At 37.4% G+C, this 72,089-nt stretch overlaps 1 protein-coding gene across 2 annotated transcripts; it reads right to left on the bottom strand.

Moving 5' to 3' along the window:
- Nucleotides 1-33,395: 33,395 nt before the first annotated feature.
- On the bottom strand, nucleotides 33,396-61,027 carry LOC116229804 (solute carrier organic anion transporter family member 4C1). Of its 2 annotated transcripts, none has more exons than XM_031594522.2 (13): nucleotides 60,604-61,027; nucleotides 55,594-55,857; nucleotides 49,389-49,583; nucleotides 46,944-47,040; nucleotides 46,526-46,647; nucleotides 45,573-45,688; nucleotides 45,132-45,276; nucleotides 43,269-43,464; nucleotides 42,503-42,656; nucleotides 40,704-40,891; nucleotides 38,812-38,876; nucleotides 37,734-37,871; nucleotides 33,396-36,635 (listed from the first exon to the last, which is right to left on the bottom strand). In XM_031594522.2, exons 1-13 carry the CDS (start codon nucleotides 60,827-60,829, stop codon nucleotides 36,511-36,513), a joined length of 2,031 nt encoding a protein of 676 aa, XP_031450382.2. In that variant the 5' UTR covers nucleotides 60,830-61,027; the 3' UTR covers nucleotides 33,396-36,510. The 2 variants fall into 2 exon arrangements, with proteins under 2 accessions (XP_031450382.2, XP_089987449.1); XM_090131323.1 differs by lacking the exon at nucleotides 60,604-61,027 and adding an exon at nucleotides 58,225-58,329.
- Between the last annotated feature and the right edge of the window lie 11,062 nt (nucleotides 61,028-72,089).

The raw sequence follows: 72,089 nt of genomic DNA, 5'->3' as shown, positions 1-72,089 counted from the left end.
GGGCACAGAAGTTAGTAATAAGAAGACTGTGAGCTATTACTGGTTTTTTTAACAAGATCAGGCCAGAGAACTCTTTAAACATAGATTTTTCTAAAGTAAGGAAAGTAGGACAAATTACCATCTCATTAGAAGCATTTACATCACATGCTTTATGTCACCCCCTTTAAATCCAGCAAGTTCTATGTCAGTGAATTCTGTTAAATACCCCTTCAGCATACACAGCCTTTTCAGTCATCAATTTAGCTTCTACATATCCATAGCATCATAAAGTGTAATCACTGCTATCTATCTATCAGGTGTACTGGAATTAGCAATAAACCCCTGTCATCTTTCAAAATTCCCTGGATGCAGCAGCAATTTACTTCACAATCCCGTGGGAAGGTGAAACAGTAAGAACCTGGAAATTAAAAAGTCCGTGAGATACATGAGGCCAAACTGAAAACAAAGTACAAACTAATTCAACGTCTGATGATCCTAGCTTTTAGTAACAGTAATCTGATTATCGTGACTTAAAGCTGGAAAACAGTGCAAGTTGTGAGCCCTCTGGAAGCCCTCTGTGAGAAGCATTAATTTCAATGAAGCAGCAGTCACAATTTAGAAACAAACTTTTTTATTAAAAAATATATATATTTTCCATTGTTAAAGCTTCTGAGATTTGCTGCATTTTTAAATGTCTCCTCAGCATTACGGTTATTAAACTTTTCCATTTTGTTCAGACAGTTAATGCAATCAGCCAGTACGAGTGGACTCCTGTACATCTCAAAGCATTAGATGCTACTCTGAATTGCTACATTCCCTCAGTTTTCTGTGGCAAATGAGGACATTTGCCCTCCGTGATCACCTCATACACAACCACAAGTCAAAAACATATGTTCAATACAGTAGGAATCAGCAGGAGAGCTCACAACAGCACACTGGACTGGAGCTGGAATCACCATCTTTAATATTATTATTGCAGAAATCTCTAAACAAAAGCTGGCTAAAATACTTCTAAGGAATAATCCTCTCACAGAGTGCTATTTTGGTAGAATATGAATCTTCCTTGGTAGCATACAAATGCCAGTGGAGCTTCAGAGAGAAACCATTGCCTATAATATCTGACCTGGCCAGTTGCATCATCAGAGCTTCTTTTCTGCAAGGTGCTCTTGCACCATCAGTATTTTAAGAAATTTCTAGTAAAGAGTTCATGTTCCTGATCTCCTGCCCACTTCATACAAATGAACCTTGTTTCTCCTCATTTTAATTCAAGACCTCTTTTGAACTACTCCAGAAAATACAAGATTAATTCATTTTAGCCAGTAAGGAAGTCCTTTCCTGTAGTAAGGTTGGAAGAAGAAAGGTCAAGCTATTCATTTTTAGTCTGTCTCATCATGACTTCATTTTCCATTACAGTTTCATTTTCCAACTGAAAATCAGATGGAAAAAATCAGAAATCTGAAAATTTTTATCAACAAAACTTCCACCAACACCAGCGTATAGAAAGTACAAACATATTTGGAGATGGATTAATGAAAACCTCCATTCAGGGTAATCAGAGTTAAATAACGAATGAAGTTTTAATGCATATAAATTTCCCGGTAGTAAGGAGTTCTTTCACAGTGCACTTGTTCAGGAGTATCTTTAAAACAGAGAAATACCTACACAGACATTCTATTGAAGGTATCTGTCTTAAGAATGGTTGGTTTTCAGAACTTCCCAGGACAATAAATTCCAGAGTTCAGTAATGGAAAAAGCAAGATTGATCCAAGCTCTTTTGAGGATCTGAGAACAGTTCACTGTTGTCCATGATTTTAAGGCTTGTTTTTATACTAGGTAAGTAATACCATATATGCTTTAAAAAATATACATAATCATTGAAATTGATCTGCCATTTCACTATCTTATCATTTATTAGTATAAGATCCTCTGACATATCATTTTCACTGACCTTACGAAGATATGTTGAGGTTTGATCCCAGTAGGCAGCCAAGCACTGCTCTCTCACTCCCTCTCTTATTCATCCGATTTAGCATGAGCATTCTCTTATATTTTCCTCCTTCCCTCACATTTAATCATTTTGTTGTTGTTTACCATTTATTTCACAGCTGGCAGATGTCTGGTCAAAACTGCCCAATATAATCACTGTTTACAAATATGGAAAATACAACATCTCAAGCACTGTTTTGTCTTTTTTTTTTTTTTTTTTTTTTCTGAATTCAGTGCTAATGAAATACACTAATCAATATTCTGAGTGTTTGTTTTTCAGACAAAGCCTCACAGCCTACACTGTGTATAGTGGAAAAACAATCTTGATTTATTCTGTTTCCTTCTACAATGTAAAAGTTTCTCTTGTATAAAGGACACCAAAATATAGGCCATTTGGTAGTAACTGGAGTGTACAGCTGATTGTGTGAATTACATAAGAAGAAAAACATCAAGAAGACCTAAACCTGATGCAAACAAAAGGCCTTGCACTCACAACAATGCACAATGCTGAAACCTCTAGTTACTGGGCAGTAACCTCTCAGGCTGAAAATGAAGGTAAGTGTCACAGAAGCTAAATACTGCTCCTGATATCTTTTATACTAGGAATTTTTGTACATTTTGGACATTCTTTTCTTTCAGATGATCGTTTATATGTTATAGAGAACTTACACTGTACTAGTACAAAAGAAAAAAGATCACAGTACTAGAAAGCTATCAGAAAGAGTCAAGTGGAAATATTATTTAAAAAAAAATGTTCATGAAAGGCATAATTAAGACTGTCAAGATGGTAGCTCTATTATGAAGGTAACTGCATAATACACAAGAATATATTTTGTTTTATCCTATAAAAATAATGCAAGAAAATTGCACTTTGTAACTTGCATATGTACTTTATATACATAGGTTCTATTTTAGTGACATAAACATTCAGTAATCTCCTTGACACTTCTGGTCTCAAATATGTGGTGTGGTATTTCACTCAATCTTGACCTGATGTAACTGAAACTTTTCTAGAATTTTCAGTTTAAAAATTATTTCTGTACTTTGCTGGGAAAACTATGCTGTCATTTATCCTCTTGCTTCTTTCTTAGAAATATTTTTTTAGTATTCATCAAATATATTGCGTTTTATATAGGTGTTTTATTATCATTGTATTACTAATACATTGCAGCTGGTTAAGGTACTCTCAAAAATAGACACAAGCAATGTAATACAACCCTATTACTCATGTAAGCTAACGGGGAGTAAGTAGAGGATTTCAAATACTGTTTCAGAAAAATTTCATTTTGTATCTTCATTAAATATCTGACAATACTTCAAATTTCCTTTCAGTGAAAATAGCACATCTTGCTCTCCTCAATACAATGGCAGAGGAGGAACCAAATCACTGCTAGGATTAGAACAGTATAGTTCCTGTATTCAGAAGTGAATCTTCTGGATATTAGAAGAACATTCCTCGAAAGAAGGAATTATCTCTATGATAATTTCTCTGTACACCATTCACTTCCATGTCATCCCAAAAGAGAGACCCGCCTTTAAAGAAAATCTGAAATCTAACCTTAAAATGCAGAAAGCAGTGAACAGCTACTTTTTCTATAAAATGCAGATTCAAACAGAATTAATGCTGTATGCCATGGAAGAATCCTGCTAGTGATTTCATGTTATGCTTGATTTATTTGATTGCCATAAGATTATGCTATTCTGTCAGGAAGAATTTGTACCATTCTAAGATTTAGTGGAGCGTGACTTTAATTTTTATACAAGAGCTGTACCTGTTAAAGGATATCATCAACAAAATACAACCTACTGGCTTGGATTACTACCATACCTGCTGAATGTCATGTGTTTTTCTCTTGAATTACTACATGAGAAATAGCAGTACACATTACTATATTTTTTTTTGCCATCTTGTTAGATTTTTTCCTGAAAATGTGACAGAAACCTAATTCATTCTCAGTTTGAGATTCGCCTCCCATGTGGGTTAACTCCAGTAAGCAGTGCTTGCTCACCCCCTCTGCCCCCCACTCCAACACTGGGGCAGGAGAAGGGGAAAGGAAAAGTTAAAGCAAAAAAAAAAAAAAAAAAAGCCCACAAAAAAAGGATTAAGATAGAAATTGTTTAATAACGGAAGGAGAAATGGAAGAAGAGAGAAAGAATAGAATGAAAAGCAAGTACAGCAAAGGCAATTGCTCATGACCTCTGAAGATCAGACTGATGAAATTTGATTCACCTCAAACCTCTCCACTCTGATTTACTGCTGAGTATGGCATTCTATGGCATGGAATATGCCACTGGTTAGATCATCAGCCTGGCTGTGCCCCTCTTAGCCTCTTGCACACCCCCAAACTGTTCATTGTAAGGGTAGAGGGAGAAACAAAGAAGGGCCTGATGCTGTACAAGACCTGCTCAGCAATAAATTAAAAAGTGGTGTGTTATCAACACTGTCTTTGCCATGAACCTAAAACACAGCACCACGGAAATGCTATGCAGCTCCACCTATCCAGATCCAGTATGTTTCCCATCATGCAACTTCTCAAGGCATTTTGTACATCTGTGCCCAGCAGCATCAAAGGTAAGTGATAACTTTATTACAGTGACAGTGATCAGACACTGGGACACGTAGCACAGAGAAGCTGTGGTAATTCTGTTCCTATAAATGCTTAAAAATCAAAGACATGGTCCTGTAAAATGTATTATAGCTTTCACAGCCAGACTAGAGGTCAAACAAGAGAACACACAGAAGTGTAATTTACTCCATGAGACTACAATAGTTTTATATTGCCAACATTAAAAAGTTCTTTTCAAAAAAAAGATTCAATTTGGCATATTTTTCTCAAGCCTTTGCCATTTCTGTAACTACTGGGGAGAGCCAGCTGAAAAACATACTGGCTCTGTAGTGTTAGGGTTAATTCCTTGCCCCTCTTAAAACATTGTATTTATTACACAAAAGGCCTTTGGTGATTTTTTTAAAACTCTCCAATTGGAGAGGATTGTAGTACTGTCTTGACCCACAATACACCATGAAGCCTCTAAAAAAAAGTTTTACCAAGCATATTGTGCTGATTTAGCTATAGTATTACCCATCCAAGAAATATTCATAGATAAACAGTCACGTGACTTCATGAACAGAAGAGAAAAACGTTAAACAAATAAAATTTCAAGAAAGAGCCATTTCACTGAAATCTAAGATCTTGTAAATTGGTAATAATAAAGCTAAACTCAAACTTCATATCTTCGATCTAAAGAACGTGATAAAATTATAATGCTGATCTTATTTGCTAACAGTTTAACAGGAAGAAAAGAAAAGCTGACAAAATTCTGAACATTACTGAAAAAAAATACATAAACATGAGACAAATTAAATACAGTTTTACCACATTCATTTTTAGAAATACTTTATATATCTTTTATGGATCTTTATAGCTCATACAGCTGACTTGATCTCTCATATACAAAGGACGGAGAAACAATATATTTCTCCCGATCTACAGTAAGTATTTTTAACCTGGGGCATTTCCATATAAATGAGTCTTGTAAGTCAGTGTGCCTCAGAGCAGGTGCGGAGCCTGCCAGTACAGAAGAGCCTAAAGGTAATGATGTGAATCACACATGCATATGTTACAGCATCAGAGCCTTATTTTTAACCCAAGAAGAAACCGCAATTGATTCTGACAGGACGATCAAATCTATCAACCTTTCAAGGCCATCTGTTGTGCCTGTTGGAGATTTAAGGCACTAATTCATTAATGATTACCTGAAGAGTTGTAAGTTTATTTTTATGGCTGATTTATAGTTTCAAAATTTTCACTGTTTCCTTTTTTTCCCCCTCCCCCCCCAACTTTGTCTTTATTTTAAGACATACAACATGACAGCGTAAGTTTTTATTCCCTTAAGAATCAAGCCGGTACTTGATTTAACTTAAGTGGAAATTCGTTCCATAATGGAAAAATTTATCATAATTTTGTCAATATCATCTCAGAGCAATTGTATTTAACTACACACCTTGCAGAATATCTATGGAAACCACATCTCAGCTATTATGACCTTCTTCCTTTACTGATATCAGTTACTGCTGCCTGCATTTCTGCCTTGTTCTTCTTCTCCATGTTGCCAAAATAAAAATAAAAATAAAATAAAATAAAAATAATAATAATAATAATAATAATAATAAAAAGCAGATCTTGGAGCCGATGTGCGCCTCATTTATCCTCAAATTAATCTTCCGCCCGTGGTGGAACAGCTCCCAGTTGTGAGCAGCAATGGTGCCACCTAGCGGTCACTTACAAATTACATTTCAAACAATGCCGTGGGGTAAGAGGGGCATTCCGCACACGCCTGTCATTATGAGCCCGCTAAAAGGACTATATTTGAAGTCAGCTTGAATTTTTCCTTCATTTAAATCAACGCCAAGTAATAACGAAAGATAAAAAATGCTACTAGTGTAGGAAAAAAGAGAGCAGCGTAGAGAAAAAGCTCAGGAAAAAATCATGTCTTTTGTAATACCATGAACTGGTATCATTTTTTCTAGTGGGCAGATGTCATAGGGAAAACTTACTTAAATGTTTACTTAATCATTTTCATCAGTAATGGACCAGCCAGCTGCTCAGATCTCCTTGGATTGCTCCCTATGTGTTTAAAGATTAGGATTGTGAAAGCACAAAAGTAATTACAACTTTTACATCACTATCATATCTTGAAGGAATAAATTCTGAACAGGCTAGCAACTTGTATCATGCTTGGAATAACACAAGATTCCAATGGTGAAGATTCTCATACAATTATTAAATATTTTCCCTTATGTTTACACTCTGTAAACTCCCTTATGTTTAAACTCCTCAGCCATCTGTACACCAAGGCAAAAGTATTCAGAGATCTTTCCTAAATCTTTTACTACTGGTCAGTTATCAATTCAGAGACTAAAGGTATGGAGGTCTCACAAAGCATTTCTAGAGGAGTATGTACCACAAGTTTAAAACACAAGAGCTGGAGTCTTTCTGTCACAGAGAATATCAGACAAACTTATTTTTATTAAGAAAAGGCAAAAGTCTCTTTTTTTTTTTTCTTTTTCTTTTGCTGTTGAACATATGCTAAAAGTGTAAGCTGGGGGCAAACTTGAGTAAGAAATCAGGAATATGATGGGGTTTTAAATAATTTTTTTAAAAAATGAAACAATGTAATGATTTCTAAACTGCACTGAAAAATAATGTATGCTTTGAAATCCATAGATCTATTCCAGTTTTGTTCAACAGACCACAGCTTTAAATGATACAGGTTCCATGATGGCTCCTTCAAATGTTAAACTGCAGAACAGACAATAGATTTTCTCTCAGTGATGTCCATAGCAAGACTAATCTCTGTATCCATCAATATTTATTCAGCAAAGTGAATCCAGAGCAATGTAGCAACAGAGTAACTTAAGTTAATATCCAAAGAATGAATGCAAGATGCACACAGTTTTCAATTATATCAACATTTAAGTAGATTAATTATATATAAGCATTCTCACTAGTCAATGGACACGTTCTTTTGATTCTGTAATTGCTGCCCAGACTCAAATTTATATTTCTTATTTATCATGTATATATCTTAGACTGAATACTTTGATAAAGTTTCCCTTAAAATGAAAGTCATAGAATCATAGAATCGCTCAGGTTGGAAAAGACCTTAAAGATCACCAAGTCCAACCACAACCAACCATACTACACTAACAACCCTCCATTAAATCATCCCTGAGCACCACATCCAAAGAGTTTTTAAACACATACAGGGGTGGTGACTCAACCACTACCCTGGGGAGCCTATTCCAGTGATTAATAATCCTTTCTGTAAAGAAGTGTTTCCTGATATCCAATCTAAACTTACCCTGGCACAACTTGAGGCCATTTCCCCTCATCCTGTCACCTGTCACCAGTGAGAAGAGAACAGCCCCACTGTAAGCACCTTTCATATACTGGAAGAGAGCAATAAGGTCTTACCTCAGCCTCCTTTTCCCCAGACTAAACAGCCCCAGTTCCTTCAGTCTCTCCTCATAGGACTTATCCACAAGCCTTGTTGCCCTTTGGAAGTCCTAATAATTATATTTCAGACTTCACATGCAAGTGATTTATCACAAATTTCTTCATACATTCATGGTCCACACCCAACAAGATTCCCCTTCCCATACTTTGACTGGAGTAATAAATTGGTAAAGTGAATACTCAGCTGCCCTTTTAGCTGAGGTATTTCTGTGAAGCAACAAGGACTACGCTGTCAGTCCTCAGTAAGTTCCACACAAACACGAATCTGTAAACCCAACATAGCTGTGATTGCAGACCTGTTTTCATGAGTGTAGATGACACTTCAGATTTCTTTTGTTATATTTATGGAGATTTATATTGAAACGCATCCACATCATGACAATCAGATCCTGTTTACTGGTTTTGCATAATAAAACCTTTACACATCCGTAAGAATTTTTTAATAAAGAATAGGAAAAAAAAAAAACCTTGAATATTTCAGTTTAAAATGCGTGTTTCAAATTGCATAAGAGTTTCAGGCATCATAACAAATTCTAATGGCTGTAGAAAAAAAAAAAAAAAACATGATAAAATAATATGAACATCATGAACAGCATTACCTTTGTTCTTACCGACACCAAAAAGCTACTCTCAGGATACTTTGAAGGTGTCATTCTCCACTACCTCTGTAATGTGCCCTTCTCTGCTTTTTTATAAACTTTGTAGACTTCAGCAAGCTCAAACATTTCTGTAGTTAATGGATATAGAATCATTGAATTGAGTTGGAAGGGACTGAAACAAACAGGGATATCTGCAGCTAAAATAAGTTCCTCAGAGCCCCATCCTGCCAGATCTGGAATATTTTCAGGGACAAGGTTTCCACCAGCTCTCTGGGCAGCCTATGCCTGTGCCTCAGCATTGTGATTGTAAAAAATTTATTTCTTATATTCAGCCTAAATCTCCCCTCTCTGAGTTTGAAACCACTGACCCTTGTCCTCTCACAACAGATGCTTTTTTTTTTTTTTTTTTTTTTTTTTTTTGTAGCCTCTCTTCAGATACAGAAAGGCTGCTATTGCATCTTTCTGGAGCCTTCTCCAGGTTGCATAGACACAACCAGCAGAAGAGCAAGAGCAGGATCACCTCCCTCACCCTGTTGGCCACTTTTCTTTTGATGCAGCCCAGGATATTATTGGCTTTCTGGGCTGTGAGGGCACATTGCTGGCTTATGTCCAGCTTGCCATGCACCTCAGGTCCTTCTCAGCAGGGCTGTGCTCTATCCTTACATCCACCAGCTTGTCCTGATAGTGGGGACTGCTGCAACCCAGATACAAGACCTTGCACTTTGATTTGTTGAACCTCATGAAGTCAACATGGGTCCACTTCCTGAGCCTGTCTATGTCTCTCTGGACAGAATCCCATCCCTTCAGCATGTTGACCACACCACACAGCTTGGTGTCATCAGCAGACTTGCTGAGGGTGCACCCAATCCCACTGTGTCAATATAATGAAGATGTTCAAGAGCACTGGTCCAAGTACTGACTCCTGAAGGACACCGCTTGTCACCAGCCTCCATCTGGACAATGAGCCATTGATCACCACTCTTTAGGTACAATCTCACAAACAGTTCTTCAACCATTCAGCTGTCCACCCAAAAAATCAGTATCTTTTCAATGTGAAGAAAAGGATGTTATGGGTGATCATTTCAAGAATGAAGTCCTGATAGATTACATCAGTGGAGCTTCCTTTGTCTGCTGACACAGTTATACCATCATAAAAAGTGACAGTGTTTGTCAGGCAAGACCCGCTCTTGGTGGTGATTCTGTGATTCCATGAAATAAATTGAATTTTGATTATCCAAAAAGTCAGTGGAGTATATTTCATTGAATCTCTTAGCAGTAGTCCTAGAATCACTGAATAAAAGAGTGAGCAGTATTGGAAAAGACCAAGATCATCTTGTCTGACGGTCCACCTACCACCATAATTTCCCCACTACAGCATGTTCCTTAGTACCATATCTAAATGTTTTTTAACACCTCCAGGGACAGTGACTCAGTGGGCAGCCCATTCCAGTGCCTGACCACACTTTCAGAGAAGAAATAGAATTTGAAATAGATTCTGCCATAAAAAGTCCTCTCTGTCTTGTAAAACACTGACAACTCTTTTTTGTGATACTCATGTTTGTGATAAACCGTAAAGACTTCTATATTTTTTATTTTAGGTGGATGGGAATTTTTTTTTTTAGGCTTTACTGTTGGTAGCCCCTGAATAGAGAAAGTTTAGAGGATTATCACATCTGCTAAGAGGAAAAATTAAGCAAAATACTCCATATTAGCCTTGTAAAGAGATTAGTGAGAAAAATTAAGACTGACATAAAATCATGAATGGCATGTATAAGATGAATAAAAAATAATTGTTTACTATTTGTATGGACCATCTTTTATTCTCAACCAAATAAAATGAAAAGTCACCTGAACCAGTGTCAAAGGAATAAACTTCAATCCAGTACCTATGGCACTTTCTCTTGACTTGCTTTAAACACCTGCTCTGACTTCATGCACTTTCTTGTAATTCACCCCAAATATTTAATATACATTTCCAAAGATAAAAGTATACTGTAAAGGGAGGCTATGCACTTATGTATTTGAGGTTCTACTAAAGAGTCAAGTACCAAAATAACAGGAATTCCTTCTGCTGTTTTTCAGACTGTAAGCCCCATATTCAGTGATATCTGGATTCAGAATTTCTTGTTTTTTGAAGATATTTTCAACATTGTCCTCTGTAAGTGTAAGAAATTAGAAAGAATAACATCAGTTTGCAGGATCTAAACACTTTTGAAAATCTTGACAGATTAATTTTGCAGTTGTTGCTCAGACACTGAGAAGCAATACTTCTAGTTAAAGATTTTTCAATATTTAAATAAGAAATTTAGTAGTTGGATCTCATATAACCAATATTTAATTAATCAGTAATGTTTCATAATTCTAGTTAATTTTTTATATGTTGTTATGTATGAGCACACATTTTCATACTCCTAAATTCTTTCTGAAAGTCGTGAGAGGCACAGCATGGCTATGGGGTGTCTGAGACCCCCACTAAGTTATCCTGAACATGATCAAAATCAATTTAACTGAAGTTTACATCAAAATGTTTAATCTCGTAACCTAATTTTTGCAACAGTTATACAGCAACAGAATCTGTGAAATCCGAACCTTAAACCATAGAGCTTACACTGTTCATAGGTGCTACAGCTGCTGAAGTACTGAGCACATGTGAAAGTCAAAAAGGACAAGTTTACACTCTAAATCTAATAAACAGTGTTATCAAGAGGTTAATGAAGGTTTCAGAGACTCTGAAGTGTGACAATTTAATACCACATTTCACATTAATTTTGTGGCTGATTTATGTACTAAATTGGTATGTTAGCTGGCTCTGAGGAAACAGAAGCAGAAAAATGATGGGCTGACATGCTACTTTTTAAAGTTGAAACAGGAAAATATTTCTTAAACTTAAGTTGTTAGAAATGTGCTGATCATTAGCTTTTCCCTACTCTCCGTCCTCAGGTTTATTCAAGAACAATGTTTGCAAATGAATTTTTTGGAAACAGACCATAAAGCATTATCCCAAAGCTGTTCTGTTTCTGGGAAAGAAAAGAATACTTGTTTTCACAACGCATCAATTCTTTCCAAGGTTAATAGACCCTGATGAAAAAATATAAAGATTTTACTTAAATTATTTAAAACACCTCTTTTTATCAACGCCAACTGTTTTGGTGCAACTGTACTCTCACTTTTGATCATCTATTAGGTTGATCTGAAAGTATTGCCTCCTGTTTTCCATGGAAACCACAATAGATACAAAGAGCAGAAGAACACTATTTGATTGAGCAAATCCACAACTACAACTATGTATTTTTCGACGTAGTTACCACCATTAGCTGATTAATGCAGATGAGCTGACTGAGATGCTTTTCCCTTCAGGGTAGGACAGTTGTACAAACCTTTCCAGTACATGGTTTGTCTTTCGCAACCATCTCACCGTGATCACGTCCACTGTTTGGTCTTCACAAACATTCAGGAAACAGCATTGAATGTCATGGGTGTTATTTGCTCTGCATGGAGGAATTCAGTGGCACACCTTTTTTTCATACACACATCCATGCCAGACACCATTTTGTCAGACTGCCCCTCTGCTGTCATCTGTCATGCAGCAACAAAATGTAATGGAATATTGATGGGAAGGTTCAACTTCTACTGCTGTACCACCAACATCCACCTCTGATGTCGTGGGCCAACATAATAAAATAGGAGGCACTGCATTCAGAGCAGTCCTTGTATCTGCTGTAGTTTTGTGCATAAAGGGTATTATCTTCTCTCCAAGTTCATTACATAAAAAAACATAAATTTCATTATTGCTGAATTTTAAGAAAGAATGTTTACCAACTTGTAAACACTCTAATTTCAAGGCCGCAAATGTTGGCATACTTCCACTCTTTCTTCTTCTATATTGATCTACATTCATTATTATTTAATTCCTTTAGCCTTGTTGATGTTGCAATTGTTCAGAGTAGAACTTTGTGGATAATTGTTTCACTCTGTGCCACAATTCCATCTCATGTCCGCAAAATAGCAGTCCTGAAAGTCCTTGCAAAAACTAAAAATAATGGGACCCTACTTGTCCAGCTGGTATCTTTTGGCAGCACTAACACCCAGTCTTGCCAGACCAATATCTCAAATTTGAGGACATTCTGCTAGCTGCTCCTGAGGTCCAGGACTACAAACTCTAAATTCTCCAGAACTCAGTCTATGTCAGTCGTTAGGAAGGTTGCATGGAGAAGAGGACATGAAACATGACAAGGCTCAAGAGACACCCAACCGTCACGGATTCATAAGAGCTTCCCCTGAGGGAGAAGTATATATCCCCATTTCAGCAGAAATCAAGAATATTCCTTGATACATGAAGACAATTTATCCAAACAAAAAACATAAGACAAAACATTATATTTTCCATTAATCATCACATTTTTTCAGAAAAGTTCCTCAGACGAGTTTCCCAGTAATTTCTTCTCAAGTAGTGCAAATCTTCGTAAACCAGACAGGTATCTTCGTTTGGCAGACAGGGTATGGGGGAGGTGGGAATGTAGTTTTGTTTTACTTTTTTTAATCCTAGTCACTGATGTCTTGATTTCCTGATATACAGTATTGGAGTGGTAAGGCACATAGCAGTGGTACTAAGCCAGTGGTCCGCATTCAGCACAACAAAGAAGCTGACATTGAGGTAGTTAAATTGATTTCTTTACACATAACAGAGAATCAAAGAATCACAGAACTGTAGAGTCTGGAAGATCACTGAGTCAAGCCCCCTGTAAAACAGACCCCCTACAAAAGGCTGCACAGTTAGGCATCCAGGTGAGTCTTGAATATCTCCAGAGAAGGAGAATTCACAACTTACCCGGGCAGCCTGTTCCAGTGCTATCACCCTTACTGTGAAGAAGTTCTGTTGCTTATTGGTGTGGAACTTCCCATGCTCAAGTTTATAGCCTTGTCCGGTCACCATGGATGGCTGAAAAGAGGTTGACCATGACCCTTTGACTTACGATATCCATAAACATTAATTACTTCACCTCTCAGTCTTCTTTTCTCAAGGCTGAACAGACCCAGGACACCCAGCCTTTCCACACAGGGGAGATGTTCCAGGCCCATTATCATCTTTGTGGCCCTCTGCTGGACTCACCCCAGGAGATCCCAGTCTTTTTTTATACTGGGAAGCCCAGAACTGGACACAGTACTCGAGGTGAGGCCTCACCAGGGCAGCGTAGATGGGAAGGATCACCTTCCTTGACCTGCTGGCCAAGTTCTTTTAAAGCACCCTAGGATCCCCCTGAATTTTTGGCTACCAGGGCACAATGCTGGCTCATGGCCAACCTAAACCTCAGTGCTCTGTTAGCCCACACAGATCTTGCTTCTTAGTCATTAGAAAGATGGTGAAAATATAGCACTGTTTCTTCCCAAACTCCTTCTGGATGTTTATGCTGAATAAGGATGAGAATCTGGCATGTTGTGAATTCAACCATTCAATCTTTTGCTTAATCACATGAAAAAGTTTAGCTAGAGTTCTGCTACTACTTTAGAAAAGAATCCTATATTCCCAGCTGTGACTTGCAAACCATAACATCTGTAACCTCTAGACTTTTAACAGAAGTACTGCAATAATTATTTTTTAGGTAGCAGTGGGATTTTTAAAATCCATAGAATATATTATTGGTGCCACAGCCTAACAGGTTATAGATTACAGGACATAGGTTATAGCCAACTGCTCCTAAAATGCTGTATGTTCTGACACTGTAAATAAGTTTATAGAGGAGTTCAGTAAAATTGTAAGTAGAAGCACAGTAATGTTAAGGCAGCCTAAATGGACTGTTTGGAGCAGAGCCAGCATCTTTCACTGATATCTTTTAGAGTAGCTCCCATTATGGCTTTTCTGGTTTACCATCATGATACAGAACACAAAACAATTTACAGATCTATTCCTTTGTTCAATTATATGTGGAATCAGTCTTTACTAGATGTTCTCTTGTGCTCTAAACTAATGCTTCAGAGTGTTTTAACTAGCTGCTTAAAAATTTACTTGGTATGTCCATAAATCCAGACACTCATAGGCATCTGCTTATTAAAAAAAAAAAAAGAAAAAAAAAAAAAAAGAAAAAAAAAGAAATTAAGACCAAGCTTCAGTGGTTCTGTATTAATATTCTCCCAGTACATGCTTTCTCATTTTAATTACGAAGTCTTTGGATCATTTCCAGTTGACAAATGAAACCGCTACTAACAAAAGCCTGCTTAGACTTTGTTTAAGCTCTCTTATTTGCTTAGCAAAAGATGTTTCAGCACCAATTAATCTCAAGGCTGTTCTGAGCTTTTAATTCAATGATTTATATGATCCTTTGATATAATAGATGTGTCAGCTTGTTAGGTTTTGCAGTGCTTTCAAGAGAATCACTGTACATTAATGTGAGATCAGTATAATCTTAATATACCTATTATTAATTTTGCAGAATTTATTTCAACACGTGCTGCTGGCTGTGTAGCTCAACATTTTATTTAGCTGAGGAACTCCAGGAAATCCTACTAGAAGAGAGAAGCAGATCGTTGGTCACCAATTTCCAGGGAGGAGTATATGGGAAGCTACCTACGTCCAAATATATAAATAACTGTTGATAGTGCATCATTATCATATTTTAGCACATGCAAATAGATTACTGTGTGCCCTCCTTTGAGACATAGGCAATTCTGCTGTTCATGGCGAAATAAGGAATGACAATATGTTCATAAACCTTATTTCTATACAGTTACTACAAGGACACAAATCATACACAATCAACATTTTAAAAAATGAATCTACTTCTCTGCATTTGTTCTTGAAGGTTTGTTTTCGGCTCATTCAGAGAGAAATAGCAGTTCTATAAAGCGCCTCCCTCAGTAATCTCAATTTCAGCATTTAAATTAAACACAAGTCATTAGTTTACTGGTTTTGACTGAAAATGAAAATCTCATGATAAGATTTTCCTTATTAGAGACATCAAAAAGCAAATGTGGAAATGTGGCACAGCTTTTACCTGCAGAGCAGATGTGCAATGGCTGCTGCTGCTGTAGGCTGATGAGAGGAAGGTCAGACTCCTTTGTCTTGCAAATCTTTTCCTACATGCTAGCTAGTAAAAATTTAATTGTAATTATTTAGGAATTAATGAGGACATCTTATCTCCACTTTCTATGTACATTTTGATTAGGTGGTCCTACCATCCCATCAATATTACTGCAAAAATTCCTAGTTTACTAACAGCAAGCAAATATTCAAGGTCTCATACCTAGCAGTCCAAAAATGAAACTAATCTTCTCACTAAACAGCAAAGGCAGATGATCACCTTTAATAACATCTCCATCCCCCCCTCCCAAAAAAGTTGTCAGTTGACTCTTGACTTACATGGTTCAGCACGTGAATTTGTGTGGGTTTCTCTCAACATAATCATCTTCTCTAAAAGGTACATTTTTCCCATCAAGTGGACACTAGCTACAAATTTTGGTTTTAAGACTGCTGAAGAAATAAACAAAATTTCCAAGGACAAAAATGTTGTCTATTATAACAAGATTTTTTAAATACCATCTGAAATTCACTTTAAAAATTCACTTTTCAGATATTGGCATCTCAGGTGATGGCCTGGATCTTTCCAGATCAGAAATGCAGCACAGGGAAATGGCCATACGTTTGTCGGAGTTCTTTTTAAATTATGATTTAATTATATTTTAATACTGTAAGCTATATCTCGGTATAGCAGAAATACTCCCAAAGTCTGCCCAATTCCTTGATTACAGGGAACCCTGTTTCCTAATATCCTGCCCCATCTAGTGGCTGAAATTCTCAAACACACCAAACTCATTTGTATTTCACTATTTTATTCTGAAGTCTTGTAAGTATTTCCACAAATCACCACTGATAGCAAAGGCTGCATGCTCAGAATTTCAAGCCGTACAGCATGTTAACACATCTATTAACTTCACATAGAAAATATTTAAAAAGGCAAGCTGTGTGAATATTTCCACACATATTTGAACTTTGTATATTATTACATTGCATAAAATGAAAAAGATATGGGCCAGCACAACCCCAAGGTATTACAACCTGAGCTCATGTAGAATACACAAATCATGTTTTTCAGAGCTATGTCTGGCAGTAACATCACAGGGTCTACTTAGTAATTTCATTATATGTACCCAAATTAAACATCTGATCTATTGAACACACTGCACTATGCTACTTAGCTAAAGTGCTTTGGAGAGTTAGCTGTCCTTCCTGGATTTGGCACTGTGGTGTTATAGTCTTATCTCCAGGACTGTTGTGTATTCAGCAAAAATATGAAATTAGTCAAGCTTATAAAATGTGCAAAATATGAAACAAAACATTAAAACAATAAAAATTCAAAGCAAATCTAAACAGGTAATGCTAACAGTAGAACTAAATGTGACCACTAATAATAAACTCCGTATGCTTCTCTAAAGGACTTCATAGCCTTCTTTCATCAATATTTTGCTTAACAAAACAACTAATTGTGACATTTCATCAGAAAAGTCAACTTCTTGTTTGCTTCTTTCTAGGCAGTGCTTTGCTGCTTGAATACTGAGCAGCCCAGGCATAATGTGTTCTGCTTCAACTCTAACAAAGCACAACAAAGTTTCTTCAAAGCTAAATGTTTTCAGAGCAGAAGCAGAGCAGACTGAACACACATTCTCCAATTTGAAGAAACTTTGTTGTTTGGTTTAATAAGTACTATAGTAAAATAAATTAATAAATAAATAAAAATAAAATTACTTGTACTGTATCTCCCTCCTAGCTAGACAGGTCAGAAGAGGTTTTTAAACACTTGTCATTGTTACACATATTCAGCACGACTGAAACATCATCTCTTACTGTATTTGTTTGTCAAAGACCACCAGCTGGTTGGGTCCCCTGGGAAGATGAAGTCAATGTAAAGAATGGCAGGGACTACACTTTAAAAATCAATAAAGAAAATCTGAAATATGCAAGATGTTTGATTATGTATTCTGCTATAAGTAAACATACTGCAGTATTATGGAGTAGAAATACCACCTCTACACTACTAGAATTAGAAGGGTCTTTGTATTTAAATATATATATATATGTATATATAAATATATATATATGTAATATATATAAAAAATAATGATAACTTCTAGTAACTTCTGTAATTTCCAGGGTGAGTATATAGAAATATTAACTGTATGAAAGATCCTTGCTATATGTGAAAAGTATCCAGAATAGGCTCACTAGTAAATCCAGGGCTTCAATTTCAGACCCTGCTTTTCTGATATTAGGTGTGTAAGCTGATTTCAGACAGTAAAATGCATATCATAATCATGCACATTAAACTTACTTGTGCAGGTGCTGCCATAAATAATAATAATAAAATGAATGTAAAGAAAAAAAGAGAAAAAAAAAAAAGCACTGTAAAAAATCTTTGCAAGTATACACAGTGCATATCCCAGAAAGTTATTGTAGATGGTGCACTATATGAAAAAGCAACAAACCCAGCATTTTTCAAATTATACTTAGTCTAAGCACACTGTGAAGTATGGAACGAGTTTTTACAAAATGTTTCTAATGGATTTCAAAACACAAAAAATACTTCTGAGTAATGAGAACTTTTAAAGTGGAAGAATTTCTTTTTTTTTTTTTTTTTTTTTTTGTCTTTTTTTGTTGGTATTTTAAGTAGTATCAAATAAAAAGGTAAATCTGGGCAATGACATCACAAACACAAAACATTTTATGGAAAAACCCACAAGCACTTCAGAAGACATCGAAATACATTTAGCTTGTAATAGCAGAATTCTTAACAGCAGGCACTTACAAAGGAATAATCTCAGCAGTTAATGGTCCTAGATGAAGTTGAGGACCATTAACTCCTCCCAACTGGTCATTAAGTGGCAAAAGAATAAGAATTCAGTTGTGATTAAGAATCATTCATTTAGCTCTTTGGGTATTAAGTTACCTTCTTTGTAATGAAACATTAAAACACAAGGAATTTGGTTTTTTTCTGTTTCCTCAACTAAAATCAAAGTTGAAAGAAAGGACAATCCACAAAGAATCATCATTATCATTAAGCTGTCAAAATTTGCAGCTCACTAGAATAAATTTTCTGCCTGTTATATATATATGTGCCCAGTCAAAAAATATCCAACTGTCAAAGAGGTTTAAAGGAGAGAAAAATTATTTCTGAATATCAAGTTCAGATCATTTACTAAAGAAAAATGAATGGGCTTCAGAGAGACTATCTCTTGCTGAACTGAGAGACATGATCTCTCTGGGAGATTATGGGGAAAAAACTCAGATTTTTTACTTAATACATAGCTACAGGAGTCATGACATGGTATCATATAGGACTGTGATTTTGAAAGCAGCTCTGAAAGTTTTCTAGTACAACTCCCAATTTAAACGCCAGTTCAAAAGCTAGGTCCATTTGCTTAGAGCCTTCTGCATTCAAGTTTTCAAAATTTTCAAGGACTCACAGCCTCTACAAAAAAAAAAAAAAAAAAAAATCTATTCAGTTATAACTCACACTCGCCATAAAGCTCTTTTTATACCTTATAACGTGTCTACACTGCCTCCTTATAAAACAACATAAAAACCCCCCTTCAGAGAATCATAGAATCATTGAATCATAGAATTGTAGAATCAGAGAATCATAGAATCATAGAATCATAGAATGGCCCGGGTTGAAAAGGACCACAATGATCATCTAGTTTCAACCCCTGCTATGTGCAGGGCTGCCAACCAGCAGACCAGGCTGCCCAGAGCCACATCCAGCCTGGCCTTGAATGCCTCCAGGGATGGGGCATCCACAACCTCTCTGGACAACCTGTTCCAGTGCGTCACCACCCTCTGGGTGAAAAACTTCCTCCTAATATCTAACCAAAACTCCTGTCGGTTTAAAACCATTCCTCCTTGTCCTATCACTATCCACCCTTGTTAACAGCCATTCCCCCTCCTGTTTATACACTCCCTTCAAGTACTGGAAGGCCACAATGAGGTCTCCCCGAAGCCTTCTCTTCTCCAAGCTAAACAAGCCCAGTTCCCTCAAACTTCCTTCATAGGAGAGGTGCTCCAGCCCTCTGATCATCTTAGTGGCCCTCCTCTGGACCCATTCCAAGAGCTCTGCATCCACTTTTATTCCTGTTTCAGTAGAAGACATTTTACAAGTAAATGAACAGACATAGTAAGATTAAGCAGTTTTAAATAACAGAAGAACAAGATACAAGCTGGCATCTTGATGCAGTCAGATAAGGCATGCTTTTGATTAGTGCTTCATCAGACTTCCCATCCTCCAGGGCAGGGTGGATATCCAGAGAAGTGGTGGTAACCACCACTGTGTAAAGAGCTTGCTGTAAATCCACCAATCAGAAGCCCAGCTCAATTGCATGAAGAAATCACCAAGCAGTGTAATGTTCTGGAACTGGAGAGAGAAACTGATGTGCAGTATCACACAGTGACATGGGCAGACCGATAGCTTTGTCTTCCCCTGCAGGCTTCCCCTGCACGGGGAAGAAGCTAAGCAAGTTTCCAACCTTGAGGAGTCAGACAACAAAAAGGTGTAAGATGAGAGAGACGGGACCTTTGTCTACACTCAAAGCAGAAGGAGGAGCCTCCCCCTTGCCCAAGAAGTGCCCCAAAAGACATTTCAGTTTTTCTGCTTTCCAAGCCAGCAAGGGAGCTGGCAGGCACACAGCAGTGACAACCATCCTTCTAAATATTCTCATTATTTCCAAGCAGTATTTGGAAATAGATACTAAGTTGTAGTTCTGAGATTTTGGTAATTTTCTACATCATAAATTAAAAGTTCTGGTTGATTTTGAGCAGGGGTAGAACAAAAGTTAATACTAGCGTTGAAGTCTTTGGTGTCTGCAGAAAGAGGTTCTTGTATACTATCTCTAAATCAGTTTGTTTAGTTTACAAGTTTTGTCAAATGATTTTAAAGAAAGTAATCTTGTCATTCGCACATATATTCTCCTTTTCTTTCTTCTGAGATACAGTTGCTTCCTTCCATATTCAACTCAAACTTATGGTGATATATACTGCCAATGTCTTACAGCCAAAATAACTGAGGAAAAGAGAGATGTTTAATCTGCAAAATGCATCAACAGGATTGCCAGTGAAATTCAGACTCCAGACTGTTTATATCAGTGATGAAGTAGGAAGTGGAATGAACACAGCTTGAATTTCAGATAAATCACTAGGCATGCTGTGTGGGCTGTTAGAAAAATCTTGCTTTGACTTATTAACTAAGCATATCTGATCTGGAAGCTCCAACAGAAGATAAATAAGGAGAATCAAGATGTCATTTTCACATAAACACTTTTCCAACCATGCTTCACATGGCTGTTTTAAAGACATGCAGTTTCTTGTCTTAATTGTATGTTTTATTGCATGTTATTGTATGTATTCTATTGTATTTTCTCCTAAAAGTAAAGATGTTTCTTTATTTATGGAATAATTAAGAAAAAAAAAAAAAGAATAGAAAAGGAAAAGAAAACTTTCAGCAGATACAGCATATTCAGCCCTTCCCATTCAGTATATGCTTTCTGTTATGCTACCACTTGCTATTCAGAGAGGTTAGAGGTAGCAGTACCTTAGACATAATCTGCTCAGTGTGAACTGATTTATACAATCATGTTAGTACAATGCTGAACCTGAGCTGCAATGTTTTTACTTTCAGCAAGTCTTGTTACCCTTAGTTTTGCACCATATTAATTAATCATCTCTTTTGGCTAAAACAGACCAGGTGCAGAACTAGTTCCCAGCTCCTTGCAACACACTATGAAGATACCTGCATTAAAGCCTTCACTGGAACAATTAGCTAGAAAGTGGAAGCATCCCAGCCCCAATTAACACAGAAATAGAATTAATTAAAATACAGTTAATAAGACATACCTAACAGCACACCTCCAAGCATCTGGAGAAGTCTGAAAACAGAAACTGAAGTATCTCTAAATTCTGGACCGCAAATTAAAGCTGTTGTGGCAATACGGAAACTGTTACCATTCTTTTACTGTTTCTCCTAAACTCAACAGGAATTATTCCGTTTAACAACCTAGTTGAAGATATGGTCTTGAAAGTACAACAGTTAAAACAGAGTTATCACGATGATCCAAGACAAACACAGACGTGTTGCTGCTCTCAGAGATGTTGAAAGTCCAGGTAGGGAATGAAATGATGGAAAGAATTCCACACATCTCTTCTCTACTGTTTTCTTGTGAGCTAAATTCTATTGCTATTTATTGTAAAATGCAGATATTTAAAAGCTGGTCTGCATTCAAAAGTAGAAAATTAACCCACAATGTCAGGGTTAAAGAAAACCTCATGCCTTAAATCTCCCACAAATGAAGTTATGCATTAATAAACTTAGAAAAACTATATTATAACCAAGAACGTACTGTACCATATTTCTCTAACACAGTTCTTTAGTAACACTGTTCCATGATAAAGTAAAATCAAAATGCCTCCTTAGGACCCAGAGGTGATTCAGAGTATTCACTAATGATTACATTTGCAGTAAAGTCTGTTCCTGATCAGATGATTGTTAAAGAAGTAAGAAGGAAGAACTGAGTAAGAGGCAAAAAGAACCTGTGCACATAAAGTAAGGTAAGTAAGATGAGGTAAACTGCCTCATCTCAACTGTTTCTGAGCATAGCACTAATTGCTATAGAGCTGTACTTTCTTGTCACTCAATAGCCTACTACTGTCACTTCAGTAATTACTTTAATGGGATACAACTCTGAAAGCCAAAAACCCTGTCCCGTTTGTGGCCTGTCACCGGCAGATTTATTTTCACTTTTAGCGTAAAACTCCGGTGTTCAGTGACACATTTTTGAAGAGCTATGGAGTGAAAAAATAGAAGACTTCTGTCTGTTGTCCCAAGACCTCAGACAGGCTAAGCAAGCTTATTAACTTTATTCTTATGTAAAAACATCTTAAAAAATAAAATAAAATAAAATAAAATAAATTGCAAATTAGTCATGTTTGTTACATTTCTATACAGGCAGGCCCTTGAAAACTTCAGCCCCTCAGCTTCCCTGCTAACTCAGCAACCCAAAACTTTTGAATGCCTGTCACTTGAAGGATGTGGCACTGGTGTGTGACACCTTCACTGCTCCCACAGAGCCACTTAGGCCTACACGCATTGTGCTCAATAGAGCTTCATCTTGCTGCTGGGCCGGTGGGGACAGGCACTGCACGGAGCCCCACATCTCCCTGGCCTCTGAACAGTGCACCACTACCACAACAGCTTAACTTGTCAAGGAAAAAAAAAGGCAGGAGGCCTTTCTAACACGCTGCCACTGACACAGCATGTTTCAGATTTGAGTTCTGACAGAAAAAATAAACCCAAGCTTATAAGAAGCTTTATAAGGCTAGGATACTCTGTGAAGCAAGAAAAATGTCTTCCCTGTGAAGCAGCAGGCAAATTTAAAGCCAAGATTCTGAGGCTAATGCTTTAGAGGGGAAAAGGCATTTTGCACAGGCACACATTTCTTTCAAAAACAGGCTCTGCAACAGGGTTGAATTAGAAGCGTTAAAAATACCGTCGCCATCCCTTTCCCTCTGCAAAGAGAACAATAAGATTTAATAGTTACTGGTGTTTTCCGCTGCATCAGATGCTGACAGCTACAATTTTGCTTTCATTTTAATTTTCTGTTACCAATATGCTGATTTCAGCAAATGAAGTTCCTGCTTGAAGAAATAAACTCCCATTAGGAGTATAATTTTAAGGGGCCAGAAACTATTTATGCTCATATTGTTAGATCATGCAGCCACCACTGTGCAATTAATAATTTAGAAGCATTTGGGGGGAAAGAAGTCTCTAGTGCTCAATTTTATCTCAATTACTCTTTCTCTCATAATATCTTTTCTGGAAAGAAATTACTCACCCAAGTAGAATAAGGCACAAGTGCTTGAGAGAACAACAAATAAACACTTTAAATACCAGGTAGAAAAATCACAGAAGACTTTCTTTTTAACCAAAAATGAAATTTAGAGTCCTCTGAGGACGTCTGTATTAAAGAATTCTGCTCACCTAAAGTTACTTGAATCAGCAAAAAAATGAAAAGTTGAATGAAGTAGCCCATGAGGAGCTTCAACATTCAGTATTTAAAATGAAGTTCAGGTACCTCTAAGCTTCACTGCAGTTGGACATGTTAAGGGTCCCATTAGGTATCTCATTAAGTGGCTTGATTCTTCAAATTCTGCAGGCACAGGATTTCCAGCAGAGCTTCCTCTGGACGTTCTGAAGGTCATGCAGAATGAAACACTTGGTTCTTTCTACTCAGGTTCATGCTAAAACATATAATATGCTGGTCTGCAAAATAGCCTTCTCTTTCCAGCTACTACTGACGTTATGCAATATACTGAAGTAACATTGTTGTTCAGCCAAATACCAATAAACTTCATCAGCATAGCTTTCTAATGTGTTGTCGTGGCTTTGCCTCCTCACATCAAAAAGTAATGAATGTTACCCGTTTCTAATTCCATATGGAATGTGATGGATATTGCTAGTGTGCAAATCAAATTTAAAAATGGAAATGAAAGGAAAATATTTTGTCTGCCATAAACAACGTGAAGAAGTTATAAGACAAAATTAGCAACTATCACTCTCTGCTTTATTAATTTCAATATGAAAGTGAAGGACAATGAGATACATAATTAATGCATGAAGCAATCAAGCAATCCCTATAAACTGCTGCTGGAATCACAGGCCAATGAAGTATCAATTAAAGTAACCCGAAGAACAGTCTTCAAATAAACAACAACAACACTGTAGTCCATTCACTTTGTGTATAAAAAGATTTTAGACTTTTTCCACAGAGCACATGAGGATGCTATGGAGCCCTATATGTCAGCTGTATGATTTCAAAAGATCTATATTTGCAGAGACTGTGTATATACATACACACAAAATTGTACAAAACATAAAATGGAAGAATGTAACTAGGTCATCACTTTTAATCTAGTTTAGTTTGTTAATTCTTAAAAAAGAGGTAAATATTATTGTGCTTGAGTTGTGCTATTCTTTAGTATAATCAACTACATCAATCAGGTTGAAATGCACCTATTTCGGAATTGAATGCCAAACAAAAAAGTTTCACCAAACATTGAAATTGAAGAGTAATCTCCAAAAATAATACTTGTGCACAATTATATATATGCAAGATGCTACACATTTTGTCTACTCAACCCAGTGCACATTTTTTTCTGGATTTATGCCCGCAGCAAGTCTGTGTCTTCTTTCTAAGATCTCTGAAATTGACATCATTGTATCATAATCTTTATTAACAGATAATATATAATAATGCTTTCCTTCAGAGTAGGAAACTCCACTTGCAAAAAGCTAGTTAAACATAAAAACAGCTAACTGAAATGTGTGTCAGTCTTTTTCCCTCTGTATTAAATTGCACCATCCTGGGAATATATGCGTTGATCTGTTCATATTCTGTTCTTGAACAGCACAGGCTGGTGCTGGGACCGATGCTATTTAACATTTTTGTAGGTGACATGGACAGTTGGATCGAGAGCACTCTCAGCAAGTTTGCAGCTGCAAACTAAGCTGAATAGTGAAGTTGACAAGCTAGAGGCAAGGGAAGCTATCCAGAGGGGCCTGGACAGGCTTCAGATGTGGCCCATGCCAACCTCATGAAGTTCAAAAAGCCCAAGTACAAGTTCCTGCACCTGGGTCAGGGCAATCCCAAGCATAGACTCAGTAGAGACTTGGGTAGAGAATGGCTTAAGAGCAGCCCTGAGGAGAAGGATTTGGGGGTGTTGGTTGATGAAAGATTCAACATGAGCTGGCATTGTGCACTTGCAGCCCAGAAAGCCAACCATATCCTAGGCATCAGGAGGAACATGACCACGGATCAAAGGAGGTGATTCTGACCCTCTGCTCTGCTCTCGTGAGACCCCAGCATCTAGTTCTGGGGCCCCCAGCAGAAGAAGGACAGGGAGTTGTTGGAGCAGGGCCAGAGGAGGGCCACAGGAATGACCAGAAGGCTGGAGCACCTCCCCTATGAATACAGGAAGAGAGAGTTGGGGCTCATCAGCCTGGAGGAGAGAAGGCTGCAGTAGGAACTTATATATAGTACCTGAAGGGGGGCTACAGGATAGCTAGGAAGAACTTTTTATAAGGGCATGTAGTGACAGGACAAGGGGAAATGACTTTAAACTGGAAGAGGGGAGATTTAGACTAGATCTTAGGAAGAAATTATTTATTGTGAAAGTGGTGAGACACTGGAACAGGTTGCCCAGTGAGGTTGTGGATGTCCCCTCCCCAAAGGCGTTCAAGGCCAAGCTGGATGGGGCTTTGAGCAACCTAGTCTAGAGGGAGGTGTCCCTCCCTATAGCAGGGGAATTGGAACGAGGTGATCCTAAAGGTGCCTTCCAACCCAAACTCTATTTTTCCAACACAAATTCTATGATTCTATGATTCTATGGTTTACCTTCGTGGCCACTAGATATTTAATATGCTAAAACTTACATATGGACTTCAGGCTTGCCATTATTTGTGTATCTTTTTTATGCCAGATTATTGGCATATGTCCTGCTTCTAACAATCAGGACAGATGTTCTATTTGATCAAATTTGATCCAACTCACATCGGTTTCCATCACATTTTACTGTAAACACATTGTTCCTCTGTAGCTTAAGGTATTCAACATGCATATCTTATTCTGATACATTTTCTTGGGTAGTGCTAATATCTTCAAAAATATTCCAAGCTGTGAAAATAACAATTGCTCATTATTGTTTTTGAGATTTACAGAAATTTTAGTCAGAATTTCTCATGCTGTTCCAAGTAGTTTTATATTTCTTATTTTAATTAAGAGAGAGACATGAAAACAAAATTTATTTCTCAAGCAATGTATGCAGTTTTTAACAAAAGCCATCTTACCCAATACAGATATTGTTGCATGGGAAAGGGGGAAAAGGAAGGGAGAGGGAAGGGGAAGGGAGCAATAGACCATTCTATTCAACTGTGATAGTTGAACAGAAAGTGATAATCAATGGTAAAAATTATGCCTGTATGAAATCAAAGATCTATCTGAATTAAAACTAAGTGTATCAGAAATTTGTGTTCTCTTGGAAATTTTTAAATTATAGTTGCCTGGTTACTCTCAGTATTAGTTACTTAAAGCTTAAACTAGAAAACTGCATGTTGTCCTCCAGTTCCTAAGGAAACATCTTGGAAGAACGAAGTTGCTCTTTACAGGGTTCTTAAAATTCTCATTTTCTGGAAAAAAATGACAGCAACAAAAACCCTAACCAGACCAGAGTAAGACAAGAGAAGAGAGGTGTACGGCCACACAATAAAATAAACAAAAGTGATAACAGGTTTTCAAATAGAAACAAACGAGACCGTGAGCATAAGTATTAAAACAAAGCCAGTTTTTCTATGGACTTGCTCTACGCCCTCAGCATCATCTTCAGTACCGTCCCACTGGGCATCTGCAAGCAGCCATTACTCCTCCAGATCTACCGTACAATTGTCAGGCTGACCTCTAGCTTTTAAGAGAGACAGACAGCTGACTTGTAGCTTTGTGCATGGCAGCCAGCTATCAGTTCTGATGAAAGCTGATCAACTTTTCTGGAAGTTTAACATGTCTGTTGTGAAAAAGCAAACCTAGTTAACTGAAAAGGAAACTCCCCAGAATGTCAGATTAGCATATGTACATGAAAAATGCAGCCTTCCAATAGTGTAAATTACAGTTACATCAGGAAGTTAAACTTCCTAAAATTTCAAATTATTGTATCTTGTTACTTCTAGTTATCTTACTTCACATTGTAACATTCCCACAGTGTCAGATCTGTTTCTATCGTTTGTTTCCAGAAAGCTATGCCCCTATGCAATCAAGTACTGTACGTCCTTGTACTCCCTTAAGTACCAACTACTCATTTACAAAGCATTTCAAATGAAGGTCATTCACCTTGACTAAAACAAAATGCAACAGCAATGTAATCTTCTTTATCTCTTGTATGAGTCTCCTTCCGAGTGTCTCATTTTCAGCCCTCATTACTTTCGTCTCATTTCACATCTCCTGTTACAGCTGTTTTAGTGTGTTTATTTGCCAATATATTGCTGGAACTGCTTCAGTTCACTTATTGTAGGTAATTACCTCAGTGTTTTGGAGCCTTCATTATCTGTAGCCTGACAGTTTGCCATTCAAAGGAATGGCAACAGATGTCCGAGAAGCACAAAGCACAAAGGTGGAGATGTGAATTTGCATTAATTGGTGGTCTTTTCTAAGGGCGAATGTCTACATCTAGCTGATTAAAACATAAGAACCAAAACATTTTTATAAGGTGGCTAGGTAGGAGGAAAACCTATTTTCTCAACCCAGTTTGAATTTCTGTCATAGCTCAGTCATACCTTACAGATTTATAGGTTAACATCCTTTCAGTGCTACACCAACTGCCATCAACTACAACAAATCTTTCAAATTACCTGGGCATCTGGTTCTCCTTAAACAAATAGCAAAATCTACACTTCTTTCTTTTTTCTTTGTCTTTTTTTTTTTTTTTTTTTTTTTACACTAAGTGCTTCTGCTTTATTGTTTGTCTTTATTTCTAAGTAAGTTCTCCCCTCGCTTTGTTTCTTCAAAGATAATATCATAACAAAATAGAGGAGAACTGAGAAACATGCCTGCAGTTAGCCTAGCCATTATTAAGTACCTGACTGGAGTATCGAGGGAAGAATGGAGGGAATTACCGTCTCCATACTTAGCTTGAATTTTCTTTTCCTGGCTTGTATTTCAGCTCCACTCAAGGCAAGATTCCAAGCCATGCATACTCAGTACGAATGCTTAAATATTAATAACAATTAGAAAAGCTTCACATATGCTCCAGCACTTCTATTTTGTGCACTAAGTTATTCTGTGGGCTACAGAGGAGAGGTTGTATAGCCAGTTTCCAGCACTCATATTACTGAGATTTTGAAATGCATACACATGAGAAGGCAGCCCAAATTCATAAGAATCCTCTGTATAGCAGACTCATTCTTCTGTGTATATATGCTACCAGAACTCCACAGATAAAATGTATTTAACCTTTTTTTTATTTTTGCTACTAAGATACAAGATTGATTTACTTACTCTATATTTTGATAGGACTTCTCTAACCTAAAACTGAGGCTTCTTTACTGAGGATATTTTGTCTTTGGGGAAAAGAAATACAAGAATCCACAGAGAAATAGAGTTGCACAGAGTATTGTACAAATGTGTTAGAAAAAAAAAGATAAATCATAAACAGGCTTTTTCATATGTTTACCACAACAAGAAAGCCACTGTTAATGTAAGAAGTCATGCAGACAAAAGACAGCAGTCACACTCCCATTAGCAGAAAAAAAAAAAAAAAAAAAAAAAAAAAAAACCCGCTTATTTTATTTTCTGTTCTGCAGGTTTCTGTTCTGCTTTTGTTCGCTGAAACAGAGCCACCTAGTGGCGGAAAAAAAAAAATAAACTTGAAAAACTAGGTTTTTATATGCATATATGTTGTTTTTTTTTTTAATAGATACAAATATATATACGTTATATGTTATGTAAATATTTATATACATAAAAAAAAGACTACAGAAGTATTTCACACACATTCATTCCCAAACTGGAATACTACCCAAACCCAACCTTTTTAAGGATCTTTCAGAGATGAAAGATATTTTCTCATAGTTTTCAGTAAAATTCAGCAATTTTCTTAAATTTGTTTATCCGATCTAATTTTAATATTTTTTAGACCAGGAAGCAGTATAATGCCTGTTCTCACCCCCTCATTAATGGCCAGCAACTAATCATCAAGCGTGCAAAATCAGCTAGCAAGCTGCAGTACTCCTAAGGTTCCCATCTTTCTGCTCCTAATACATAAATAAATACTTTAAAGACATACTTGGGTTTACTCTGCTTGTGTTCTATCCACTCCGGATCATTTTTTCAAGTCCCTATAGTCATGTGAAGATAGACACTGAAAGTCAGGCGTGTGTAGAAAATATTGTATACATTTAGTTTTAAATAATGCTATGTAAGACAGTTACATAGAAAATAATATTCATATTTTCTGCTTTCTCAGTCAGTATTCATAAATCCAGAAAGAATGTTCTCCTTCCACTGCAATGAAATTCAGTGTGGTATACAAACACTCTGTAGAATTGTGCATATTCAAAGAATTAGCTTAGTTGAACAGAGTTCCAGCTTCCACTCTCCAAACATAGGCTGTGATTCTCTTATCCCTGTCCTTTCCCTGCTGAATAGAGAGTCTTAATTTTCAGATAAAAGGGAATGCAACACCAAAGTTTGGATCAGAAGTTCAGCCTTAAGCTACCATCACTCCGTTATAAGTCCCCTGGATTCCTATAATTACTAGCCTCCATTATGCCCTTGTGAACAGGAGATCCATTAATAATTTACAGACTGTTGAAAAATAAAAATTAAAAGTATATATCCTCCAGGCTGCTTTATGTGTTGCCCTAACCATAATGATAGCTCCGTTATCAGACCAAGCAAATCAGGCAAAGGAAAATATGAATGACTGAATAGTATGGTTATGTCTACCTACTGTCAGCAAAGAGGATATGATGCAACGGTGGACAGTAATACAACTTCTGCTTACAAACCTTTTTTTTCCTGAAAGTTTAGTTCTTATGCTTGGTTCTCAGTGTTTGGTTGCGAAAAGAAAAACAAGCAAACAGACAACTAGCTTAATGCAAAACTAAACATGTTATTTGTCACAGTGCCAAAGAGAAAACTGAAGATGCATCATTTAAATTTTTGAAGTGACACAGTTTGTAGCTAAGCAATTAGCAGAACTGCCAGTTCCAACCATACAGCGCGTCACAAAATTTCACATTCTTCTGTGATTCTTCACAGCTTGAATCAGTAAAATACTCTGTAAACCTGTCCTGTTTACTTAGCCAAAATAGAGAGTTAATTTTGTAGAGTTTTAGATGCTCTCAATTTCTCATTTCTCGAGGGAAAAAAAAAAAAAAAAAAAGAGTGCTGAAGCTTCTATGAAGGGGAAAAAAAAAAAAAAAAAAAGGCATGACTTTGTTAATGCGTGAAAATGCCAGATGGACTAGAGGAATATTCTGTCTGCTAGAATGCTGTGGCAAAGCACTGAAAGGTCAGAAATCCTTAAAAAGAAAAAAAAAAAGTTTGTCCTGGTACTATAAAGTCTACAAGTAACTCTTATACAGCTGTTTTCCATCTTAGGAAGAGCTTCATGACCATTTACAAGAAGAAAGTAAAGTAAGAAAAATTTAAAGAAACATTTTCAGTTGGGAATATCTATCATAGGGACTATTTTGCTGTAGCTTTAGTATGCTCACACAGAGAATTTTTAGTAAGATCATTTCACATGCTTTGAAAAATTTATTTTCAGAAATGCAGTGCATTTTCTCAAGTGAGAAAGAGTTGTGAACAGGTGGCTTTAAAGCTAAATACATCGAGAACAACTCTTCAGACTATTTCTGATATATGCCAGACCATCTATGAAAGAAAAGGTAGTTGAGAACAGTATGGAACAGAATAGTTCTGTTGGAAGGGATGTACAAAGAACAGTGAGACTAGCTGCCTAACTACTGCAGAGTATCCAAAAGTTAAAGCATATTACAGTGTCCAGATGCCATTAGAACACTGACAGGTTTGAGGCATGAACCTCCAACCTAGGAAGCTGTTCCTGCATTTGACCATTCTCACAGCATGGTAATTTCTCCTAATGCCCAGTATGAATCTACTCTGTTGCAGCTCTCTGCCATTTCCTTATGCTGTCATTGCTGACCAGGCAGCAAAGACCAACATCTCCTACACTCTTCTGCTGAGGGAGCTGCAAAGGGCAATGAGGTCCTCTTCTCCAGAATGGACAGCCCACTGCCCTAAGCCACTCCTCACAGGACACACCTTCCAGACCTTTTACCAGCTTTGTTGCCATTCTCTGCATGTTTTCAAGTACATTAACATCCTTAGCTATTGTGGACACCTGAAATGCATGCAGTATTCAAGGTGCAGCAGCACCAATACTAAATATAGCAGGAGAACCATCTCTTTTAATTGACTGTCTGTGCTGTATTCAATGCATTCCAAAATGCACTTTGCCTTCTTGGCATCCAGAGCACACTGCTGGCTTTCTCTAAGCTGCTGCTGAGTTGCTCTCCAGCCACTCATCTTCTTTTTAGTGCCTTTGCCTGGCACTGATCTGTCCCAGCTATCATTTTTCTTTCCAGAACTTCATGCTTTTGCTGATCACCCAGTGCTCCGATCTACCTAGACTCCTCTGAAAGGCCCAGAGAGGGACAGCACCACTTAGTCTATCTTGCTGATGATGCACTCCACCCCTACATCCAGGTCATTAATGAACATTTCAAACAGGACTAGCTCTAGAACTGAGCACTAGGAAACGCAGCTAGTGACCGATCACCAGCCAGATGTAGCCTTGTTCACTACAACCTTCTGAGCTCTACTGCTGAGCCAGTTCATCACTCAACATAGCACGTTCTGTTCATCTCACAGTTGAATAATCTGTCCAGAAGAATGCTGTGGCAGAAAGTGTCAAAGGCCATACTAAAATCCATAAAGATTATATTCACTGCCTTCCCTTCCTCACTAAGCAAGTGACCTTAACACAGAAGGAGATCGAATTACTAAGAGGACTTACCCTTCCTGAACACATATTGACTATACATGATAACAGCTGTCTCCTCTACATGGCTTTCAACAGCATGCAGAATAATCGTTTCCATAACTTTTCCACAGATGGAGATCACATATAGGTCTGTAGTTTGGTCTTCTCTCACCCTATATATAGAAGAATATAACATTGGCCAGCCTCTGTTCAGCAGAGACCTCTGCAGACTCCTGCCCAGCTATAACATCTGCTAATTCCTTCAGCACTGTGAGGTGAGTTCTGCCAAGCTGCACTGGCTTAGGCATATTCAGCTGGTTTCCTTACAATTTCAGTAGCCACAGATGAGAAGTCACTACTCCCACAGTCATGGCCTTCCTGCTCAGAGAACCAGGCAACACAAGAGCTATCATTAATATTAAAAAAAAAAAAGAGAGACAAAAAGCATATGTTTTTCATTTACATATACAGCAGCATTTGTTTCCACCAAATAAGAGACCTGAAGATCTAAATTAATGTCCCAGAAAATGTAAACTATTTGTGGTTGTTTTTAGTGTGAAAACATCAACGATAGAATGAAAATTACCTACTTTCTATGAGAGAACAGACTTTTGTCCTCAGTGATCAGTTTACAGTCAATTTTCAAATCTGTAGCATACTCTAACAAAGGTTTCCTGTTATAGGAAAGGAGGAATAATCCTGGAAGATCTTAGTACTCTTCCAAATTTATAGGTAATCTGTCAAATAGAAAATTGCACTTCTGAAGTCAACACCTAAAATCTGTATTTTTTTCATTGTACTTTGCTAGTATCGCATAACATTGTGGAGTTCTATCCTGTAACAAGCAAGCAGCACATTATAACGTTATAAGAAGAAACAGAATGCCAAAACTTTACTGTTGTCTTAGATTATCAAAGAGCTACAACAGAAGTAAAATTGGCTGCTGTGAATAAGTAGGCTATACTTAAAAACTTTTTAGAAATGTATAAAAACACTATTAGTCATGAAAGTAACAGACCCCAAGAAGAGACTTCAGAAGATTTTGGAGACTTCACTTGACCTAGGAATAGAGGGCATTATATTCAGGGTTGAAAGCTTCCTTCTGCTCAGAGGTTAATTAAAACCTGTGTTCAGCTATGATGTTTACTTGGACAGCCTTCATTTAAACTAGGAATTGCTTCTAAAAATAATCATGTCAGCTGCAACTTTCAGGAAGTTTTAAATCACCTTTATTTTAGCTAACACTTGAGTTTGCTCCAACCACACTCTAAACAGTATTTCAGAAAGCACACACAAATCACAAAAGGTTGTCAATTGCTGTTAGAAATGTTTTGTTTACCAAGATTACACTGTTAGCATTAACAGAACTGGTATCACCAAGTGAGACATGCACACTGTATTAGCTGCTAAACACAGCTTAATGTAATGTACAAGCTGATACATATGCATTAAAAAAAAAAAAAAAAAAAAAGGACATTGTGATAACAGGAAGGTTTTCCTTTGCAAGAATCCATACAGAAGTTACACATCACATAGAATGGGGAACAAGAGCCACCATGACAAGTATTTCATAGAATCATAGACCTGTTTAGTTTGGAACCAACCTCTTGCCATTATCTAGCCCAACAACCCTGCACAGGACCCAGTCCAGTTTTTAAACATTTCCAAGAATGGAGATTCTATACCCTGTTCTAATGTTTGAAGACCCTCAGAGTTTAAAATAATAATTAAAAAACACAAGTAGAATTTAATGTTTCAGTTTGTGATCATTTTTTCTTGTCTACTCAGCTGGGCACTACTGAAAAGAGTTTGGCTTGCTCCTTTTCATTCCCTGCCATAAGATATTTATGCATATTTCTAAGCGTTTTCTCCATGATGATGGGAACATTCCGAGCTCTCTTTCAATCTGTGTGAAAGTTATTCCATCTCAGACATCTTTATAACCTTGCCTCCTTCCTTTTAGTACATCAGCAAATCTCCTGTATTGAAAACATCAGAACCAGACAGCACTACAGCTGTCTGTTACATAGAGTTCAAACTGCTAGCAGTGTTGTACTTAATGTAGCCAAGGATCCCAGTGGCATTTTTGCAGAATGAGCTATGCTGTGTCACAGTCAGCTTGTTCATCATAAAACCAGCATCCTTCACTGCTTTCCATCTGGCTGCATATTCCCACTTGGTGTCTTCTCTCTTGCTGAACTTCATGAAACTCCATCCATTTCACTACTTTCTCACTGTCCATCTTTGGTGATCCATTAACCACCCATCCCAGGTTTTTGGTTGTGATTTTTGATTTTGTTGAGTGTATACTTAAAATCCATCATACAGGTCATTAACTTGAACTGGACTGGCCCCAGGGTAGACCACTAGGGGCTTGACTCCAACTGGACTTTCAATCTGCAAGGCTCAGATGTTTGGGCAGTTTTTAATCCACCTTCAGCTAACTAAGCTATACTTTGTCAGCTTGTCTGTGATGTTTGTCTCAGCTTAGTAGAACCTTTGACACACCATTTTCTGTTTGCAGAATGAATATTGCTATAATACAAAGTAAATAAGTAAGCCTCCCCAGTTCTAAATATTTGGTTCCTTTCTGGTCATTCTCATGCTCCTCCTAAATTAGTGAATGCAATCTTTAGCAAGTCAAAAGTTGCAACAGCCTCCATTTTTAATTTAACTGTAATTTTACACCATGGCAATACTTCCTTCCTTCTCCACCCAAATAGCCACTCCAATAGCAACTACAAGTTCTAATAACTTCCTCAGAAGAGGAGGAATATCCTGTTTCTCTGCTCCACAATTTTGTAATATGTTCAATCATGTTAAGCAATAGAAACTAAACAATGATCTCACACCTTAAGTCAAACTGAGAGAAGCAACTTTGCCAATTTAGTCACCGTAACACACACCTTTAAAACAATTATGTGATTTGCTACACCCTACACAAAGCAACTCAGAGCCAGAAACCATACTCTAAGTTTTAGGCTGTTATTTCTAGACTTAGAGAAGACCAGTATTTAGACATTTCAAGGGAAGTTAACCAGCTCTATAAGCTCATTTATGAAGCACCTCTGTTACCAGGAGACTGTCAACTAGAGAAAGAGTAAATTTAGATGTATTCTACTGCTTTAGTCCTCTGTCTGAAAAAACGTGCAGCCTTGTGCTTTAAGGTTCTGCATTCTACTGTGGTGTTTTTAGTTCCACTCTTCTGAACAGTTCTAGCTCAGAAAAAAAAAAAAGGAAAGAATCTATAATGTCTTCTTGAGTTATTTACCATCTGCCTGCTTCAAAAGCTGCATTTAGATACTCTGATTAAATACTACTTTGCTGTAGTGCTTCTTTGAAGTTTTTAGTAGACTCAGTGAGTCCATGTAACCAGAGAAAACAGGTATACATAGCTACATAAAACTGGCATGAATCATCAGCACAAAAGAAAGTTGGTTTATATTAACTAAAATAAGCACACAGAATAACTTGTTCATTGAAAAATTCCAGCCAATATTGAATAATTTCAGTAGTGGGCAATGAAATTTAATATTTTATACCAGTGGCTAAGTCACATCTGGTGCACTAAGCAGAACAGTTTTAATAGTGCATAGTGAGTAAATGAAGAGGAATAACTGAAGATACATTTTTCTACTTTTGCTACTTGCATACCTATTTTCTGCCATTTTTCAGCATTTCTTTGAGTTGAGAAGTCTAGGACTCAGTCACATAGAAATAACATGCATACAGAGAATTTGTAAGAAAATAGATTTTATTTTCAAAGTTTTATAGAAAAAAAATGTTAACTACGCCTAAAGAAAGGAGCTTAACAGCATCTTTCTGTACAGATATCAAAAAGGAAATAAGGCACTTAAATAACATTTTGCTGTCACAAATGCAGCTACCTATAACAATTTACAGTTTTCTACAAATACTAAGAAGTGAGTGTACACACCATTAAGGTAACATGTAAAACTATTTAAAACATGTCCATATTTGCACATACCCTGGCATATCTACAATCAAAACTCATATCAAACATACTAGTTCAGAAAGAGTGCACATTAAAATAATCCCCATTTTAAACAGTGACAGTTCCCTTCAATGAACCAGGTTCCACATACGTGGCTCAAGTCAGCCAATCCAGTTCAGGTTATCTTTTGCCTTTTTTCTTTTTTTTGGTTGGGAGGGTGAGAGGGAGGGAGACAAGGTGAGGGCCTGGGGGATAACAAAGATTGGAATATTCTACCACATTTCATTCAAGTTATAAATGAGACTAGAAATTTAAAGGTCTTTTTTCAAGTGTACACAGTGGAGCTTATTCTTAATTTGTTTTGAAAGTCACTGATTTGCTCACAATTTACGCATGTATAGCAGATACCATTTCTGAATCCTTTTGTGGAAGAACTGGTCTTGGTTGTGGAGGCTTATACAAAAACACTGCCATGACCACAAAGATGATTGTGATGATTTTGCAAGCAGCACCTAAATGCAAAAAATAGAAGAGTCCTTGTTGCAGGTCATCTTTGATGATGAGACAAGAGTATTTCAGCCACTTATAGTTTCACATAGTGAAACACACTCTCAAATTTTAAACATATTGAAATTCATAGTATCAATTAAAAATATACTTGAGATTAACTCAAAGGGCAAGTAAACTTCCAACTGACTTTAGAGAGTTTATCTGCCTTCTGGTTCTTGCCTGCATCAGCAGGTATTACTATTACTTCAGTTCTGTATTTCTTCACCCCATTCTAGCCTGAAGTGCAAGTCTTCCTTACTTCTTTCTTCACTACTGTTCTTTATTGCATCAGTACTCTTTGCCACAAACTAGAACTGGCCATGACAAGGATTCTCCCTCAGCTACCTTGAAAAAGGTCATTCAATTTACCCAAAGGTACCGAGTGGTGTTTGTCTTACACATGATCATATTCTACCACTGAAATACATCCACATCCAAGAGATACCGAAATTTGATGTTGTGACTCTTGATTTTTCAGCTTGAAGATTAGTACTAGCAGTTCAGTTTATCCACTATAAGTATCACAACTGCTAGAAGGTATCACAATATCACAACTGCATTTTAAAATTCACAGCCTGCCTTCCCTCCTCCAGACATGTGCCATTTCACACACACAAAACTAACAGCCCGTTAAAGAACTTGGGAAATTTTTTTCCTGCTATTCAGATATGTTAACTGAATTCTTAAGTTAACTGAATGAAAAGAATCAGAATATGACATAAGTACAGAAGTTCTTTAGTCCTTAAGCTATCAGCAGACCACAATAGATAAGACTGAAATGTGTGCCAATCCCTCAAAATTCAGAAGAGCAAAACTATTCTATGTTACTGTTTTCTTTTCTAGGCTATTCTTAAGAGTAACTCAATGGGTCTTGCTCCTTCTCCTCCAGTATTTTGCTTTTTATTATTTAGGAAACAAAGTTTGTTATTGCTGTCGTTGTTTTAACTGCTAATAAAAAAAACAGTTTAAGGTTGTTTTAAAGAACTCCCACCAAGTAGTCAAGGTAGCTAACGTCAGTATATCAATTACCTTGTACATGTATTTAGTATGAAGTCACTTACTTATGCTCATCAAAAGATATGCCATTTTTTCATTGTCATAAACCCAGCAGGCTCCTTTAGTTTTACATTCATCGACATCCCACAGAGAACAACTCTTATCTATTGCAAAGCCAAACAAAATTGGTCCAGGAACAGTACCTAAAAAAAAAAAAACCAACAACATGGCAACACATTAGCATTTTTGAAGGGTTTCTACAACACTAAACACTGCATCCTATTTAATTTCTACCTGTGATTATGTTTATTTTTGTTACACTTTATCAGTAGAATGACTGATAGAATTATTGGAGTTTCATTATGTGCACCAAAACAACACTCACACTGATAGACAACTGATCTCAAAAAATGGCAGCAGTATTACATAATTATATACAAACCTAGCCAGTAACTAAGCCTTGAATCAGCCTTGTATTATGTATGCCATTTAAAGCATACAAGACAAAAATAAGACCTCAAAATGAGCAGTTCAGAGAATATCTACATTTAGTGTAATATATTTTTTTTTACTGAAGTTTATTCACATATCCAGCTATTTCTATGTGGAAATTCATTGAATTTCCACATAAAGACTGAATAATTAGCAATTTATGTGTAATTTTACAATTTCAGTTTTGAAAGGGAAAGGCATATTCCATGTCCCCTTTAAAAATATAATGGCATATGCAGCAGTAACCTTACTGGTTAAGACTGTCACCTTCCTGTGACTGTAAACTTCATGTGTTAGATACACGATGCTGTTTTCCATAGCATAGCTTCTTAGTAGGATCTCAACTTTGAGAATACAACTTCCTCCACTACTGGGGGAAGTGACAGAGGGTACCTTTTGCAGCAAGAATGACAGTTACCTACATTTTATTCCTGCCTATGACAACAGAAAGAGCTAACATGAACATGCATGACCTATTCAAAGAGGAATTTGAGTTCTGATAGCACTTGCCTTCTAACAAGTGCATTTACTAAGCCATCAAGACGCTACTATAAGCCCCTCTGGAAGTTTCTTAATGCATCATTAAGTCTAGAAAACAGTCTTCGAGAAACAAGTTATTCAGAGACAGGAGTTTCAGCAAGAGTTTTATACCTAGTAGTCGTAGAAACACTGACTGCACACCAAGAGCAAATGAGCGCTGCTTATCTGGCACACATCTGTAAAGATTTACAAGAAAACAAGTTTTTAACTGATTCTTTTCCCAGCTATTTTTCTCACTGAATATGCTTTATCTTAATGTATTATTTTAGCCTGCTGACTGCAAACAATCTTAGAAATCCAGCACAAAACAGCTGTTTCCAAAAAAGAATAGAAGCAACTCCTATGGGTTATCAAGGAATTGTACATCAAACTATGATTAACAGTACAAGTAAAAATCTAGCTTACTAGCAGCACTTTGATATATTTTGAACATTTTTTCCATCACAGAACAACCAAGGATTAAAGGACAATGCTATCATGAGCTATTTTCTTGAAGCAATATATGAATAGAAACAGCTTCAGCACAACACTCACAACACGTACAACCTTAACAATAAATCAGTTCTGGCCTGTCTCACACAAATTAGTGCACTGATGCAACACTAGAAGAAATTACCTCTTACCATTTCTTTCAGATATTTCCCTAGGTGCAAATTATTTTATCTTCATCGCATTTTAAAGATAATACACAAATATTAAGTACAACCTACTCTATGTCATTTATGCAATTTTGTTTTTGTAGTGTATTCTTTACTCAACTGTATTAAGTATATTGAAGTGCTTCATCCAAGATGAGCAGTGGAAGCCACCTGTTAGGATTCCCCTACCCACAAAGACAATTAGAGGTAGAAGAACAAGCAGACTTTTATGGTGTAGGTGCTTATTTCTTGCACTAGAATGCTGTCATGTTTGCATTTCAATGTGTACAGAATAGGCTTGCTGAAGAGATACATATCACATTGACCACTTTAAATTAGTTCTTGGTCATTGGAACTGTTCTATAGTACTCAAGAAATGAGTAACAGTTTCAGTTAAAGAGTATAATTCCAAATTCAAAATGTTATTACTCAGAATTACCCAAATAAAATTGTCAGCTCAGTTCTGAAGATTGTGCAGCATTTCACACTTGTATGCACACAGACTAACATGACAAAGTCTTAAGCCCAGGTGGATACCACCCCTGAAAAGAGACATTTCAAACTACAGTTGCAGTATCATTGCCCATCCCCACTATCCCAAAAGTTGGCAAAAAAACCAAACACATTGAACAGCCTCCACACCTTGCCCTCTCAAGTACCATGAGGTAAAAAATGCATGCATGTCTACACAACAATTTTTTTTTCCCCTCAGAAATATTTGAAGTACAAGTCAAATTTCAACATCAAGTAGAAGACCTCTACCTTCACATATACACAGTGAAAGAACAATAGATCAAGCTTTCATGCAAGACAGCCAAGACAAGTAACGCTGCCACATTTCATATTGACTACCACAGAATCCCAACATTACAAAATTAATATGATAGCCAAGGTAGTCTGCAGTTCCTGGCAAAACAGTTTCGCATGTCAGAATTGAATTGAAGAATAAGAATTAAATAGATATTGACTGATTGTTATTTTCTTAGTAAAACTTGAAGTCCTGGAACTAACCATACACAGAGTAGTTGAATGTTTTCCTCATCCAAAAACATGGCAAATTTATTCCTTGTTTTTTTGACCACAGCAGTCAAATGAATACTCCCATGAAATAGTGAGCTTTGCTTCTACTTTTTCTGCAAGCAGGAAAAGATTATTTTTACTGATTCAAACAGTACCTACTTAACTATAACGAGCAATGGCATAACTATCTCTCCTTCAAGTACTGCCTGTTAAATGCACAAAATACCACAAAAGAAAATCCTTTGCACATTAGATTGAATCCATACTACAGCCCAAAATGAATTAAAGGGTTTCACTGATATAAGTTTTCACTTACATGTTTTCTCTAATGCCCAAAAAGCATACCTGAGAACGGCCACAGTAGATGGAGTAACAGCCATAAAAGTAAAAACAACACCAAAAAAGAAATAGATCAGAAATAAAGGTAAATATTTGCATCTTGTTGAACATTTCCCAGGTATAGCTTCAAGGAGAAAGTCTTCCAAAACGTTTTCTCTCTTCAGCTTCCCAATACAGGAACAGTTGTAGTAAGTCTACAAATAATTTATAAAACAAATTAAGTAGACATCATTCTAATATGGTAGGTATTGTGTATTTGCATCCAAGTGAATTTGAAAAAAAACTTGACTTCAAGAGTGGGAAGTAGTCTACTTCCATATGACCATACCTCAATTTTTTTTTAAATTGATTCAGCAGAATTTGACTGATCCAATGACCACCTGACCAGTAATTATATTAGGTTTTGTAATCAAAAACGGTCAGTCTCTATTTTGTGTGCAGAAAGTTTTGAGGTACAAACATAAAAAGCTTAAAGAGATTCTAGAGTCAGAGGCACAGATATGCAATACACTATATTATAAACAAACATCAGCAGAATAAAACTTGAAAAGCTATCTTTCATACTCAAATCCTATTTCAAATCTTCAAAGATTTTTTTTTTTTTTAAACATATTATTTGGAAAAATATGTTGTTTTCATATAGATCATTTCTTAAAAAAAAAACCTAACACCATTAAGGGTTTCAGGGGTTGGGTGGAGTGCTCCTTTCTTTTCAACTAGTTCTTTCACAAAATTTCATGTCTAAAGAAAGTATATCCAAAAGCTGCAGTTCTCTTACAGCAGAATATATTTAACAGGGTTCTCAAAAGGTGTTTTCACTAAATTAACTACTAGTAGCTGCTCCCTTGCATAATCAGCTCCAAAGCTACTGATTAATTCCAAAAATTCAAAAATTTTACTCTAAGCAATTTTAACTACAAAATGTTGTTGTTTAAATAAGGTTCATTCTTCAGATTCAGAGCTACTTATGTCACCATTGGTTTTCACAGTAGGCTGCACTTGACAGAAGGAGAAGTGAAGGCTTCCCTTTTTCAAGACTACTCCTAAAGACTTAACCAGGACAGAAGTGATGTTGGACTGCTTTTTTAAGGATATAATCAAACTGAATTGTTTTAAGCTCTTCATTTAAATCCACTCTTGTTTGTTTTCAAGAGAAAAATAACAAAATCTAAACTTTCCACTTCCAAAAAAAGTCAAATCAGACATAAGAAGTTCCAAGGCAATCTGTTCAGCTTGCCTCTCTTTAAGCCTTTCCTTCCTACATTCCCACAGCCCTGCTCAGGAGTTTGTTACGCTAGCAGAAAAGAGTCTCCCTTGCTGAAATAATCAGCCACTTTTATGACTTACTACATTCATGGCATATAGAGTATGGTAGAGGAAAGTTATTTTCCAGGGTTTGACTTTCCAGGTTTGCAAACACACAGAAGCATACTGCCAAGCATATGCTAAACATTACATTATTCTTTACAATACTAGGTAAGAATTGCAACTTAATGTCAAGGCAGCTGATGATTTCTATTGTGATCAACTCAATATATCAAACCTGGATTTGCTTTGAATTTTCAGCAGTAGAAGGCCTAGTGGAAGTAACATTTGCAATAAGACACTAAGCAAGTGAGAAACATATCAGCATTCACCCTACTTACAAGTGTATGCTTCCAATTCATGTAAGATTTTCCCATAGTAACCATCCCTTCAGTGATACTTACTTGCTATCATACTGAGGGGAGAACACTTGCCACACAGAACATATTTTGTACGTAACACAAACAGGCTAAGTCAACTACTTGCATACTGTAAAGCACCTTTTTCTTGTTACTAAGATTAGACGATGCACATCCTGCAAAACACGGAGAAAAGTACTGGACTTCATCTCTGCCACAAACAGGATAGTATCTGGAAGCGGAGCATCTGCAGTTAGCATTGCATGGTGCTGTTAAGTTATGTAGCGTGCCTGTTCTGAAATAATAATAGTTTTAAACCAATTATAAGCAGCAGACATGTAGATAAGTAATACAGTATTCATAGAAGAACAAATCTCATTATTTAGTCCAAAGAGATTCATGCACATAATTGCTCAAAAATAAAGCAATTTCTAGTAGATACGGAATAAAAAAGAATTACTTCTCCAGTTGTAAGTAGTTATTTTTTGTTATTACTTCCACAGATTTTTTCAATTTAGAAACAGATAAAGAAAGATTTGTATCTCAACCCAGTTCCTCTTCTTTTCTCCCTCCCACATACATATACACTTCAAGTTCTTTAATTTATAGTTTCAAGAAAAAATGCAGCAACATTAAAATTCAATAACAATTCTACATCTAGAACAGCATCCTCCCACCCATCCCCAGACAAGCAGACTGGTCTGCTCAGAGCACTTAAAAGTTACATATATATCGTTTTCTTACTCATCTATTACACAGATCCCATGAACAAGGTTTTGAGTTTCATAAAACAGTTCTGCTTTCATACATCAAGGTAAAGTTATGACTTTAAGGTTCTGTACTCTAATGTAGTTTTCTTACTTTAAACATAAATACTAGCACCAAAAATGCATCAAAATATATTTACCCATTATATGTTTCGGTAACACCAGCAAAAGGTTCATTCCCACATTTAGCAACTAAAAAGACTGTGTTTAACAGAAAGGCAACTGAACAAGTGCCTAAAATGAACTTGATTATGTTTTTGCAATCCATTTTGTACTTGGATACCAAGATGCCACTTATTACTTGGCCTAGTGCTGCTGCTGGAACTAATACAAGCCCTAGAGGAAAACAAGAAAGCAGCAATTATACAAAAGTGCAAAATATAGTAAGTGAAGTAATTCAGAGAGCAATTTCATGTTATGTAAGAAAAAAATCGTAACAGTTATGGCATGCATCTTAAGATGTAGAGTAAGAAATGTAATAGTTTCCGTGAAAGCAATTTATTCTGCCTTTATATTACCTGTAGTCTTTCCAGAAGATCAAATTCACAGTGTAATCTATAGATGTACAAAATTGAAGCTCAGTAAAGCAAACAAAGATTACTTGAGGGTACTTCATTCTGGGCAGGAAACTCTGAACACTAATCTGCTTTATGAAAATACTATTCCACGGTTTCTCAGTATTTTTCACATCTATGTTTTTTGTTCCAGATTTGTGCTATGAACTTTTTAAACAACAGAACACACAGTCTTTGTTATACAGAAGACAGCAAAAGATACAATGAAACATCTACAGAAACTGAAAAATAAAGTTCTCAGAGACCAAAGTTGGCTAGTTTTGCTGTCATAATCTATACAGATTTATCCCTACACACAATTGGAACTTCAGAAAGATAACTGAAAGTTTAAATATAGCTAAACTCCAATAAAACAGAGTTCCAAGGCATAACTTGAACTGACAAGGGATATTTAGAGTCTTGAGGTACAGTTGCAGAGCTGTACAGGCACATATGCACACAGAAAAAGGCTCAACGTATAACACTCAAGATTAGCTTGCTCTTAGTTCAGATAAGTCTAGCTTTCAACATGACCATGGGCATTTCTTCAAAATTATACATCTAATTAACACTACAAATATCTAACTCAAATTAAAATAGACTAGAGCAAGGAAAAATTCAAGTTTTCTCCCTCCACTACTGATGACAGTTTAACAATTGATCATATGCTCCAATGCATTTCTACTGGAAACTTGCAGATAACTGCTCTGAAGCGAAGATAGCTAAATAATGATAGCACTAGCTATCTAGTATTACCCAGAGGACTCAGTCATCAAGACTTAGTGGAAAAAAAGCACTTCAACTACCATATGCTTATACTAGTAGCTGAAGTAATTTATCAAGACATTCCAGAAATGCAAAGCTGGCCATAATGCAAGTATCTCTTGGCCTGTCTGCCTTGATCTGGTTGGTATCCTTCAAAAATAACTAGAATTACTCATGTGTTCCTACCTAGTGCAGCTTTTCCATCAGTTATCACACTGGTTTCTACAATACTAGCTTTTCAAAGCCTTCCTTTTTCCTATAGCCTTACCTATTACTTCTGCCTATCAGGTAACAGAAATAAGAGGGACTACAGCTTTATGCTCCTTTGGCTAATTTTAAAGAAAATTAAATATCATTCGCCAAAAATAGAGGAATAAATTAAAGTGTCACCAGCATACAAATTTTTCATTTCACTTTAAAAGTTACTATTGCTTACTGAACATATGGACAACTCAGGTTTGCACTGTTGGAAAATTAAAAACTTGGGCTTTTAATCAGACAGGCATAAAGATCTTAAAACATTTTTCTGCTGTAAAAACCCAGCTTTAGTTGTTTTCAAACAAATAACTTCTCAAAAATCCTGGAAAATACAATACAGACTATGTTGGCTCCCAGCTATAACTAGTAAACATGTTAAAGATTTAAAAAATAAACAAATAATAAAAAGCAAAAAAAACACATTACCTCCAAGAGTTGCTGAAAAACTTGATGTCATTCCAAACTGATTTTCTATAAACTTTGGTAGGAATGTGGCAAAGCCAGTGGCAACTAAAGCTTCTGAGGTACTGGCTAATATTAGGCTCATAAGCACAGGATTCTTCAACAAAATCTGTGGAGAAAAGTTTGTATAGTTTCCAGAGCGTTACTTCATCATTGCACCATGTAAACTAGATGTCACTTTATTTTCAAGCAGATACTTTCACGCAGAACTTATCAAATATGCTGCTCATGTTAGCAATCAAAAGAACCAGCAAAATGTGATATGCTTTATTTCTCAGTGACTCTGCAAACTTCTGTCACAGCTCTTTGAAGATGAAGTTACTTCCCTAAACATTCATTTAACACCTGAAAAGAATCTTATTCTCAGAACATATCGGTTTTATTAAGTTCTATATACTTTCTTACCAGGAGAGCAATAGGAAAGTCTTTAAAGTTTTTTCCAATATTCTTTGTTTCAACAAGTGCCTCACTTCCATCATTATGGGTTTCAGAGATTTTTTCTGCCTGTATTTTTGCTGTTCCTACAGCAAGAAGGGAATATTTATTGACAAAGATGTTGAATAACAGTGTTAAAGACTTAAAGTATAAAGAAATATTACAATAAATGTTTCCTTTCTACCATAAGACTAATTAAGTATTTCTATTGACCTGGAACAAGAGAATATCAATAATTTATTGCTATGGAAAAACTTTAACTAAAGGCATCATGCTTCCCTTTGATAGCCTTGGCTGTAATAAGAGATTAGCAATTATATCTTAAGGATTTTAGATTCTTAGTCCATTCACTATTTTAATAATCCTCACGTTCTGCCTGGTTCACTACTTCATTGTTCCTTTCTTTCAACATAAGTCATAGAAAGCTACTCTTTCCAAGCAACTATCTGCCTCAGCAGAAAATGTATTAAAATCTTCTTTTTAAGACTGCTCTGCAATACTTGAATTTGTATTCTATCCATAGCTATAACGCAGTAGTCAAAGACAACAATATAAGAATTAAGTCAGTAGGATTTCCTTATGATTTTTGGTGATAAGCAAACATCTTTATTTAAATACAGTCCTGTGTGCACCTAGTTGAAAGCATCTTTCAAATTCTGACCGTCAGTTTCCATATTCCATCTGTTTCCAATCCTACTGTACTTCCCACTAGTACTTACAAGATCCTTCTTCTGGCTAATTCCCCATATTTTAAAGGCTGAATAGTAATAAATAACTTTTTATTTCAATAAGGCTTGGGCTATTACATAATTAACTGAGAAGGAGAATCAGAGGAATCAGCCTCTGAGTCCAGCACTCCAGAGATAGAAAGAGATCTCCTTTACAAAGTAGCTCTCATTCCCATTTAAGAAAAAAAAAATTACCCGGCAAGTATTTCGGAAAGCATGAAAATGGTATTATCAGAAACCAAATTGCAAAAAAGCATACAAGGAATCCTATCCACCATGCTCCAAGCCAGCGCGGGTCTTCTTGGTCCATCTGTGTACTGGAAAAATAATTTGGGAAGAACTGATGAACTCAAGTCACTGATTTCAGATGTCAGTGAGATAGAAAATTCTTTTTTCTAAAAATAGATGAGACAGAAGGTCCTTGAATGTTGTCACTTTCTTTATGTGTATTAAAATTTATTGTTTACCTGTTAAAATACAAAGTACACTCACTATCAGTATTTTCAAACAAAAAAAAAAAACAAACCATTTCTCTTCCTCATATGAAGAAGAGTTGAAGATTTTAATAAGAATTATTAACAAAGGAAAATAGAAACTAGAAGACTCATCTTGCCTTTCTGGGATCTTGATATCAATATAAATATTAAGTAGCTGTCCTCCTAAGACATAGCCAATAGCAGGCCCAAGCAATGACATGGCATACCCAATTCCTGGAAGAGAAAATACATCATATTTTTAAGCTTCCTTTTCAGGAAATTCCTCAAGTCAACTTTAGACCAAGTGATTTCTGTAATTCAACCTTTTCTTTCAGTATCATTGCTTCAGGTACAGTGTGAAGAAAAAGTTTGTACCTTCACATCAACACAGAAATTTGCAGCACTCATTAAAGCTATATCTCTGAGATTTAACATACCAAGACACACTTCACTTGCACTATTTACATACATTGTTAGATTACTTTTAAAACATCCTGTCCTGCAATCATAAGCTACTTTGCATAAAAGTTTCTTAACTACAATTATTACAAGCATCAGTTGTTAGAAGCATATGCATGCTGTCTTTAAAAACCTACATACTTTGTTCTTCAATTGAGTGCAGATTTTTTTACTTTTTATTTTTTGAAGAGTTGACAAGATTACAATACAGGCTTCCATTAAAAGTTTCTGACAGGAGGAATATCTGCCACTTGAGTTTGCAGAGAACTTGCTTCAATTTTCTGATGTAAGTCTAAAAAATATAAAGCCATGGATCTGAATTGTTCCTGGCAGTTAGGTGAAAAATACTAAAGCTGCAGTTGTAACTATATGCTACAGAAGAGCAGTCTTAAGTCTACATTCCTTCTGTGTTAGTACAAGATGTCACAGTCTTTCTGGCCTATCAGAGACTTCTGTGGCCTATTAACACTGTTGGCAGAAGAATTCTCTCTACTACTAGTTGAAAGACTGTCTGCAAACTAGAGCTGTCAAAATAAGACGTGCATTCCTGTTGTCAAAGCTCTGTGATTTTCCCCCAGTTGAAGAACCTAGACTTCTATATGTTTTCAGAGTGTCTGTTTTATGAGTATTTGTATGACTTCATTCTCTTAAGATAGCAAGAAGTAGTGGCAGGGGAGAACGGAATAGAACACTGACATACCAGAAAGTTAGAATAAACATGCAGTTGATGAATTCTATGTTTACTCCTATTTTAGTTATAATGACAAGCTCATAGGAACACCCTACGTTCACATTCATCCTACACAGCTTCAAACTTCTAAGATCCTTATTTCCCCCTACAAACTATTCAACCTGAATTATCATTTGGAACTTTTTAACAGTTCCCTGGCTTTAGATTTAAATGCCTCTGCCGAGCGAGGTAAGAAGTCTTTACAAAATATCCCTGTTTTCAAAAAGAAAGAAAATAACAGCTTATGAATTACCAACTTTTAGACTAAGGTGCTAGGTGCTAGCAGTTATTTATAAGCGCTAACAGCAACTTTAGGGTGGTTTGTTTTTTCCTTGTATTGAATAAGCCTTCTTGTATCAAGAAATACAATATACTTTTAATCTTCAGTACAGTGTATTAAGGTTAAAAAAAGAATATATTATAGGCTTAATGCGGCTACCTGTCCACTCACTGTAATTCCCTCCGGTTCTTATTCTATCAAGTAGAATACACTATTCTGCTAAATTCAGCAGGTATCCAAAGACTGCAAATGAATCAGGTTTATTATACTGTCAATTATGCTTTAAGCCTCTACACTAATCACATCTCTTGAGATTTCAAGATGCTTCTTGATCCCTTAATCATACCAACAGTATACTAACTGCTCTATTTGTTTCACTATCCTCAGAAAACTTACAAGCCTTAACTCATAGTAAAGACAAACAAAATTAAGGGCTGCCTGTTATTTAACATAAATAATTAGACACTTTTTTGGCAGATGAGGTGGCTTGCCTGGAACAATTAAGCAAGAAGTGTATGCAAGTAGATGAAGACTTCAGTGATTTCCCCCTAAGAGAAAAGATTAAAAACACTGAAAGTTTTTATTCTTTAGCTTTCTAAGAGCTTGAGAGTAAATATAAATTTATTATCTGCATTACTAGGTAATCCCTTTATTTTCAAGTAAGCCAGGAATACATATTGGAAGTATGCTTAAGTTCCATATTTGTATGTGACTAGAAGACTGCACTGATCACACGATGCTCATAAGTGTCCCTGTATACGTAGGGCTGCCCACTGTTAGTAGATCTAATAGGTATGGGTAAAGGACAGATGCTAGCAGTAGACATCTTACCTGAACATATTGTTTATATGCAGGCTATATTAAGCCCTTTCAGTTAGTGAGATGACAGAAGAGCAAGAGAAGGACATGAAGCAACCTTCTGGTAACCCTGCAAAATTACTACTGAAAAGACTTCACACTTACAGCAGTACTCTGCGAGTTATAAAACTACTTTATGCACATTAGCATACAATGATGAAAGATGAGCCTTAGGTCAATACATAAAACAATTCACTGGATATTGTAATCTGTGATCTTCCCAGACAATGTATTATAAATGGATTTAAAACTTACCTATATAAAGGGAAGATTTGTGCTTTGGAACACTATCATCAATAAAAGCTGTCCCCAAAGTATAGAGAGGAGTTCCTCCAACTCCCAGCAGCAGCTGTCCCAGTATAAAGACATAGAGATAATTGGAAAGTGAAGACTTTGTGCTGGCACTGCAAGTGAAATTAGCAGAGCTTGTTCCTGAAATCTGACATGTATCTGAGGATATAAACAACAAAATTTTAAAGGCATACTACCTAGCTCATTACAGCTGAAGAACATATATTTATTCTACATATACATATTATAGATGACATATGACAGCACATATATTCTGCACTGTTGCACCTAGACTCCTATTCTAGTTTTCACATCTACTATATCCTATGCATGACTGCGCTAACCTTCAGTTACATAATATCCTCCTAAAGAAATATGATTACAGCAAACAAAAACAGGTTTTTTTCCTTACCAATAAGAAAATACAGATGAAATAGCCTTATTAAAACACTTTGGCCTGAGGACCAAGTGTACGCAAAAAAAAACAAAAAAAAAGAGTCAAATGGTTATTCAACAGTTTAGGAAACACTGCTAGGAAATAGACATTTCAGTTTGGTTTTGTGCCCAACAGTGGTTCTAAGGAGCACTAGCAACAATCTCTGTTCTTAAGCAGAGAAACACAGTGGCCTGAACAGCAAGACTGCTGGAGAACAGTGCCATAGTCAGAGTTATAAATAAAAAAAACCACAAAAACACCCTCACACACAGAAATACCACAACACAAGTCACCACAAGAAGGAAGCAGAGCAGAAGGCATCTGCGGTGCTCCTGTATGCCTCTATGCAGAAAAAAAAAAAAAGAAAAAAAAAAAAGAAATGAAGACAGTATGTTTTTTCTTTCCCTTCCTATCACTGCACTTTCAGTAACAGACAATCCCAACTGACAAGATCAAAAGAAAAGCATGTTTCTTTCTTTCCAAGCTTCTCCACAGAAAAACATACAACCTCGAGGAAAATAATAAACCTGTCAATTTGGTGAAAACAAACCATCCTGAGAAAACCACCTCTGAATCAGGTAAGCTCACAAGACATAAAACACAAGAAAAATCCTGCCACTTTTTTTTTTTTTTAAATAGAAGGCTGACCAACATTGCCATAAATGCACCATTGGCTTTTATCATTTCCTTTCTAAAGAAGCAGCAGCTCCATACCAGTAGTAGAGTTGTCATGTACCACATAACAGGTACATTAGTACTACTGTATACGAAGTGGCCAATTCTGAATGATTAAACACTTCAGGGGGAGTTACTAGCATTTTCAATCTTCTCCAGTTAGGAACAAGCCTCATTTTAATGTTTCACGGAAACCATATATACCCCTAGAGTTTGTTCTCCACTTAGTGTCAGTCTATTTTCTTAACAACTTTCTGCACAAAAGATCAATACTAAGTCTTATATCCAGTTAACTTTTTACTATTTATATGCACCGCATCTAAAGTTATCTATTGCAAGACAGCATATCCTACAATTTTCTGCCAATATACATGTTTGTGTACAGCATGTAGAGAATACCTACAGTTATCATTTAACTCTAAATGCCAATTAGGTAAGCCTAAATCAGCATTAACTACTTACTTAAGTTCTGTACTTTAACTAAGAGTATCTTGTTAATATACATATTTGAAAATAAGTAACAAACAGTTTAAGAAAGTTGCATGAATTTTATTAAGGTACTGGTCTAGCTTGAGATCCAGGGATAGCTTCATGAAATAAGATTCCGCAGGTTAATGGCCACCAAACTCTGACAGACTGCTTCTTCATGAATCCCTGTCCCCACACCAAGTGTGTTTTTTTCACATCAATTTAGAAGCCTTATGCCATTGTGTTACTAATTGAGTATAGCCTCTATCAGTTTTCAAGATCTTCAGCCAATATAATTATTTTCATGGAAAGATGAAAATTTATCACACTTGCTTGTTCTCAAATCACACAATTAAAACTCTAACTATGAAATTATGAGAATAACGTATACTTTAATACAATTATAATCTTATTTGCATCACCCACTAGACTTACTGATTTTTAGCTAAGCAAACATACATGCACTTACTGACTGGAGTCATAGGCTCCATATTTCAAGAAACATTCTCTAAAGAGTATTCACTAATGAAACAAACTGTGATATTAGTTTAATCCAGGGTCAACACTGTCATCAAATCACAACTCACTATCTTTACCTCAGCAATTCAAATCATCACCCTCTTCTTCTACCAGCATAAGGTTTTGAACAGTCAAATAGCCTGGTAGTGTGCCACAGGTTAAACCTAACCTGGATTAGTTCCACCATCTTATGATCTGTGTGGAAGAGAAAGCACTGGCTTTACATGATCATAAAAGTCTAACCTGAAATAAGCCAAGTTCTGGGAGAAGTTTAGATGAGTAACTAACCATTTCTATCCAACTTTTCCTCTATAAAATTGTTCTTCCTTCTAAAAACCATTGGATTAGATTAGTATTTCGAAGGGCTGAACTGTTTTAATGACAATATTATCTAAAATGGTAATTATAAATCTCCTTCCATTCTTTACTTTAATTATACCTAACTGAATACAAGTTATATAAAGAGAAAGTATTCCCAAAGACTTAATGCTAGTGCAACATGCTAGTCAAGAAGGCAGAGCTGCAACATGCTTTAGCAATTACATTAGTTGGAAAGAATACAGATCAAGGCTAGCTTTACTCATATCTTACATTGGATATGGCTGTTTTGTTTGTGTAGTACTTTTCTTTTTTTTAGTACTTCAGGAAGTTAGATGTGGAGAAATAAAAGAACAGCTTGATTTCTGTTCCCTCTTAAGCTTAAAAAAAAAAAAAATCTGTCTGTCCTGTAGGTTTTGAATGGGAAGAGAGTTTCAAGGAAGATTCAGAATTCTGTGACAAATTCTTAGTTTCTACAGAGACAATCTGCAACTCCGTAATATAAGTGGTATAGAGAAATATACCAGACAGTGTAAAGAACAGCAGCTCTATCCGTTCTCTGACTTATCTGATGGTCTGTTCAGAGACAAAAACCAACAGGAAATCCACACGCATGCCAATGGTGAAGAAAGAAAACAGTCAAATTAGAGGCTGGCATCTCACATATTCTGCTCACCCCACAGCCCTCTTACATGTTTTACGTGCACCACAGTCTCCATTATTTAATTTGTCCTCTATATATTCCAGGAAAAGAGGTTATTGCCATTCTGAAGAGATTCACTAGTTATCAGCCCCCACTTGATTAATCTACATTCAGAGTTTCCAGCACTACAGAGAACTGGGGAAAGTTACTCAAGTCATTTTTATTTATGTTAAATCACACCACATGCATTTAAACTTAAATAGTAGAAATTTGTCAATAAGCAAGATACTTCTAAAGATACATAATATAAGGGATGAAGAAAAAAAAAAAAAGAGGGATTTTGTAGAATAATTTAGGTTGCTGGAGGCATCTGGAAGTTGTTTAGTCCAGCCTCCCAATCCAGTGCCAACATCAGCACCAGATGAAACTGCTCAGAACTCAGCTCTGAAGGGTTCTGAAAAGCCCTAGGGACAGAAGCTGTCCAATAACCTCTTCCAGTGCTTGACTATCCTCATAATGAGATTCTTCCTGCTGCAAAGTGAGGATCTAAATTTTACATTTGACATGAAAATCATTTCAATTGGAATTAAGATAAACGTAAAAGATATTTTGCTTATAACACCATTTCAACTGTTTTTTTTTTTTTTTTTTTTTTTAAACAGCCCTCTGTACTGTCTCAGAGTAATCAAATAATTGTTGAATTATAAAAAACCCACTAGATGGAGCTCCTGACTCCAAATTTCAGAGTTTGATCAGAAGATTCTATGATGATTTAAAGATCCTAAACAAGTCACCATAATAAAACAGATGATATCTACATTACAGTTTTGAGTTTCAAGAATTTTTGGACATCAGACAAGACAGAAGCATTTGGGTTTTTCTGTTCATAAACAGACAGTCCACTGGTTAGCCACTCATTAAATAAGACATTGAGTTAACTATTTTTACATAATGCTACTGCAATAATATTTCCAGTGGAACAGTTCTGAGCAGGTAAACATGCTATCCTACAAAGAAGTACACGGATACCTCATAGTAAAACAGTAATTTCCAGGAAGACTATAGGACTTAACTTCTAGATTAGATAATAGATTAATTTACCGAGCAGTCAAGAAATGTTATTCTGAACTGTACGTTAGAGTCATACTCCAGGTAAAGCTCACTGTATTTACAAATAGATGAACAGAAATAATAAAGTAAATGAAACCAGGTGGTGCAAAGTACCAAGTAGATTTTAACAAAAAATAGACTGCAAAACTTCTAAGTTGCACTCATAAATTGATTTCACTCCCAGAATGTGGTCTTTAAAATACTCATCCAAATGATAAACAAGAAAGGTTTGGACTGTGTGGTACTATTAAGTTTTACAACTAAGTGTATAGCTAAGATACTTCATCATCAAAACAAGCTAAACCAGACATCCGATGAAATCTTGTACTCTGGTTAACTTCACTGTGAAAGGATGCTGTTGTACAGTACCTGTAAACTTGCTTTCAGTCTGCCATAATACACATTTCCCGAATTCTGCAGCCATTTATTTTTGATAGTGTTTTGTTTAAGTCAGCTTAGACCCTTAAATCTGCTCATTGTCACAGCACAAGTATCTGCATTACAACAGTCAGAGAAACAAGCATGAATTCAGTTAGCTTTATAGGGCCATGATGAAGAAAGCACATACACCACTTGAAACTCTGCACAGATTCTGGATTTCAAAACTCCACATAGAACACAAACCCTAATAAGGTATCAACACCTACAGCATCTTCACTGGCAGATGAAATGGCAGATGCATTGACAAAACAGGAACAGACAGATACTTATCAAAATTAATAGTAAAGGGAAGAATCCAGTTGCAATAGTTTGCTATCTACCTTCAACACTCTTGTGCTGCCAGTATCTCACTGCAATAGAAAACAAAGCTACAAACAAGTCAGAACTTCCTTTAGATTAAGTTCAGCTTCCCTTACATACTAGAGAGGTATGAGAGTAATAAATAGTAATTGCAAAGAAATGAGTATGTGGTATAGCCAGAAGCAAGTAACTCTTATAGCAGCAACAAGCTTAATGTGTAATCATCTGTTGAAACTTTTTCATTTGGCTCTATTCAGTTTAAAAGCTAGATTAACTTCTGCCTCGGGCTCTCATTTATTCAACGGGGAGCAGTAATTTACCTAAGTTATTTAACTAATAGTCAACATCTTGACAGCTCATGGAAGTGCATGGCATCATGTGATTAACACTTGAAAAATATAGATGAGAACCAGCAGCTGGAAGTCTGAGAACATTCCACCAGATTGCTTAATAGCTACTGAGTTTTTTAGTTAGCATGTTAATATACTTAGTCACTAAAGAAATTTGCTTAAGCAATGCAATAACAATTAAGATAACTGTGAAAAATTAAGTCATCCTTCTTTTAAAGTATCTGGATGTTTCCTTATTGGTTGCAGGTGCGCCACCACACGGAAATACAAGCAGATGGCATTAAATACACAGCACTCAAAGTCTTGAGTTATGAGCAAAGTTCTGTAAGACATCGGATAATGTCTTGGATGCTGCCATGATTTCAATACTGCTTTGTTCCACGCAGTTCAATAGTGCATGTTTCCTCTTTACTTAAGAAAACAACACAGGGTTAGTCAGCATTTTGGACAAACCTATGAAACTTCTTAATGAATTACTCAACATACCTTTACAATAAATAATAGTTCAAAACCTAGCAGAACTGCAATGTTGCAATGTGTAGTGGCCTTTCAACAGACGGTAAATCTCACAGCTTTCCTTTGACATTTATTCCACATCATTGACCTAACCTGCATTCTTACTGATGAATAAATACCAGATCATTTTTTACTCTAAGTGAATTTTGTTTGCACTCATCAATACAAATAAAAGAGCATTTTACTCAACCTCCGATCTGTTCTGAAAAAGGAAGTTCAGTGTACCGAAACAGCTCTTGAACTCATGGATTTACTTTCACCGCTAGGAAATTCTACTCAATTTTTACAACTTCAACAAAGATTAACTAGGCTGCCCCAAATTAAGAGTTGCACCAATTTGCTACAAAGAATAATGAAAAACAAAATTATATTTTCAGAACGTAATAAACTTACCTTCAAGTTTAGCTCCATAGTGATATTTTCCACTACTGAAGTGCGGTAAGGAAAATACAAGTGAGCCCAATCCTAGCATAAAAGCTGAGAAAGCCAGCCATCGTGGTTTGTGCCCTCTTTCTCCAAAGAAAGATACAAACAGTGACAATACACAAAAAGCAATGTCATAGCTTGCAGATATCAAGCCAGTAAGGGAGCTGTTCAACTCGTAGCGCTTCTCAATTGTTGTGATACTGATGTTAATCAGGCCATTTACCACAACGCCTACAAGAAACAACAACAGAAATGTAATTAATAAAAAGTTCTAAATTTGATGGGGTTGCAAGGACAAACTTACCATCGTCTTCTACCATCAGTGGAAGGCTAACAATTAATACATTTACAAAGCTACTTAAGGTATTTATTAACTTTTAAATCCAAGCATATAGTGGATTCATATGCTGCCAACTTAAGACAGCCAAGCTGCACAAAATCTATTCAATTTTGTTCTCTCCTGCGGGGAGAGCTTTAACAATCAGCTACTCAGTACAGCAAGATATTATACCCCATGGTCTGCTAATGTTATTAAGGTTTCAGATTCAGTTTGAATTGCAAATTTCAAACAAAATGCATTTCAGTTTCAGGAAAAAAAAAAAAAAATAGTCAAGTTTATTTGCATGAAAATACAAACTAAGATTGAATCAAGTTATTTAATACTAGACATCTTTTAAATATGTATGTCAAATAAATACTATTTACTTCCTATCATCACAAAAGGAAGATACAAGGGCCTTGAACAGACATCTTTACCTATAATGTTAAAAATATATAAAGTGATTTAAAGACACTGCAACTGTTTCAGAGCAACCAAAGTGATTTACTTTTAACTGACAAAAATGTTTGCCCTCTGAATGTTTTTCTCTCATGCAGAAATATGAGATGACATGGAAAAACAAAGGCCTCACAAAAAAAGCTGCTATGCCTAGGCAGTGACAAAAACGAAATTAAAAAAAAAAAAAACATCCAAAAGCATAAGTTATGTCAGCCATGGTTTCCAGTGCTAGCTGGTTACAGGTACTAGCCTGGATTTCTTACCCTGCCAAACATTCTGCTTCCATATGAGGAAGTAGTTAGATATCCATACTTTTACTTTAACAGTCCCAAAATAACATTCTGATATTAGTCAGATGAGCAACTATGCTTCATGATATTGTCAATTAACTACACAATAGTCTAAACCAAGCCTGTAATAAAACATACTGTAGGAAAATGTTAGGAGGTCTTCAAATCACAGTTGCAAATTAAATCAAAACAACATGCGCGCCTCTTACAGCACAAGCCCTACATTCATCCCTTCTGTTCCTAAGAATTCAAACATGATTCTCTGCTGCCAGTACAGGAACAGCACTGGAGGACTTATAGCTGGGAATAGTAATGGATTTAAGTTAGTTTTCAATAAGCACTGCACTATCAAAAGACGCAACTACACAAAGCTGAATTTCATCAGACCTTCTTAGAGTCTACAACATGTTAAAAAAACACTGATTAATCATCTGACTTTTTAAATCAGTAGAATCCTCACCATTGCTTTACCTTTGGCACAATCTTGATTATCTTACTATTGTCACTTCATAATAATAATAATTCATAAGATAATTTCACCTATCAGTCCAGCCACCATGCTTAAATTCATACGAGATGAACAGCAGTATTCAGGAGTGCCTCAATGTCTTTTTAATTCTTTGGTAGCTTTATTCTTTCTCTCCAGAGGAGCAGTGACCAAAGAACAATAGAAGCATGAAGGAATGAACAAACAAATTCTCCTATTTGCAGAGCACTTTGAACATTTGCTACAGCTTTAAAACATTCATATGAAGGAGGAGAGCTACTCAACAAGTTGATTACTGAATTAGAAGACACTGTCGCTTGCAGTTTACCAGTTATCTTTAATTTACATCCATTAAAAAAACCTACAATGCAATTTTATTGTATAATTAGATTCATCTGTAAAAATGCAGATTTGATGAATGGCAGTTTAACTTCTCCAATGCCATTATCTAGTCATTAATCACCAAAGCCTCTTCAGGAAAGAAGAAACCTAGTTGATGTCCTTGTTTTTCAGATAAAGTGGAGATCTCAACACTTAAGTACTAGTACAGAAATTATGTTTTAATTGATCTCATCCAAAACTTATACTGTCTTCCCACATAAGTTAGAAGCTTGAGTATAGTGTGCAGTGATCCACAAAATCTAGATTAGTTATTAATGAATTTCATTTGCTCCAACAAAAAAGAAGGAAAGAAGTGCATTTTTTTCTTTATCCATTTACCAAAAAGTACTTGACAGGTATTCTACATATCGCGTATTTAAGGTAATTGTTTGCAAATATCACATTAAATTAAAATAAAAGGTCTTTCCAGTGACAAAACTAATGAGGGTATCAAGTATTAGTGCTATCTGGAGTGTTCAGCCAGATTAGCCTGGAGCAGTCTCAAAGACTAGTTCCGTTGATCTGTTGAAAAGAAACACTACTGACATAAGGAATAAACAAACTATCTGGCGTTCAAGAAGTGAGATAATTTTTACCTTGTTTGCTACTGTAAATATGAACTGCAGCATATCTAGTTACAGTATTACAAGATGCAGTCATACCTTTACGCAATTCAAGTGCCATACAGAAATCAGGTATTAGTCATGTAAGCATGTTCTACGCAAAGAAGAGTTTTCTATACTGGAAATACAGGTTTTACCTGTACTTGAAACAAAAACAGACAGAAATGAAGAGTTAAGTTTCAGCTGAAATCTTCCAAGAAGCTGAAATACAAGAAATCAGCTGCTACTAGGAGAAAGTAACCTAAAAATACATGTCTTTGGTTACGCACACACTGCCGGAAACTACCTACTGTGTTCACTCCCCCTGTAAATGGAAGAGTGTTAAAGATTACTTCACTATTCTTCAGCAAACTAGGAAATAAACTAGAGGTACGTTAGCACTAGGAAATCTTGTAAATATGTTTTATTGTTCTCAGTGACTATTTCTATAAATTGGAGGATAAGTGAAATACTTCAGATAGAAAGCAAAACAGTACTTTAGCAACACAAACTACATAGGATTTTGAAGTTATCTAAATCCTTCAATTGCAGCACCAGAACATCTCTGCAAAGTGTCACATATCACACTAAATTTCTTGTCAGCTAGCTCTCATCCTCTGCTTCTGAAGTGACAGTGTGAGTCCCCAGTGACCAATTCCCTTTTTTTTTTTTTTTTTTTTGCAAAAAAGTCCAGATAACACATCTTTAAGCATACCACAGAGTCCATAGTTACCAAACCTATATCAGCTTTCAAAGTAAGCGAGCTCTGAACTTTCATTAAGTCCCAAAATCTAGACTAGATTAAATAAGTATTTCTCTGAGGTCTGCCGTATCTCTAGTTAGATAACAAGACTAAGAAGCCTTAAGGAACACCACACAGCATCTTAAGAGATTCTTAACACACATGCTTTATGACTGGGAACAAACCCTATTACCAGTAGCGGATAAAAATTCAAGTGATACTGAATTTATCATTCAGCCAAGCAAGCAGTCAGCACTAGGTAAATGTTATGAAACACTGTTTTAACAAATTGAAGTGCTGGAAGTAGTCAAGATGCTCTTTAGTACAGCATAATCTGAAAACTTTTCAAAGACAATTTCAGGACGTTTATAGTTTCCTACCCCTATTCTTCTAAACTCTTTAGCAATTCAGTTATTTACCACAGCAGTTCATTCTGTAATAAATCCTTCCACCCCTCCCTTACTCTTTACTGTTTGAGAAAAAAAAAAAAAGTGAGCTATGGAGAGACAACTGTAACAATAACCACCTCATGGCCCTCCCAACAATACTGCAGCCATTCAAATACAGGCAAAGAAAAGCTGCTTCTGTCCCCAATCCTCTAGATGCTTCTTTTCTAACCCAAAACATGTTAAGGAAAGAATAGGTTCAGAACAGGCTGAAATCAAAATCTGAGAAAGCCATGAGAGACACTTGATAGTTTTCCAAGCAGTATATATGAGCAACAGGCAACTCCCCAAGTTTTAAGAGTCTCCAGCCCAGCCCTCCCAAGACCATCCTGGTTCCCCAGAGGAAAACTGACATCCAGGTTCTGTTTGCCTTCAATACAGGCTACTTGTTGTCTTGGCAAAGGATGTGCACACATCACGTGCAACACAGTTGAATTTTAAAGCACTTGTTTATGGATTTTCGTTTGGTTGGTTGTTTTATTTTTTTTTTTTTTCCCCAGGACACACAGCCTTCTCTTCCAGTTATTCCAATAAAGTTAAGGTATATTCTGTGAATATACCAGTGAAGATCCAGATGAGGATCTCACCTTTCCCACCCTCAGGTTTACACATTCGGTATGCCATCACTACCTCTTCCCCTCAGCTGTCATTCCAACTTGCTAAGCCTAAGGCTCACTGAGGTCCCAACAGGTCTTATTACCAAATACAAAAAGGATGGACAAGAACACCTGAAGCTAAATAACAAATTAAAAGCAAGCTAAACTCTACCTTCCCCAAAATCCAAGCTGCTGGTTGGGTGGCAGACCGACTGGGATCCACAGAACAAAACCTGGTTTTTGAAAGCCATCCTAATCACCCAAGGTCCCACACTGCCATGCCAAGGGTTTTTATTAATTAGCAGGCAGGTAACAAAGTGCACAGGTAGCGTGCTCCAGTTTTGCACTATCAGCATATATAAATGATTTGTTAAGTTTCAGCCTATTAAAAACATTACCTCCCTGAGAATGACTGGGAAGACATACAGCAGTCAAGAGCTGATAGGGTCGTGGGACTCAGTGGTGTTCATAGGAAAAAAATAAAATTAAAAAAAAAATGGAAAAAAAAAAAAATAAGAACAGAGTTAGGTACGATGAGTAACACTGTAGGGTCAGCTTCCCCACCCAGCCCTCAGGTGTTCTCTTCCCCACCGCTCAGCATCACCATCGGACCCCGGCACCTCGGGGAGCTGATGCACCGCCTCTGCCGGGTTACCTTGGAGGATGGCCAGCAGGCTGTAAGCAACCAGGTAGCCCTCCGGGGTGTTGCAGAACTGCAGAGCCTTAGGGGTGCAGCGGCCCCAGCCGCAGGGCCCCTCCTCAGCCTCCTCCACCGGCGGAGCATCGGCACCTGCCCCGGCGGGGCTCGCACGGCGCCGACCGCCGAAGTCGGGGGTAGGGGGCTCGAACGCCGGGTTCTCGATACCGTCGTCGCCCTTCATCGCACCGCCTCCACCCGCTTCGGGCGGCAACTCTCCCCTAAATACCGGGAGGGCGGCCCGTCCCGCCGTGGGCAGGTAGCGGCACCTTCCCCTCCTCCCGAGGCGGAGGGCCGCGCCCTGCCCTGCCCTGCCCTGCCCGCTTCGGGCCGTGCCCCGGGCTCACTGCCGCCCCCCAGAGCCCCGCGTCGGCCGTTACCGCCTCCCGGCCGGGATCTGCCCAACGGCCGCTGCCAGCCGCAGCGCGCGGGGAGGCGGCCCCGGCTCTGCCCGCGGAGGCTCTGTCCGCTGCCCGCCCCGGAGCGAGGCAGGACGGAGCCCGGCAGCCGGGCTGGGAGGAATGGAAGTAACAGACGGTGACCCGGAGAAAGGTCTCGTGAGCCCGAGCTCTGCGAAGCGTTCTTAAACACGGCTGGGAAAAGTGGAAACGATGTTTTTCCAGATACGGTACTTTCCAGCGTTAGGTAAGAGCGTTAGCACACATCCTGGATGTGGAAACACGTTTACAAAAAGACCTGCTGTTGGCAAATGTCATCTTTAGACAATATTATTCCCCTGATGGACGGTAGAGTTTCCAGCCGCCGGTCTCAGACCCAGCAGTAGTGCTGCAGGCACGGCCGTGGGGCTCTGTCAGGTGCACCAGGCAGAGCTGGTCTGTGCCTGCAGCAGGAATTAATTCGCCGATCTGTACAAGAGCAGCCTGGAAGGAGTCCAGGGATCAATGAGCTGCCACCACCGGCAGTAACTGAGGGCTGCACAGGTTTGTCCTGCAAAGTCCTTCCTCTTCAGGAGTGCAACGCAGGTTAGAGACAAGTGAAATGTGACAGAAACTGGAGATGTCGGAGGTGACTTAAGCTATGCCACCCTACCCCCTAATCCTAACCCTCCTCCTGAATTCCCATCTGCCCTTCTGGTGTCACAGCTCGTCAGAGGGAAGCACATATTTTCAGGCATTCATTAAGAGCTTATAAGGAGTTGGCCCTTAAATAAACAAACAAACAAAAAAATAAAAGCCACCACATTGGTTTGCATTTCACTGGTTTTTCCTTTAATTGCAATTAAAGATGTGTCACTTGAAATAATATCCTGATCTCCAGTGGAGTGCTGAAGTAGTAAGAATAATCCAGTAAGCTGCTAAATAATTATACTGGTAATGTGACAGTATATCCCCTGAATCTGCTCAGGGTTTTTGTTACTTTGCATACTGTGTCACCCTAAACCCTCCCTCAGCTGACGGTTTTGGTTTTAACCTCACAGGAAAGTGACAGAAGGGAAGGGAAAAAGAGAAGTGGAGCTGACTAAGGAAAATAATGTGCATAGCTGAAGTCAAGAATGCATTCTTAAGAAAATATAGGAGAGATAGTACTGTGCTATCTGGTCTAGGTGTAGACTGACTGATGGAGAGAATTGAATGAACTCTCAAGAGGGTTTATGCCATGCTAGTAAAATACAGATTTTAATAGAAAGCCACGGAGATAGAGAGGCAGAGAGAAAGCAGTAAAGTATGACACCTTGGTTATATTGCCTGAATGATACTGTTACTCCTCAGCAAGCTGCTTAAGATAAATAAAATAAATCCAAATAAATGTTATAAACTGCTTTAATATGAGAAACAATTCAAAACTGTGAAATAAGTTTAAATTCCTGACGTTCAAGAGCACATACATAACCCACCTGAAAATGTCAACAACAGTTTTACAGGAAGAGAGAGAGTTAAAAATAGTAGAAGGCTTTAAGATGAATGATCTGCTGAACTAGATGGAGGTTGCTCTTCAAAATGCAAATGTAATCATACAAGTTACAGGGAATGGGAAAAGGGGACTATGGTCCGTCCATAACACTTCATCTCTGATGGTGATAAATCATTTTTTCTTGGAAGTTAGAAGGCTTTTAGTCTGCAAAGGTCTGAAGTTTTGGAGTGAACTTCTAATGGATTAAGTGGATCATGAAACTCTTTAGATGGAGCTTGATCAAATTTTGACTAGAATAAGGACACGACAGTTACTTATCCATAAGGTCTTTTTCTGATCTGAAGTTCCTGTGAAGTGGGAATGGGAAACTACAGTCTAGAAGAAAGGAAAATGATGGTCAACTCCAAATACTATCATAAAAATCACACTGAAATACACTGCAGAGAAGCAAACAGCTATATTAAAGAATAACTTTGCTATATCGAATAATTTCTCTGTATTTGTGGAACAAGTATAATCTGCCACCTTCTTCCAACTTTACAGCCTAGTATTTGATCTACTATAGCTTCTGTAGTCTCAAAAGTCCTTGGAGTTCTCTTGCTGCATGGTCTCGTGGTACATCACGTCGTTGATCAGACACGAACATAGGACATAGGAATGCTAGATAAGATCTGTGAACACGTAAAGAAAAAAAGAAAATCATAGTTTCTTCCTCGTGGATAATTTGGGGGCTAGGGATAGGAATGAAAGACGCATGTCTAAAAGAAGTATGAAGCTGAATGGATATGCTATGTGATATTCCCCTCTCATTTAAAGGTCATTAAAGGTCAAGAGGTACACAAACCCACTATCTCCATGTAAAAAGCTTCTCCCAGAAAAATGACATGTTTTTATCACTACCATACTTCCATTGACTTTACCAGCAATAAAATAACGTGCAACATAGATTACACTAGATTCCTACAACACATTTTCCAGGCCACCTTTTAGTATTCATGGAGTGTTTCAGATGCCATATTCCTCTACAACTTCAACTCTGATACAAAGGCAATCAAAATACAATCTTTCTCCACTGTGGATAATCTTGCAGTAATAATGCTGATGAGCAATCATAGTAGCATAATTCAGTTATTTGGTGTAGGATGGAATTTTCTCAAAACAGTTAAACACAGTGCTACCTTTCTTCAATTAAGTATGAGGGCCCCAAAAGTAATGCCTCCTATTTTACTATTTTGGCCCATGATGTCTGAGGCAGATGTTGATAGTACAGCAGTAGAGGGTGAAGCTTCCCACCAATACTGCATTACATTTTCTTGCCGTGCAACAGACAACAAGAGAGCAGTGTGACAAAATGGTGTCTGACATGGAAGTGCGGATGAAGCAAAAAGTGTCACTGAATGTGGAAAAAATGGCACCAACTGACATTCGTCAATACTTGCAGAATGTTTGAGACCAAACAGTAGGAGAGCACAGTGAGGCAGTGGTGGTGTGTTTCAGCAGTGGCAATAGGAACAGTGATCAACTCCAATAGTGCCAATTATGATGAATGCAGCATGCAGGCTCTTGTTCATTGCTGGTGAAAATGCACAGTTAATGGTGGTGAGTATGATGAAAAATAGTATTCTTTAGGTGGGAATCATAGAATCACTAAGGTTGGAAAAGACCTCCAAGATCATCCAGTCCAACCATCCACCTATCACCAGTATTTCCCACTAAACCATGTCTCTCAGTACAACATATAAATGTTTCTTGAACACCTTCAGGGACGGTGACTCCACCACCTCCTTGGGCAGCCCATTCCAGCATCTGACCACTCTCTCAGCAAAGAAGTATTTCCTAATGTCCAACCTGAATCTCTCCTGGCACAACTTGAGGCCATTCCTTCTCATACTATTGCTAGTTACATGGGAAAAGAGGCCAAACTCCCATATCACAACCTCTCTTTAGGTGGTTGTGGACAGCAATAAGGTCATCCCTGAGTTTCCTGTTCTCCAGACTGAACAATCCCAGCTCCCTCAGCTGCTCCTCATAAGACTTGTGCTCCAAACCCCTCACCAGCTTTGTTGCCCTTCTCTGAATATGCTCTAGGGCCTTAATGTCCTTCTTGCATTGATGGGCCCAAAACTGAACACTGTACTTGAGATGCAGCCTTGTCAGAGCTGAGTACAGAGAGATCATCATCTCCCTGCTCCTCCTGGCAAATTATTTGTGATACAAGCCAGGATGCCATTGTTTTTCGGTCATGGTCATAAAACCATTATACCTTCTTGGCCACCTGAGCACACTGATGGCTGAGGGAGCATCAACCAATACTTCCAGGTCCATTTCCTCTAAACAACCTTCTATCTACTTTGCCCCAAGCCTGTGACATTGCCTGGGGTTGCTGTGGCCAAAGTGCAGGACCCAGCACTTGGTCATGTTGAACTTCATCCGAGGCCCCAGCCCAGCAATCCAGCCTGTCCATATTTCTCTATAAGGCCTTCCTACCCCCATGTAGTTCAACACTTCCTCCCAACTTGGTGTCACCTGCAACCTCGCTGAGGGTGCTCTTAACGCACTCATCCAGGTCATCACTTGCCTTTCATGAACCCCTGCTGCCTGTATCTGATCCCCCAGTTGTCCCGCACATGTTGTGTGATCCTCCTCAAGATGATCTCCTCCATAACCTTTTCTAGCACTGAAGCCTGTAGTTCCCCTGATCCTCTTTATGACTCTTCTTGTGGATGGAGGTCACATTGGCAAGCCTCCAGTCATCTGGGACCTCTCCAGTTGAACAGGAATGCTGATAGATGATGGAATGTGGCTTGGCTACTTCTACCAGCTCCATCGGCACCTTCAGGTGGATCCCATCTGGCCCCTGGACTTTCAGAAGTCCAGGTCTCTAACAGTTTCCACCTGAATCATGGGGATTTATTCTGCTCCCCATCCAGGGGGAAATTTTCTCTATCAAGTAGTGTTACTGTGCTCTTTTGTATCCATGATAATAAATAAGAGGCATTACTTTTGTAGTGATCTATGTCTCTTTCTTTCACATGGATTTTTTTCCAGTGAAAGAAACTTTGGATCTTGAATTTTTATCTATTATATGATATTCAAAGAATCAATTAACACTTTTTCCAAACATATGTCCCAGTTTGGATGGCAGCTTAACAGTAGTAGTTTTCCAAGCACCATCATATCAGTCTCAAAATCCCCATCTTCATGACAACAGGGAGAGAAAAACCACAAAGGGTAAGACAAGGACAGGGAGACTACTCAATAGTTACTATTGATAACGGGCTGGAGCAGTGGCATGTAAGCTCAATCCAGAGACGTACACTGTTAAGCAAAAATGATCTTTTTTTCTTTCTTCTTTAACATATTTATTCTTTTCAAAACAAACAAAGCAAATTGATGACTATGAGCACTTCTCATAACTCCTAACTCAAGGTAAGTCTAAATTACATCATGCCTCAGGGCAGTCACATGCTTTCTTCAACTCAACATTAACCTTGGAATTCTCACAGTTTTAGTGCCTTGTATCCATGCTAATTAAAGTAATGTAGCTCTTACTCTGCCCCATGTCAAGTTCTACCAATACTATGTGCCCAAAGGACAAATATCTTTTTTTTTCTTTTTTTTCTGTTTTGAATATATACCAAAGGAGAAACTCTTCCATTCTCTGTTCTGTGACATTTTATCCTTGGAAGACTATGCAACTTATCTTGTAGTGCTATACATTTAAATGTGTTCACCAGTACAACTAACATATTAATATAATGTTTTGTTAAATGTGATTAGTGATAGTAAAGGGGTTAAAATTGTGTCCTAAAATTAATTTCTACATTTATTCCTATTGTTATATGGCCTAATGAATGCAACGCAGTGTGAGAACTCAAGGCATCTTCTGATTGTATTTTGATGCCATAATTTTTCAATTTCTGTCAAACATTGTTTGTTTTCTGCAGACTTGATGTTGTTTGACCTATAAGCACATTCAGTGATAATATTACAAAGTATTTTATCAGTCATTCATTTCTTCATTTCTTCATAGTGAGTTCCATGGATTGTTATCAGCTGTTGGAATTTAATGAACAGATGAAGGCAGAAGTAATAATTTCTTATTTTCATTAGCATTCATTTCAGTGTTTCCTGGAGGTGAATAATCTTTTTTGTTCAGTTTTTCCTGGTTCCTTGTTGGAACAAAAATGAGTGAAATTTGATCTGCCTTTTTTTCTTTATTTTTTTTTTCCCGCCATCAAACACATGACCTCTAGTGGCAAGCAGTTGGTAACGATTTATGATGTAAATTGTGCGTTTAGAGAGGAAGAGCAGGCACTCCAAGACGTTTCTCTTTTAAATGCTTGACTTACTATGATGACAGTTCCTTTTTTGTTTTTTCTTTTTTTTTCTTCCTTCCTTCCTTTCTTTTTTTTTTTCTTTTTCCTTCTTTCTTTCCTTCTTTCTTTCCTTCTTTCTTTCCTCCTTCCTTCCTTCCTTCCTTCCTTCCTTCCTTCCTTCCTTTCTTTCTTCCTTCCTTCCTTCCTTCCTTCCTTCCTTCCTTCCTTCCTTCCTTCCTTCCTTCCTTCCTTCCTTCCTTCCTTCCTTCCTTCCTTTCTTTCTTCCTTTCTTTCTTTCTTTCTTTCTTTCTTTCTTTCTTTCTTTCTTTCTTTCTTAAGTGGATTTAACCTGTAACACTCATATTGCAGGTGAAAATGTGCATCTCTCTGCTCATTCCGTTAAATTTACTTCATCCTCAGATCCCCCCTACTCAGCCCTGATGAGGGCACACCTGCTGTATTATGTTCGCTCCCTGGGTCCCCCTGCATGCCACAGTGAGTCTTATGAAATGACATGAAAATGTCAAAAGAAATAGAGCACCTTTTCAAGAGGAGAGAGACTGAAGAAGAAAAAGCTTAGGAAGGATCTCCTCAATGTCTGTAAATATCTGAAATCCCTGTTCATTGCAGAAAGTTGAACCAGATGGCCTTAGAGGTCCCTTCAACCCTAAGGCTTCTGTGATTCTATGAAAGAGGGTACAAAGAGTATGGAGCTAGGATCTTTTCTGTGCTGCCCAGTGCCAGAAAAAGAGGCAATAACCACACATTGGAATACAGGAGGTTCTATCTAAAGATCATGAAGGACTTTTGCGGTAGAGCACATGTTGCCCAGAGAGGCTGTGCAGTCCTCCTTGGACATTTTCAAAGCTGCCTGGATGTGGTTCTGGGGAACCTGATCTGGGTGGTGCTGAGTGAGGGGGGTTTGGAGCAAAAGACCTCCAGAAGTCCACCCCACCCTCAGCAATTTTATAACTCTGTGATCAGGAAATATCCTCTGAGGCTGTTGGGTTTTCCCTCACTTACAGGAAAACATCTACTTTAGTGTCTGGCCCTAACCAGAGCATTTTGGCAAGTGAAGCAGGAAGATTGGCACTGAAAATTTGTCAAGCTGGATGCAGGCTTCCAAGAGTCTTAAGAATTTATTCTTCACTAAGTATATGTCTCTCCACATGCCTCCACCGGTGCCATAGGCTGTGTTTTTCTGGATGCTGCTTGACATTTTCATATGCAAGACTAGGAGGCCTACAGCACCCAAAGAGAGCTAGAGAAATACTGCTTTCTGCCGCTGGGCTATAAGCTTGTCATCGCTTTTGGTAGCTGCTGCATGACAGAGATCTGAGAGAAATGGAGCTGGCCTGTTTGTAGCTGCCCACTTTCCCCCAGACTCCCAGGAAGAGGTCTCCATCAGTAAGTAGCTGGTTCTGGGCAGAGCAATGGAGAACAGGAAGCACTACAGAAGCACTATATTAAGAGCACTACAGGAGCACTACATGAATCACAGTCTGGTGGCCAGAAACCTGTCTGGAAAAGTGACCCTGCATCTCCATGGAGGGGGGGGCTGGGTGCAAGCCCTTTCAGCAAATAGAGACCCAAACCACTAGGCTGAAAGCAGCCATACAGTTTAATTGCCCTGCAGATAGGAGAAAATCCCCGAGAGTAAGTCAAGTGTTGCTTTTGAGCACATCTGGAATGGAACAGGGGAGCCCAGAGGGCAAGTCAGCAGCAAGGTGGTGTGGGGAGAGCCTGTAGGACTTTTCCTGAAGCCTTAGAAGGAAACACGAGGTTTTACAGGATAAACTCTCTTGATGTATGTCCCTGGGGATTGTATGCCATAGCCAAAATGACCTGATGGAGCCTTGAGAAGACTCAACCTTTGAGAGTAATATGATGGTAAGTACACAAAATTGGGGAATGGAGTGGACAGAGGACACTTAGAAAAAAACAGATGTGTGTGCTGGGGTCAAGGTGCTGCTGGAGCAAGTGCTGCAGATGAGGATGGCATATTGTGATTTCCCCAGATGATGGACAGTGACATCTCTGTATGATGGATGATGTTCCTAAGCAATGGGAGGTGAGGTTCCCAAATTACAGATTATGACTGTTGCAGTGTCTGATGCATGGACTCAGATGTGAATGATCCACATTGTTTATTACAAGTTCTCACATCACTTAAATACCTTCACAAGTTTTCTTTTTCTAGCTTTCCCATCCACCTTTACATGTCAACAGAGCATTCTACAAAACATTCTTCAACCATTCATGCAGGCACAATCAGAGCTGTGAGATGTTCTTTCTTCTTCTAGAGGTGTTCTCATGCTGTTTATCTTGCTCCACAGCTGCTCTCTGAACAGTTTTTCTTGTATTCCCACAGTCTGTATGTCCCTCACTGTTTACATCTGGATGCAGAGCCAGCTCATGCCTTCTCTCCAGCTGAGCATTCTCACAAAACCTGAACTGATAAGGAAGGATTGCCTTGGCACTGGTGCACTCTGGGAGCTGTTAACTGTGGTTCTCAGTGCCAGTTCTCAGAGCCATCACAGCTTTTTCCCCAGTCCTGCTTGGAACAAGGCAGGGACACTCAGGGGAATGCTGGCAGCACTAGAGGTGATCTGTGCAGGGGCACCTCACCCTAGGCAGATGCCTTCTTGAGGGACCCCTCCCCAGAACAGCTAATGAGTGTGATTTTTCTCTTCCCTTTCTAGCAGGACACTGACTGCTGAAGCATTAGTGACAGAGAGCAGCTCATCACCTCTGTTTTTTCCCAGCCAACCACAACACTTGGAGAGTGTGGCCATGGCATTGGACAATTGCTGCCCCACGTGCTTTGACATCTGTGACAATGCCTCTTCTGCACCAGGCACCTGCATCTCACAGTGGGCTGAGAACAAGTCTGAGTGCTTATGATTGCTAGATTTGAGCAGCTCTTTCAACACTTGGTGTCTTTCATCTTAAGAATTACAGAAGAGATAGCTGGATTTTATCAGGAATCTCACATTTTTCTGAGACATTTCCAGTTTTGGAAAGTCATTTGTTTTTTAGGAATGGATCAATTGACAAAACATCCTGTGAAATACAAAGGATCAAGATTTTTAAAAATTGTGTTTTTTTTTTGTTTTTTTTTTTTTAAAGCAGTTTTTCAATTAAAGCAATGCAGTGCACGAGCAAGGCTTAGAAACAGTTAAATATTTTGGCTGGTAGTTAGAGGGAATTAAGATACATAAATGTACAAATGTTGAATCTGTTGCTGTCATTTCCAGAAGTATTTTTATGTCAAATGTTTCCAACTGTTCTAGCCTTTTCCTGCACATTTTTTTCCAGTAAGTGCAATAAAGCTGAAATTGCACAATCCTGCTTTTTTTTTTTTCTTTTTTTTTTTCTTTTTTTTTTAATGCAGCATAACTTGTCTGAGGTTTTCCCAGGATTTTCCCTCCTTCTACAAAAATAGAACTTCTGCTTGTTTAAGAGATTTAAGTCTGATTTCATTCACTAGCTATTATCCTCCTGTCCAAAACCAATGCTTCTGTGAATGACTCGTGGATAGATTATTTTCTAATTAATGTGCTCAGTCATTATAATTATATGTTGAAATATAAAAGCTCTTTGTGCTTGAAAATTGTCGAGTTGATGAAATCCCTTGAATATCTTTATAAAATAAATTCATTATTAAATTATGATGTAAAAAATTGCCTTGTCCAGACAGGGATCTGAAAATGAAGCTTTTTTATGCAGAGCTTGCATTTTATGTTTCTCTTAAACTAGAAAAAAATAACAAAATAGTGATATTAACTTTAAAAATCAAACATTAAAACTAAGAATTGTAATTGGGAAAAAAAAAAAAAAGAAAGAAAAAAAAAAAAACCTCAAACTCAATTGAACTGGAGTTTAAAATATTGTAAGGTGTAAATAAACCAAGTTTCCTGTTCCAGCATCTTACTGAATGACTTACTGATGAAGTAGATTGAATTTGCAGATTATTTAAAATAGATGTAAGAAAAAAATACTATGCATTTTTTATTTTTATCAAATCAATTTTAGCCAATTTACCAAAGATGTAAAAAAACACATCTAGTTCACAGTAAATCAATAACTATATCAGAAGAACATACAACATACCCATAAAAAATGGCAGGAGACATAGCACTATCAACAATGCAAATGAAGATCTTTATGGATCACGGAGTGCTTCATTCTGTCACCAGTTTATGGGTTACAAGTCAATTGCTTGAATTCCCATTAGTTTGATATGAACAATCTTGAGAGCAAAACAAATACTTTTAAGAGGATGATCAAATAATTGTTAGTCCAATTACCAGTTATCATTTGAACTACAATTCAGGTTCAGGTTTGTATCATTAAAATGACATATGCCCGAACTTATAGTGTTTTTGTTTTGGTTGTGAAAAGTCAGGTGATCTGAGTGGGGAAAACCATGTTCCAAATAGCAGAAAGTCTAAAACATTTGTTTGCTCTGGAAAGAAGTGGCAAGGGGAGTTGTTAGATCAGCCAATTTGACTAACTCCTTAGCTCCTGGATATCAAACTCAGAGAGAACATCCCTAGTGCTGTCTGTTTGACCTTTGAAACACAGGAAGAGTAGTGGGGCTTTGTAACCTGGCTGTGAAAAAGAATAAAGAAGGTAAGGAAAGCCCCTACAAAGACTTTTACAAAGGACCTTTCAAAGAAAGTGAGCAGCGAGCCAAGCTTAGAGAGAGTAAGGATACGTCATTGCTAGACTCTTAAGCACAATTGAAAGAGAGTCTTGGTCAGTCTTGTCAGGGAGAAGCAGCGTTTGCTGCAGGGAGCCCACAGCCAGTGAAGCAGGCAGAGAGATGCACTATTTTGGGGGATGTCAGGAGAACCAGGAGCAGGGACGACAACCATTGACAGCCTGCAGGTCCTCACCAACAACACACTATCTCACAGTGACAGTGCCACTTCTGGGCTGCAGCCAGTCAGTCTGTCAGTTGGATGTGCTGGGTACAGGGGATGCTGCCAGCACTGCTTAGGCCAGGCCTAGGGGCAGGAGCAGGAGCTGGATGCAGATCCTGAAGGGGCAAGAGCTCCGTCTGCTTCAATGTCCTGTTATTTTACTTCCAACTACAAGCTTTATTAGAGAATTAGATGAACTCAGCAATGTCATATTCCAAGCATCCAGCTTACACCTGTGGAGCTGCAAAAATGTTAAGTTGTTGTGAAAATACACTCTGACTTTAAGAATATTTCAGAATAGTAGATAACTACCCAGGAGAAAGTG

Source organism: Phasianus colchicus, chromosome Z (genome assembly GCF_987193195.1).
Source record: "Phasianus colchicus chromosome Z, bPhaCol1.hap1.1, whole genome shotgun sequence".
Classification (NCBI taxonomy): domain Eukaryota; kingdom Metazoa; phylum Chordata; class Aves; order Galliformes; family Phasianidae; genus Phasianus; species Phasianus colchicus.
Note: the sequence above shows the minus strand (reverse complement) of the source record. Positions and strands in the feature narration are given on the sequence as shown.

Coding starts and splice junctions, on each gene's coding strand:
- LOC116229804 (XM_031594522.2), bottom strand. CDS start 60,829: ATGAAGGGCGACGACGGTATCGAGAACCCGGCGTTCGAGCCCCCTACC. Junction 45,277..45,572: donor ACTTTCCTATTGCTCTCCTG/GTAAGAAAGTAT, acceptor TTTTCTCCACAG/ATTTTGTTGAAGAATCCTGT. Junction 36,636..37,733: donor ATATCTTTTGATGAGCATAA/GTAAGTGACTTC, acceptor TTTTGCATTTAG/GTGCTGCTTGCAAAATCATC.